This window comes from Euprymna scolopes, chromosome 22 (assembly GCF_053919585.1).
Source record: "Euprymna scolopes isolate OS-2025 chromosome 22, ASM5391958v1, whole genome shotgun sequence".
Taxonomy (NCBI): Eukaryota; Metazoa; Mollusca; class Cephalopoda; order Sepiida; family Sepiolidae; genus Euprymna; species Euprymna scolopes.
In genome coordinates this window covers 72,388,777-72,460,865 of record NC_136503.1, presented here as the reverse complement: position 1 = coordinate 72,460,865, position 72,089 = coordinate 72,388,777, and positions in this window count along the sequence as shown.

Genomic DNA, 72,089 nt, shown 5'->3' with positions numbered 1-72,089 from the left:
CGGCTGAGACAATTTTTATTTTTGTACCTTTTCTCCACGTTAAAAAACGACACTGGTGTCTAACTCTGTCCCGTGGGGAGGCATAGTAAATAGGTACAACAAAATTTAAATTTTGCAAAGAAATGCAAATATTTTTTTTTTTAAGTTTTCGCATGATAATAATCCATCCATTGTAAATTTATAGATTAAGTAAATTTTACTTACTCTATAGATTTACAATGGATGGATCATTAGCATGCGAAGCGGATATACATACATATTAAACATTTAAATAATACAACGGGGTCAGGACAACATGATTGTTTACGTTTATTTTGAAAAAATATCTGTCAAAAGATGCCTTCATATTTTTTCACTATACGCTAGGCATTACTTTCCGTCACATGTAGTCGTGTTACTATAATGCAACATCTCACCCTACGAACAACACCATCAGAATCGCAACATCTTTATAAGAAAGGGTCTCTTTTTTCCTCGGTAAATAGTTAGTTCTTCACTATTAGCAGTTGTCACCAGCATGAATCCCACATCTTCCACAGAGTATTGCTTACAGCGACCGTATCTGGCTCATAGATACATAAACATAACATAATCATTTGAATTTCCAATCCAAAAATAATAAAAGCTATCCGTCTATTCTGGTTGGCTGAGCTCTGAAAATGCTCATAATACAGACACAAGTTATTCGATATATAAATGAACGTTTACAATGATTAAAATATAGCGTCACTAGGAGACATCTTATTTCGTCCGGAGTCAATTTCATTTAATACATAGGCTATTTCAGGCTTGTAAGAAGATCAAAACATAAAACGAACGTTAAATAACACGTATACTTGCTTTCTTTTACAATGTTTAAAACACGCTATGCACTATAATAATCTATTTCGTCGTTCTCGACGTCCACAGCGACAATGCCGTCGTCTTATTCAAAACAACATTTTTTTCGGATAACTGGTAATAAAAACACACAATTATTTTCCAACAAAACACTACAATATATAAATATATATATATGAAATGCCTCAGTTCAAAAGACCACATACCTACACAAACACAATTATGACTATAATGATTTGTTATTTTTAACTCCAGACTAAACTAAAAAGGTTAGCACCATTAATATTTACGCTTTCATATAAATATGCCGAAAAAAGGAAGTTTATTGAACCGAATAATACGAATTTATTTTTTGCTAACAATTATATTTCCGGTAATTCTCTGTATTTTTGAGATAAGGTGCTTTCATTGATTGAGATTGTCGGACTGACTTCCTCATCTTGGTTGTTATTGTCGCAACGTTTCGGCCGTTTTGCGCTCCGGCCTTCATCAGGTGTTTTGTATCAAACTGGTGAACCGTTTGTTAGGAGTCTCGAACCTCAACCCTGTATTATTATTACGAGGTTACCGTGTTCGGACTCCAGCTAGGCTCTGAGACGCAGTTGCTGATTCTCTGTTTTGAATGTTACTTTTCACTGCCTACGTTCAGGATTGAACTCAGCACCTTTGGGTAACTGTAAACTTTGATACAACGTCTAGGACCACTCGGCCATGTGTCACTGGTAATTAAAGATTCTGGACGAAATAAAGAAGACTAGCTTTCAAATATTTTCGTTCGTCATATTCTTATGCTGATACTAAATACGTTAATTCAATGAATGAAATAAATCGAATATATGTTCGGCCAAATATTTTATTTCGCAACATATTAATTTTATTGGAATCCCGCAATTTTAAAGATATTTATTATTAGAATTTCTCATTTTTTTTATAAAAGTCGTGATAAAAACACTGTATTATTTGGAAGCTAAGACTTACAATATATAACTATATATGAAATGCGTCTGTTTTCAAAAATCACCAATCTACGCAAGCACAAAAAATATAACTATAACGACGAGTAAAATATTTTTTTTATATATATTTACGCACGCACTCAATGTTTTTCCTATTAGGCTTTTTTTTGCATGTGAGAAACTTGCTATACTAATCAATTCGCTGTTTTTTTACCTTTTTTTCTGAATAATTTGCCTTCAAATATTAAGTAGAGTGCGGCAACACAATTAGGGTCAGATATTGTATATGTGTTCCATTTTAGAACCTTTAAAACATACCAGCTTTCAGATTGCATCATGATAATAAAAAAATAATAATAATTGATAGACTTGGACAATGCTGATCCAACCATTTTATTTATTTTTTTTTTGTACTTTTACTTATTCCTAAATGTTATAAGTGATTATTAGCCTTTACAGATTTTAATTTGGAATTATAACTTTCTACCACAGTGATCGCATACATTCTGTCCGCTCCCGTTGTTACTGCTGCCACTAACATTTACATTTTTCCTATTCAGTTTTTAGCAAATTTCTATGGCGCTTATCATAGATTCGATGCTTATTTTACAGCTTACCAAAATACCTTTCAAAATTACATACACCTTACTAATAGAAAAACGAAACAGTTTAAGGTAACGGAAAGCATTAACAACTAACCTGGAGAAAAAGTGAGATTTCCATTTATTAGAACGTTACCAATACAAATTTCTTTTTAATCTGAAAATTACGAATTTAGTCGATGATAATCGCCGGTAAAATTACGAAAAAGTTCAAAGGAAATATTTAAAGTCTGTAGAATTTTTGCTGGTGCGCAGACACGTTAAGTGAAAACACAGAATAACTCTTGGCCTTCGGGGCAAGATCAAAGTGTAGTATGCTGCATTTCAATTTCTTTGTCTCTGTCAGGGGAGGAGAAATCCTTCATGACTGAGACAATTTTTATTTTTGTTCCTTTTCTCCACATTAAAAAACGGCCCTGGTGTCTAACTCTGTCCCGTGGGGAGGCATTGTAAATAGGAACTACTGCACATAAATAATCCCATGTGCTAAGATTCGGTTTATAGACACTAACGTTGTTACTTCAGCACGGTACATTCATTTTACCTACGGGCGCCAGTGAGTTATTTTACTGGGCCGGCAGAAACTCCCACTTAATTTCATTTTTTTTTTACAACAATTCCATCGGGCAACCCGGTACACTGGTCTTGCTAGTTTATAATAATGGCATGCGCCCAGTGTTATTCAATTTTTTTATAAAATTATGTATCCAAAAAATGTATATATATATATATATATATATATATATATGCACACACACACATACACACACACATATATATGTATATATATATATATATATATATATATATATATATATATACATGAACAAATGATTAATAAAACATGTTAAAAGACATCTTGAAAAAGAGTTAAAAACATATTTAATTTTAAAAAAGGAATCACAAGATAAGTGGATAGTCCTTAATCCGCGGAGTTTCGAAGAAATACTCTCCTTCTCATCAGAGGGCAGGAATTAGCAAAATGCGGGATCGGATTTTGCATATAAAAGTATTTAATTAAACTACAAGTAAATCACAGATCTTACTTTGTTAAAAAGAGGGTGAGGTAAGGGGAATAGAAGGTATTTTTTTTATTTTTATTTTATATATATATATATATATATATATATGTACTAGCAGGGCACTCGGTTTTGTCCAGTTAAAACATACGCAGTTAAAACGTACGATATTTTTTGTTTACTTGCCTCCCCACAGGGGAGGAGTAATATGTGTTAGCAAATATAAATACTGAGGCATGTGTATGCGAGTATTATGTTCTTTTTTTCTAAAGAGTTAATTTTGTGTACATAAAAATTATACTCGGGCTGAGGTACAAACAAAAACCTATAGAAAGTACGGTACTCATTATGCCGGCTTGACACGATTTAGAAAAATGTTTTTAAACCTACTCATTTTTAACATAATGAGTCTGTCATGTGGACATTCACGCATACGCATTCATAGAACACCAAGAAAAGAGATGACTATCCTGCGACCTCCACGTACGAATTTTTTTTCAATTTTTACCTCCGTTGAATTCCGTTGTTATTTTTTCGGATAAAACCCGATTAAAAAATGTACACATGCCTGAATATACTATATACCATGTCTGTAGATCTAAAGTCCGTTAAGTAGATAGGTTGAAAAGTGTCGCCGCACACATAGACATTCTCACTTTCATATATATATATATATATATATATATATATATATATATATATATATACATATATATATAAATATATATATATATTTATATTTATATGTATATATATATTAAGAGAAAATTCATATATATATAAAGAGAATCTTCGAGATTATAATATAAACACAGAGTATTGTGTCTATTTATGTTTGTTCAAACATTTGCCCAACACACGTTCTCAATAATTCTCTGTCTTTCCATTTTCATTTTTTTTTAAAGTCCCTATTTGCAATCAAGTAGCCTTACGCGTCACGGTTTATTCTCTATTTATTCTTATCGTATCACAATCTCTTCCTCCAATACGCTACACGTGGGTCAGCTAAAAATGGAAGCGTTCAATCTCTAAAAACAATCAATATTCAATATCCAAGAGGTGTAACGTCGAGACCATCTCTCTTGATCAGCCATCATTATCGATACGCCGGCTGAGCACGTGATTCTCTGCGCGTGTGAAAGGACAAAGGAAATAGAGAGCTCAACCCCTGGCCTCGCTCAGTTAAAAGACAGGATCACAAAGAAACATTAACAAATGACCCATACTCTGTAGGTCAAAATCTTCAGGCCGTAGGGTCAGAAAATGTCAGCCGAAAGATGTCTTTTCGCAAGATTCTGCAAAAGGGCTGGAGATGCTGATCAAAACACAATTAATCTTCTACGATAATACTTTCTAAAAATAAGCACATTTTTAGACGCTCACATATATATGTCACAGTTGTGCTCAAATATATATAAATACATACTTTTGTACCAGAATATAAGTATGAGTATATAATATCATAATTTGAGTAATATATATATATATATATATATATATATATATATATATATATATATATATATATATATATACACAAAGGGAAAAACGACGCTGTCTGGGATTTCATAAGGATTACTGAATGTATTACTCTCCAATATTTTCTTATCATTGAAATCTGAGAATTCGCCAGCTTATAAATCCAATTCCCCTGATTGATATCTTACTTTTGGGACACATCGGGTTTAACCGAGAGAAAGTTTCACATTTCTCCTCGCACTTACTTAGTTCATAGTTTATTGCACTGGAGAGAACCTGCTATTTATTTATAAAATGATTTCATATATAATTTCTAAAATCAAAATTTAAAAGTCATTAAAACGTCCCAAATCTTAGTAATTAAATACATTCAAACGCGTTTCCCTTGGTATGTCGCGGTGGTGCAATTGTTAACGTCGCGTGTTTTTATTTTTTTTTTTTTCATACTTTAATTTACAATTTTGCCTCAAGGGTTCCGGTTCGATCCTCATACTTACCTACCAGAACATTTTTTTTATTTTAACCCCCCCCCCCGGAGTTTTGATTTACCCAAAACCACACTCACCTCCAAACACCCGGGCAACGCCGGGTACCCCTCGCTAGTTTATATATAATATCAATTTACTTAATGAACCTAAGAAGCAAAGTGTGTTTAAAACCACGCACACTCATCAAGATGAAGAAAGCTCAACAGGTAAAAGAGGAGAAATTACATATATTAAATAACAGATGAAGAATGAAAAGTTACATATAAATTTATTATATCACCAGATCGATAATGAAAGTATATAAATAGTGAGAAAAACGTCTAAAGACTTTCGAAACTAAATGCTTAATATCAGAAGAGAAAGATCAGCATCATACAAATATAGACTATGAATAACAGCTGGATGCATAACATTTCAGCTTGAAATGAAGGATTTTAATATACTAAAGACGATACAAATTTATATCAATAAACCCTAAAATATATTTACAAGAAAGGGATTAAACATACCTGTATAGGAGGGTAAAATATAAAAAAAAGAAGTACAGGATTATGTAATAGTGAAAAAAATTATATAATAGTAAAAACTATAATAGGAATTGTATGCTCATTAAAAAGAATAAAAGAAAAGAAAAAGAATTCCCGCATTTGTTATCCGCTCTTTCTTCCCACATTCCTAAGCTTTACCTTTACTTCATTTTTTTTGTGCATCTCCCTTCATATAGATTGAGAGTTGTTCTCACTTTTAGATATACTAGCAGTTCACTCGGCATTAGCCGGTCGTGAAACATGCATACATATTATAATTTAATTTACACAGGAACTGAGACATATGCATGCAAGTATTATGCTTGTTCTAAACAGTTCACTTCTTGTAAGAACAAAAAAATAAATAAATAAAAAAAAATATCAAAAACCTAAAGATAGTGAGTCAAGTATGATAATCATTAGGTCAGCTTGACACGATCTTTAAAAAGTGTTTACAAACCAACTTATTCTTAACAAAGAATCTGTCATGTGAACGATTTACGCAGACGCATTTGTGAAACAGTTAACAGATAAAACCTGATGACTAATGTACACATTACAAAGTTTTCCACATGTCTGAATACGCTTCTTTTTTTTTTTACTTGAAGAGCTTACTATCCTTATGCTAGTCAATTTAATCGATTTTAAAATGGCTAATCTAAGCAAAAACTGTCTCGCTTATTAATTACCATTATTATTTTTTTGTTGTTGTTTCACAAGGAACTCTCACACAGGTCATCAAATATCTCTCTTTGAAAACAGCCAGTGATGTTCCCTGGAATCTGAGTGACAACAAGTCTCCCTAGACCTCCAGCACCCTTCACCTCTTTCGATAGCATTTGCAAATAAATTTGCATTATCGCAACAGCTGCTTGACATTGATTTTTCGTTGGCAGCGTTTATTGGTCTTCACTGGAATTTGAGTGGAAATAAGTCTTCACCAGGTCCCAGTTCTCTTCGCACTTGGTCAGTGCTCTCTTCTAGGTCTTTCCTTCCTCCTTGACTCTACTTGGCTGCTTGCTCCCACTTTTTTTTGGGGGGGGGATATGGTAAGGGAGGGGGGTTAAAAACTTATAGATATGCGGCTCCAATGTTCTGGGTTTTCTGTGACGCTTCATGTTTTGCCTCTGCAGCACTTTTTCTGGCTCGCGCTTGTTGCTCATGTGTATTAATCTCAGCATTCAAGGGGTTTCATTAATATTTCAGTTATTATTATTATTATTATTATTATTATTATTATTATTATTATTATTATTATTATCTATATATTAATTTGCTTGTCCGTACGATGTCACGTCATCATCATCATCGCAAACATTAATTAATGAAACGCGTCATCATCATCGCAAACATTAATTAATGCGAATTATCTCCCTTTATTGTTCAATCTTTATCAGTTAAAAATCATTAATCCCTTTTATTTTCCAAAAGTTCCCGAACAAAAAAAAATAAATAAATAAAATAACTGTCTATTTATGGTTCCGGATTATTTTAAAGACAATTATGCATAGAAGATTAAATAGTATAGTATTTTACTTACATTTTTAACGATATCTTCTGTTTATTATTGTAGGAACACTTATTCTATTTTATTCAGTAATAAATATATTTTTTACATTTAACGTTACGAGTTCGTTTTTTTTTTTTTTACTGTGCCACTTTATGCTTTTTTTATTTACTTTGGAGTGAGCCTTACACAACAAAAAATATGTTTAGAAATACATGTTACAAAAGTCAAGAATTAATTAAATAAGTCACCAAAGTCACCATTCGCAAATACACTGAATAACACAGAGTCAAAACATATTTTACGTCTTGTTATTGTTGTTGTTGTTGTAATCATCATCATCATCATCATCATCATCATCATCATTATTATTATTATTATAATTATTATTATTATTATTATTATTATTGTTGTTATTGTTATTGTTATTATTATTATTATTATTATTAATGTTATTATTATTATTATTAGTATTATTATTATTATTATTAATATTACTATTACTATTATTATTATTATTATTATTATTATTACTATTATTATTATTATTATTAGTATTATTATTATTATTATTATTATTATTATTATTATTATTATTATTATTATTATTATTTAAAGTTGAAGTTATATAGTAAAACGTGGCGAGTAAAAAGTAATTAATTCGTTTAATTAATACTAGCTGGCCGCCGAACGTTTAATTAATACTAGCTGGCTGCCCGGCGTTGCCTAGTCGAATAATACGCTTACACATGATATTTAAATTTATACAGATTGTATTATTATAGAATCAACCCTCTATTGATCATTATCTACATCGGTGGACTAATCCGCATATATATATATATATATATATATATATATATATATATATATATATATATATATATATATATCCACTTATCTTGTGTTTTCTTTTTTTAAAATTAAATAAGTTTTAACTCTTTTTCAAGATGTCTTTTAACATTTTTTATTAATCATTTGTTCATATATATATATATATATATATATATATATATATATATATACTTAAATAAATAAGTATAATTATAATTCCGTTCATCAAATTTCGTCTGTATTTGTTTACGATATCACCTTAGGTGATGTTTGAGCTAGACGGTATAAAATGGTACCTCTTCTTTTATCGTAAATTGAATTAATTATTAAGAAAAACATAAATTAAATCGTGCGTTACACCTGCGCTTGTAACAGGGTATTATTCAAACTGTAGTTGGATGTTCTACCGCTAAGCTATATTTTACGATGAAGAAAAACTTGTTTTTAAGAAGAAATGATTTGCTGAGATTTTATTTTCTCTCTTAGCCGATGACCGTAAAATATTTTTCCAGTATTTTTATTTTTATTTTTATTTTTTAGATATAAAAGAAAAAATCTATTTTTAAGGCTAGATTTTTTCGATTTTCAATACTTATCGAATGAATTTCTGTACAAAACATATCTAAGAACACTGCCAGGTATATAAATAACATTTGCGACAAGTTTGCAAAAGATAGGTCCAGCCGTTTCTGAAACTATGAGGAAGAAATTCATACACACACAAGGTGACTTTTATGTAATAGTAGAGTTTTAAATGAAAAAAAAAAAACGCCAAATTTGTTGGTTGTCCGAACCAAAGAAAAATAAATTTACGGAACTGCTTTGAAAAGAATAAAGTGTAAGTGCAAGCGTACGGAAGCGTTACGGCTTTTTTCCTCCCGTCATATTTCGTCAACCTTACGCAACGCTTCATTATGACTTTCCAAAAGAAAATCCGTCATTTACAGATATTGTCGGCATTAATTAAATAACATACACTGAAAGTGACGAAGTGCGTTAGTTTCTGCAAACCATGGCGGTAACAGTAAAGGGAATATAATATGAAAAATGTAATGCGGTTGTCCTTGTTTTTAAGTGTTGCTGACATATGCGTACACACGTCACACATGTCCATCGTGTAGTTTGGGGGTTGATCCCTCACCGCAAACTGACGAGCATGTCAAATAAATGGCACTTGCTATGGTTTGTTCATGTCGGTGACAATTGACAGTAAGATGGTGGGCTTCTTAAGTCACCGTCAATTCTAAGGAAAGGTTAATCCCTGCTCTTCGAGTTATTTCCTTTCTTAAGATAGAATCTTACAAAAGAAAGAGTGCTTATAAAGATAGAATCGACAGATCGCTTTTTAGAATGTTGTTTTAAGACAGAATAACAGTATTTACTTAATGGACACGTTCTATCTAAAAGCCACAAAAAACCCTCGATTAAAACAACTGCTATTGTATTTTAATAAAAAGAAAAAAAACTTGTCTATTGTTATTATCCAAAACAGGACGTCACCGATTAAATTGCCGAAAAGGGAGATGTGTATGTTCTCTATATTCGCAAAATGTAAGGTGTTCACATTCAAAGAAAATGCCATTTCCCTCATTTTTTTCGTAAAATTACTTTTTAACTATGAATAATTTTGTTATGGGAGAATTGTCGTAATTTTTGGATATATTACTATTCATGAAATGACAATAAGGTAATTACTATTTTTCGCGTAAAACAACATATTTAAAACAAACGATTTGTCCACTACATCTTTACAAGCACCTTCTGTTTTTCGTCCAATTTCATTAAATATTTTACTTTGATTGTTTTTCACTCACAAAATATTACCTTCACCACCATCACCACCACCACCACCACCATCATCATCATCATCATCATCATCATCGTCATCATCATCATCATCATCATCATGAGCAGTAGTAGTTCAAGTAGCAATAGCTGCACAGACACGCCATGTTGTTTTTATTATCTAAATTTTAATTTTCTTGTTCATACATCTGATGTCACAAAAAAATTAGCATTGCAAACATTTATTAATGAGAAACGAATTACCTCCCTTTATAGTTGCTCTTTATAAGTAAAAAAAAAAAATGCTTGCTTGATTACGGGTCTAAATTGCCTATTTAGTCATGGTGAGAGGAGACTATATTTTTTATTATAGTTTCTTTTAAAAATTAAGAAAAAATGAACAAGTTAAATGACATATGTTCTTTTCTAGTTTATATAAATACTTATTGAGAAAAAAAGAATTGAAATGGAATTTTCACTAAAACATCTCAATTATTACCCCCCCCCCAAAAAAAGATAAAAATTGGGGCAAGGAAATATATATATATATATATATATATATATATATATATATATATATATATATATATATATATATTTCCTTGTCCCAATTTTTATCTTTTTTTTAACTAAAGAAAAAATCCCCAACTGAGTGCTTTTTCTCGGAGGAACATAACTATGTCACTGATTTTGGGTTCGGTGAATTTCCATCAGTAAAGGAAACACGTGTATTACGAATTATATTACTAATAAAATAGTATGTGCATGATATAAATGCGCCTTTGATGTGTATGTGTGTGTTATAAACGTATAATTTAGTGAAATTTGTAAGTCACAGCTAAATAGAGTTTAGCTACTCTCCAAATGTTTATACCTGCAAATACCAAATTGTAATCCACTCTGTCGAAATACTTCCGTAGTGTTATTGTGTTGCGAGGATGATCATACTGAAAGATGACAAGGTTCATATTGAAGACACATTAAGCGGGACATGTTAAACGGGGATTCAGAAGAGTTATTTACATTTTACTTATCATTTCTTTTATCTTATTTGTTTGTTTCATTTTCTCTATCCTTTCATACTTTCATAGATTATACATTATATTATACACCGTTATATTTTAATTCTTTCATACCTCACGTCTTTATTTATTAACTTATTTATCACTTATCTATTAACTTCTGAAAATAAATATTACGCTCTTATTTCTATTTACTGATAATTGAGATCTCTGGTTGAATTCGTTTTTCACAAAAATATTATTAAATATAATCTCTGGTTAAAATCGTTTTGCACAAAAATATTATTAAATATATATATATATATATATATATATATATATATATATATTTGTGAAAAACGAATTTAACCAAAAAGGTGGTTTGGGCACTGTAAAAGTGGTGGCGGATGTCTATTAAAATAGACATTCCGGCGGCTATTCTCGGGCGTCGCTTCCGTGGTCGAGTGGGAGAACTGTTTACTGTCAACACGACGGTTCTAGGTTCAATCCTTGGCTTGGGAGAGATGCTAGTCTAGCGGCACTTATGAGTTTATGAGTTACGGTAAAACGAAACAAGACTGTATGTCAATGACTATATATATATATATATATATATATATATATATATATATATATATATATATATATATATATATATGCGATACTGTTATGGGACAGATATTTATTTTCATCATTTCCTCTTCTAGTACGATGTGAAATAATTTGATGATATTGAGGGGGACATTAATAACAGACTGGGGTGATTCTTGTTAACACATATAGAGGGGAGATACATTACTGAATATGAAAGAGGGGAATTGCATGTAAGAGGTTTATACAAGAGTTCGTTTATAGGAGAATGAGTAAAACACATGTAACTTTTCGGTTGTGAGGAATAATGACACCAGAAAAACAGTTACAAAGTATTAACGGAGATTTCATTATTCATCTGTCAGCCGATTGATGAAGTCAGGAAATCAAATCTGTACAATTACCCTTCATCTATAAGGGGATCCCACTCTCCCAGTGACTCTATCTCTGTGTGTGATCTTCTCCGATTATCTCCTCCCCAAACTGACTCCTCAAAAGTCCATACCCTAATTCAATACATTATGAGATCTCCTTTGTTTATGACGTCAGAACTGTGGTCCCCAACGTGACATACTTTCACGTTGATTTATATATGTCTGTACAAACGCACTTTTGGCAAACAAAGAATTCTCAATTCTAATTGGTTAAATCTAACCTATTTTGAAACGATAATTTCTTACTCGCATTGCCCATTCTTTTTACTGACATATTTAATAACCAGTTATTCTAAAAAAAAAAATGGACGACCGCATTTTCCGACATAAATAATATTTATGTAATAGTGTTTATTTTATAATATCTCTATTGGTCCGGTTTAAGTTGAAATATGCTAAGACTTCTTCATTGAGACAGAAAAGTCAAAATCATCAAAGGAATCAATACTTATTTTTATTAAATAGTATAAAATTTAGTACTTAAGAATATAGAATATAACCGTTTATTTACTCCAGTAAAAATATATATATATATATATATATATATATATATATATATATATATATATATATATATATATATAGTTTGAGATATAAGAAATTGAGGGGCAAATGTATCACATATATATATATACATATATATGCATAACCCATACATACATACACCAATACATGTACATATACAAATGCATGCACATTTATACGCCTATATATACACACATACTTACCTATACACACATACATATATATTCATACTTATATATATATATATATATATATATATATATATATACATAAATACATAAACATGTATACAGACATATACGCATAAATATGGGAATTAGATAAGTAACCAAAAGTTAGTAAAAGTAAGTAAGTGGATAGGTGTATTAGTAATAGTATTCCATACACACAAACAAAAATACATGCATACACACATATGTACATATTTTTACATATGCATTTTTATATGAGATAATGTGAAGAGTAATGGTAAAGAATAGTAAATAGTAAAAAAAAAGTAAAGAGAAGATTAACTTCCTCAATATTTTAGTTACCCTTACCAATTTTTATAGGTAGGTAGATGAATCTCTCCGTGATTTAGAGAGATATAAGAGGATATCATACGCTATTATTCTAATTTTATTTCGACAACTTAATTTAGGGTATGTTTTCACAATTGCCAAAGTTTAGTTATGAAAAATGATGTTAGTCAAATGCCCACCATTTCCATTTTCACTCTCTTGTGCTCTCTGCAGGGCATTTTTCAGCACATCGCGTTATGTTTCAGGGCTTATGACCCTAAGTTTCTCCTCTGTATTGCTTTTGAGGGCATTTATTGTGGCTGATTTGTTTACTTATACCCGTTCTTTGAGGTAACTCCAAAGGAAGACATCTGCACATGTGAGATCTGGCGAGCGAGGTGGCCAATTTATCTCACAGCCACGAGAAATTATTCGGTTGCCGAATACGTCCTGGAGCATATTTAATGTTTCTCGTGCCGTATGCGCCGTTGCACCGTCTTACTGGAACTACATTGATCGACAGACCCCAATTTGACTTGATCTCCTTCTTACTGCTGCGGATGGATTCTCGGTCAGAATCTCTGCTAATCTCTGATGATTATTATCACTTCTTGCCGTACGGGGCCTACCAGATTAAGGGAGGTCCCATATAGACCCTTATTTATGAAATCGAGCTATCATGCCTTGTATTGCAATGGGAGGGGTGGATTATCTTGTGTTGAACTTTCGTCAAAATTCTCTTTGAGTTTCTCATACTGGCTCATTCAACCATTAATACGACTCTACGATGAATATCTGCATCTCGGTACTGTAATGAATTCTTATAACCTTCGAAGCGTTACTCAAGAGGATCTGAAAAAGTAAAAGAAATATAAAAAATTAAGTAAGCTATAAATTTTTTTTAACCATCAGCTTATTTTGGGACACGCTACGTATATATATATATATATATATATATATATATATATATATATATATATATAGTAGTAAGGTATAAAATATATATGTCAATTAAGGTACACAGTATATTCCGCGTTTCATCCAGGTCAGGATTCATCAGGCTTAGGCGAGGATTTGTGTGGTTGTCGCGCGTTTTTATATACGCACCTTCTATTGTTCTTTTAGTAAGCAAATAAGCTGTCTAGTTTTTCCCGCACCCTTCCTTACTAGCCGCTGAGCAGGTATTTACTGTACAAAGGCCCGGTTGACTTCCGGTTCGCCCGTTCCTTTGTATGTGCTGTTTCTGTTTTGGTGGGGAGCGTAGGTATCTATTGCCTGACCTATTAAAAATTGAGGTTAAATGTGTTTTTGTATGTTAGTTTATATATATATATATATATATATATATATATATATATATATATATATATGTACATATGCATATATATATATAATTTATGTATATGTATGTTTATTTTATTTGTTTATTTTCTATTGCTATTGTTAGTTTTAAGATTGTTTTGTGTAGCTATCCTAGAGTAAAGTTGTTCCTGTGAACAGAGTTGTTCACTATTTCTCTCCTACAGTTTCATAGATGTTGGGGTTCTTTAAATTATAGAATAGCAAATTTTCATGAAGGCATAATCTACATGGATGCTCTACGTCTCTACATGTGTTTGCTTGTCTTACTATTTTCCAGTCGTCTACCGGTGAGCGTCCGCTTTCTTTGAGTTTCCAGTATTTGTTTGCTAGAGTTGTTTTTGTTTGGTGTTTTTTTTATTTTGGATGTACTTTGGTGGTAATAATATCGGGTTTTAAAATATAAAGACTCATACCTACGTAATATTTCTTGTTCTTCGGGTTTGACCCGTTTGGCAGCAAAGCTGATGAAAATGCTTGCTGCGTGTTGAAATACTCTTTATGTAAAATTCAAAATGTTTAGACCCAAAATTGGATGAATAATTTCATAGAGACCGCTAATGTTAAATCTTCTGAAGTTTGATCACTTGATAGCAAAATTTTCGGCCTAAAACTGATTTAAAGTGTTACCCCATATTTGAATACACTTTAGTAAAAATTTCAAAGGTTTAGACCAACAAAATTGGCTGATTAATTTTGTAGAGACCGCAGAGATGAATGTTTTTTTTTTTAAATTTCACCTCAATTTTGACGCCTTACCATTTATTGTTTTGGGCTCAAATAAAATAATAAAGTTACATCCATGGCCAAGTAACATATATTAAAAATTCCAAGTGTTCTGATTAAAAATTGTCGTAGGAGTTTAGTGGAGTTTTCCCTGGTCAAATCGTTGAACTTTGATCCCTTTGCCAAATTTCTGACCAAAAACCAATTACACATATTTTCTCAATAACAATGCTCCCTATGTCAAATCTGGTGTCTGTAATCTTCAAACTGACAGAGTAGTTTCGTAGAGAAATTTACACACAAAGACGCACACACATATACACAGACAGACAGACATGTTCACTTGTATATATATATATATGTGTGTGTGTGTGTGTGTGTGAGTGTGTGTGTGTGGGTGTGTGGGTGTGTGTATGTATGTGTGTGTGGTTGTGTGTGTGGTTGTGTGTGTATATATATGTATATATATATGGATCTGTGGATGTATTTATGTATTTATATGCATGTGCATACCTATATATGCATATGTATATGTCGGTAACAGAGATTTTACTCGATTCCATAATGACTGATCGAACGCAGACTGGATAAATATTTACATTTGAGTCATTTTTGATCTTTCCTAATATGAATTTCTCCTTTATCTGTCTCTTAAGACATGCTAGGCAATTTTATTTGTAAAATCCTTTGAACAGACATAATGTCTGCTCTCGTTATATATATGTTCGTGTTGCGGACCAATGTTTTGATAGTTCACTAAGTACATAAGTCATAGAAAACATCTGTGCGTTCTAATTTACATATTAGTAGAATGAAGCATGAAAAGAATTAGATTCTATCAGATTATGATAAATAAATAGATACATAGATATTATATACATGCATTATTTACTATATATATATATATATATATATATATATATATATATATATATATATATATATATATATATATACTAGCATTGGTGGTCAGCGTTGCCCGAGTGTTTGGAGGTGTATGCTGAGCAAAAAAAAAATAAATAAATAAACGGTTAATTGTTTAAAACTTTGACCCCTATTATGACCCCTTAACATTTATTGTTTGGGACTCATACTAAGTTATTAAGTGAGATCCATGTCCAGGGAACCTATACATAAAATTTCAAGTGTTTAGACCACGAATTGTCGGAGGAGTTTCGTAGAGTTCTCAAAGGTCAAATCGTTGAACTTTTACCCCTTACCAGCCAAATTTCTGGCTGAAAACCGATCACATAGATTTTCCCAAATCTCAGTACTATGTATATCAAATTTCGAGTCTGTAGACAAAAAAATTGACAGAGTTTTTGCATAGGGAAATGTACATACACACAGACACACAGACACGTTCACTTTTATAGATATAATAGCAGGGGTGCCCGGCGTTGCTCGGGTGTTTTGAGATGTATGCTTAGCAAAAACAAAACAAAAAAAACGGTCATTTTTTTTTTAACTTTGACCCATATTATCAACCCTTAACATTTATTGTTTGGGACTCATATCAAGTTATTAAGTTAGATCGATGTCCAAGGAACTTATATCTAAAATTTCAAGTGTTTAGACCCTAAAGTGTTGGAGGAGTTTGGTAGAGTTCTCAAAGGTCAACTCGTTGAACTTTTACCGTTAACAGCCAAATTTCCTTCCGGAAACCGATGACATAGATTTCAGTACCATGTATGAAGACTAAAAATTGACAGCGTTATTGCGTAGGGAAATGTACAGACACATACACACACACATACACACACACAGACACATACACACGCGTTCACTTTTATCTCTCTCTATATATATATATTATATATATATTATTTATTTATTTTATTTAAAGATTTTTTTACAAATATTTTACATGAACCACATTTTTATATACGCGTATTACTATGTTTAACCAGTAATCAGCATGTATCAACCATCAACAGGGAGAGAGAGAGAGAGAGAGACAGACAGACAGACAGAGAGAGAGAGAGACGAAACGCGCCTGAGAGAAAAATGAAAGAGAAAAATATTCTATCTTAGGTCTAGAATACTTATTCAAATTTTAATCATCATACATTACATGATTCAGCTTAGTCCTGGATGTTGTCGCTCGTCAACAAAATTAAATTAACAAAACAACATTTGTGAAATTACCTTTTTCCTTGTTGATTGCGGTATCATACTATGTCTGACCTCTACGAGAAGAATCCGCACATTGCTTATCACCTCAGGTGCCATTAACAAGGATAGCCGACACAGCTGGCTATTTTAATCCTATTTCCGCCATTAGTGTCAAATTTCTCGCAGCGGGAAATTTATAAATGCATTTATATTACTGTAGATACCTTTGCATTTTCGCTGTCGTTGGTTTTACTCTGTTACGTCGTAGCCAGATATGCGATACTTTTCTTTTTTAAATGTTCATTTGCTCCATGAAAATTGTATTGCTTTATTTATAATATAGTTAGCACAATGTATTCTTGATTCAGTCAATCACTTTTCATTTGACTCATTCTTTTAATTCCCACCGGACGTGTGTATACAGAAATACTGTTGGAATTAGCTTACCGACGAGTAGGGTGGGGGAAGATAAGACGTTTAAAGTCTTGCAACGAAATGTCGACGTTGCTTACAAGCAGTTTTTCCTTGTAAAAGTAACAGATGAGTAACGATGGTCGAAGCGTAGTTTGTCTGAAAGACAACAACAACAACAACCATAGAGCGGCCACTCCTTTTATATATCCGAACTCTCTTCAACGAGATTCACGCGTGATTGGAATGTCTATTTAACTTGTTAGGAATAGGCACCCTGTCTCTTTGCTTAACGGACCACCGGCCGTGTTGGGCACAGCTACCAGCATTCCTTTCTTCCTCACCAATCTACCCTCGGTAAGTCAAACAATTTGACATACTTACAATTCTTTAAGTGGTTTGATAATTACAATTATATATAATTATTCATTTACACCTTTAGACACTAATGTGTGATGCTTACCCAATGGCCAGTATTGAGTTATCTAGATGAGAACTTTATTTTATTTATTTATATGTAATCACCGTCCCAAGTTGTTAGCTTACATAAAAACATATTATATATATATATATATATATATATATATATATATATATATATATATATAGTAGTGTTTTGCAGCTCATCAGCGCGGCTAGACAAGCAACTACCTGTAGTAGGCAGGATTGAAACTCTACCGCCCAAATAACCGTTCACACTTCTCATCATTATGCTATTCGGCTGCTGCCTGGCGAGTAGTGAAGTAACGATATTTTGAAATTGTCTAAAGGCCTAAGCTCGATTTGTTTACACAAAAAGCATCGCTTAATACCCTAATGGGGATGTGTATATCACTTCCCAATATGCACAAGCCAAGATCGGGGCCATTATAATTATCCACATACAGTACTATTTCGCTGTATTACAACTGACCAGTGTCTATTTAATTTGTAAGGAATAGGCACCCTGTCTCTTTGCTTAACGGACCACCGGCCGTGTTGGTCACAGCTACCAGCATTCCTACCGACCTATCCTCGGTAAGTCAAACAATTTAAGATTCTCACAATACACAGTACAGATGTATACAGATACGTATTATATAGTGTGTACATAAGTGTGGTCATAGTTCCGGAAGTGCGCCGGTCTCATAATTTACAGACCCACTTTACCAGTTTATACTCAAAATAAATTAAAACATACTAAAAGTAAGGCTCTGATTTTTACATGCCATTAATATCTAATCAACGAAATATAAATAAAGATATATAAGTAATACTCATGAAATAAAATAAGTTTCAGGGATATTACGAAATGAGATGAGTAGCAAGATATCTGTAGGAGTTCTGGGAGAGAAATTGTTGGAGTAGAAGATTTCTTACATCTGGTTATCTCTACTGTGTAAGGGTGGGACATTGCTTATTGTCGGGTTTGACGGGCGTATTTAGGTCGAGGGTGGTACAAAGGCTTGTAGTTTGTCGGAGCATCCACCATGAAAATACTACTACGACAGGCAGAGGGATGCAAGATCTTGTCGGTGGAACAGAGGTTGGATCGTAGATGACAGTTCATGACCTATCATGTTGACGACTCTCTTTTGAATGCTGTCCATGAGTGAGGGACTAGTAGCAGATGCACCAGCGAAATTTAGAGCATAATATTCCATATATGGCCGTATGGTAGCCTCCTCTCTTTCTCTCTCTCTCTCTTTCTCTGTCTCTCTGTCTGTCTGTCTGTCTGTTTCTCTAATATATACATATATATATATATATATTATATATATATATATATATATATATATATAATATATATACATATATATATATATATACATATCTGTTCACTGCTTTTGGGAAAGAATCCTAGCAAAGTACTCGATTATAAAGAAAAAAAAATCAAACTAAGAGATTACTATTTATTTGATTATTTAAACTGAATATAATCTATATATATACATAAATTCGTATACCTGTCTGATTGTTTGTTCACAATTTGATTAATATATATACTGTTTTCTTAATTTACTCTTTCTGTTATTTCTATATTTAGTATAATTCTTGCAAAATATACAATTATGAGATCAAGGCATTGCATATTACATTAGGAAAAATCGATTTTATTAAACAGAGGTATCTTAGTTAATGTTTCAAGCGAGATAAACATTTTAAGTGTTCTATTTAAAATTGTTATTAGAGAAATTTTAAATAATAATTATATTGATAACATATTTAATTTAATTTATTTGGAATTATTATTCTAACATTGGTTTTTTAAAAAAGTTTTTTTTAGAGTTTTACAGTTTTAGAGTTATTTGCTCCTAGAATCTTCCGAACATTTCATTTGTTTTTGCTTTTTTATTATTCTTAAAACGGCTATACAAAAATCGGTAAATTAAATTTCTAATTAAAAAATCGCTAACTTAAATTTCTAATTTAAAAAGGTAACTTTTTTACGACGTGATTTAACGCAATGAAACCACTGATACGCCTGTGAATATATATATATATATATATATATATATATATATATATATATATATATATATATATATATATATATATATACTGCATTTGACGGTACAGCAAAGTCGCTGCAATGACCTTCCATGACGTCTTGGGGGTATTCGGGATGATCTTGTGGTGAGACTTAGATGCTAAAATAAACCATGACTTGTGCTAATATATATATATATATATATATATATATATATATATATATATATATATATATATATATATATATAAACTACATAAATACATTTTCTCCTCTAGAAAAATACTTACACAGGCACCGCATCTAAATTTAATAGCGCCTGACTATCTACCAATACCTTATTGCAGGTTCTCGGGATATTATCAGTCGATTTTGTTCAATACCGTAGATTTATATAATAGTCTATTGGGAGTGTGATTTCCCCACAAAATCTTATTTATAGGTTGGAGAAGTATTTTTAGTCAATTATTATTATGTCCTCCACATCTGAAAACTACACTTTGTAAAATATTTCGTAATCAATTATTATATACATTTAGAATTACTTAATTTTGTTATTCCTTTATAATAACAATAATTTAGTACTTGTTCAGTGTATTAATAATATCCCTTTCGATATCTTAATGATGTACGCTTTCTTTATCTCTTTCTTTATCTCTCTCTCTCTCTCTCTCTCTCTCTCTCTCTATATATATATATATATATATATATATATAAAGCAGACTCTTTCAGTCTTAGACAGACTATGGATACCCACGAAGGGTTGCTTGCGCAATCTCCAACTACACCTCTCCTGAGACGACATTATTAAGTACCAGTTGCAAGTAAAGTAGAGGACGACTGGAAACAAATACTGACATAAACGGAGAGCACATACAGCCCCTAGAATTCCCAAATGGTACTAACCAGATTCAACGTTGCTTAACTTCAGTCAGCTGGCGAGAACCTGTGTGTCAACGCGATTATGCCGTATATATATATATATATATATATATATATATATATATATATATATATATATATATATATATATATATATATATATGAAGACAGCATAGGTTGATCGTCGATTGATAATTTCAATATTACATAAACACTGTAAACTCAGCCTACAAAATGAAACAAGGATGTTTAATCGAAATTTTATCTCAATTGTGTTCTATGTGACAAAATCTTCTGTTAGATTAATAAACGTGAAAATGTATATTTTGTATCACAAAATGGACAAGCAGCTTAACATTCTATTTTAAAATCTAAAAGCCTATTTTTACAGACTTCATTGAGCACAAGCTTACTATTACACAATAGCCAACAATGTGTCTGATAGATAAATGTATATGTATGGACTATTAAATCAAGGGCTGTAGATTCGATTCCTGGCTTGCGGGGTGTACTAGGCTAGCAACACTGAAGAACTGTGATAGAACGAAACTGTATATATGTGGAATTTTAAATAATCATTGCACTCCTTTTCGTTAAATCATATCGACTGCACCTTACCTCGCTCCAAGCAATTTTTTTTTTTTTTTTTTTTGTAAAGCTTCAACTGGAGCACTTCAAAAGTATCGGTCAGTGTTGACATAAAGGTACATTCAATTATTTCAATTTTCCATTGAATATGGTCTATTATGACTAAAGAGCAATCGGGCCGGATTCTATTCATTCAATTTATTTTCAAGGCCATTCAACATAGCCTGGACTGCCACAAGCTGACAAATTGCTTAGCGATCAATAAGGATACTTATTACTTTCCTACAGCAAGTCTCACCACAAGACCATCCCGAATACCCCCAAGAAGTCATGGAAGTCCATTGCAATGGGTTTGCTGTACCGTCAAATACACTTGTTTGCCGGGAAACTGAAGTTCTTTGCCGATTAAATTAATTTCAATCATGCTCAAACCAGCAACAAACGACATCAGTAATGCTATCTAGGATATTCCCATCCTAAAGCATTCAATGTGTCCTTCCTTTCTCCTTCATGCTTCTTGTCATCATCTTCAGAAAAATAGGCCGCCATGTTTTAAACTTAGTTTTAAGTTTGAGACCGCTTCCGATATTGAAAAATAATGCTGAAATAAACCATGACTATTGCTAAATTATACAACTAAGTTTATATTGCGATTTTCTTGTTTTCAAGTGTCAATTTCTTTTGCAACGCCCTTTTGGACAAGATCAAAGTGTAGTATCTGTTCTTCAGATGCTGCGCTTCCATTTCTTGTTCTCTTTCGCTGGAGGAGCAGTTCTTTATGACTGAGACAATTTTTTTTATTATTTTTGTACCTTTTCTCCGCGTTAAAAAACGACCCTGGTGTCTAACTCTGTCCCGCGGGGAGGCATAGCAAATAGTGACATACGCGCTGCACATCATTTCTGCGTTTGCATGTTTTAAAACTAAACATAAATTAGAATTGACTTTTCAAAAGCATTCGTCGTCGAGCCTAACTATCAGCTGACGTCATATCGTCAACAAACGTAGACGGAGTCTAATGAATGAAATTATTATTAATTGATTTTTTAAAATTTCTTTTGCAAATTAGTCAACCTGAAAAATTATTCCACAAAAAATATAATAATCAATGAAGAATTTATTCTTAAATATTTGATACATCTGCATAAACTACAATAGAATGTTTGAGCGTACTGGACCACCGGAAACAACGGGCTTTCAGTTAGTACATTATATATCTATTGTAATTTGCAGGAGGTAACATAAAAGTAGCGCAAAATTTATTTTACTGCTCTATGTTTCTTCATCTTACACATACACACACATACACACATGAACACATACACACACACATATATATATATACATATATATGCATATATATACATATATACATATATATATATATATATATATATATATATATATATATATATATACTAGCAAAAGTACCCGTCGTCGACTGGGTTCAAAACGAGCCTATAGAAAATGGACTCTGATTTATAAAAGTATGATAAGTTATGAAAAGGAAGGGTTGTAAGGAGATAGCTAAGAATTTGGGGGTATCCAAATGAAAGCAAAGTATATGAATAAGTAAAAACACATATACACAACGTCTTAAATTACTCGATAATCGCACAAACATAAAACATTAAATCAACTTCTAAACATGATGTAATTCTGCTAAAAACATATACATCATCTGTGAAATCGTGATAATCGCTCAAAATGATTAGGATTAATTACTGGAACGCATTGCCATTATAACACGCATTGCTAACTATTTGCTTACATGGAACGAACATGAAATGTAATCAAACAGATGTTGCTATTCCCTTGCTCGGACGGAATATGATCAAAATGTAACACACTATTGATTTAGAAATGTAAAATATACATAAAATACTGATACGCGGCTATCTTCAAAAACGCTACTAAAAAGAATTATTTTACGGGTACCAATATTAAATTGTCAGTATCGTTATTTTTAATATAAACGCGTCCCATTAAAAATTAACATTTCTGTTTAAAGCACAATTGAACCAGGATAATTGATTCTGCATTTTAAACTTAAATTCAAGCCATTATATAAAATAATTTTATAAAGGAAAAAAACTGAATTCTTTACTGTGCAATGTAAACTACAATTTAACGTGGATTAAATCACTGCAGAGAGCCACATGAAGTTTCCCCCAGTGCACCACTGCGCGTCCACAACTAGAGCAGGCAATAAATCGATTTGATATAAAATAGGCGATTTCACCAATTTCGATGATAATAAAACAAGAGGGAGTTGAAACATTCTCCCTTCATGTATGTATATATATATATATATATATATATATATATATATATATATATATATATATATATATATAAGAGCAAATAGTTAATAAACCATGTTAAAAACACTTTTAAAAAGAGTTAAAAACATATTTAATTTGAAAAGGAAACACTAAATAAGTGGATAGTCTTTAATCCGCGGAGTTTCGAAGAAAGATTTTCCTTCTCATCATGAATGTTTTAATATAACTTTTCGTCCTTTATTCTCGATATTGCTCTGTAATAACATTGAGCTTCTTAAACATGGATGGGTATATATTATAAGAAAATATATTCCTATGCATATATATATATTATATATATATATATATATATTCAATTAAATAGGAATATGGTAGGATTATATTTTTTAGAAACCAACCAACTAAATTACTGAGCAATATCTTGCACGAATACTCACTTCAGAAGAGAAAAACGTGTTATTTTTTAATCATTTCGTTCTTATATAATTGAACGTGTTTTTTTTTATTTAAATTAATGAATGCATTTCTTTCTTTAAATATCCGAACGTATTGGAATCGATTTATCTGACTAATCTAGGTGAATAATCGATAAATCAACTAGTCGAGAAATTAAAAACCGCTTTAAAATTTTAATTACAATAGACGACTAACCAATCAATGACTGATAATTGATTTGATATTTTTAGTTAATATTTTTTTTTGGAAATTATATCTTTTAATTTTGATGTTTTTTTAGAAATAATTTTCAGTTTTATCACTTATTTGAATATCATAGATATGATATCTTTATTTTCTCTTTCGAGTTTTCTATTTCTGCATAATCACTAAGTTATTTTGAAAATTCGATTACTGTATAAAATGTTCTTAAATTTAATGAGATTTTCTTTCTGTTTTAGACTTTATTTACTGCCAAATTTAAGACTCTTGTGCATAATGTATTTTTCTCAATTTATTCAAAGACAGAAACTCACCAGCATCATGATTTTTTCCAGTACTACATTACGGTGTAAGATAAAACTTTCAAAGGAGGAAGTATCGTACTAATGCTGAATCATCAGGAGTAATATTAATGTGCAGCGCATATGAATACATATAATAGATGCCAGCGGATAATAAGTCCCGCTTGTACTTTATCCTATCCTTGAACTTTTTTGCTTTAAAAAATCTTCCATTCAACCTAATCCGTGTAGTCTTTTTTTTAAATTTGTGGTTCCAGTCTTATATCCACATAACTCGCAACAGTTAAATACGATAAACGCACTTACGTTGAAACTCCAATACGTAAAACTCCCATACGTAACCAGTTCCACATCAATAGCGAGAAAAATATTCCAAAACTTCATTGAGAATTTCGTCTTGACCACATCAGCAACAACACGTTTAATCACGCAGAATTGTTTAAGGAGAAATTAAGCTGACATTACTTCATTAACGGCTGCATACAAAGTAAAAATCCTGTTAGCAACATCAATGACGAACAAGCGAATCGACACCTACGTAATAAATTAAGATTTTTATATCAGTCCAAACAATAAAACGGTCCCCAAAAGTTTCGAGAACTATTGCTTGCACAAACAGTTTGTTTACAAACAAAACTGATTAAATCAAGAGTCGAAGTTGAATTAAAAGTAGCTCGTGCATAAAATAATTTCCCCCTTGAATTTACCGAGTTATTAGTTAAAAAAAAAGATAAGTACTTTCACAAATAAAAAGATCACGAGTATTGATAAAAAATACGAAAAAATACTTGCTCCGGTCTGAAGGATAATTCGTCTTTTCTTTCCCTCCACACTCCTAAAAGAGGTTATCTACAATTGTAAACCCTCCTCCAAGTCAAGAACAGAAAAAATGTTCTTAGTTGCAAACACCTTAGCAAAAACAGCAACATAAAACATTTAGGCGCCCACTAAAATTATGTTTTTTACATTTTTAGCTGAGATTTCTTTAAGCTAAGAAAAAAATAAAATAATCAGTATAGAAAGAATTTCGATTTTTCATACACTATTAAGCTCCTATCAGGACTATTCAGGTCGAACACAACCTTGTTCTATAAACGTTGGAAATGCCTGAATACAGTCAGTGACAACCAGCAAGATTTCTGTTCGTTTGCAACATCCATGAACAAGCTCAGTAATGATTTCAAATTTGCCGAATTGGTTGCCAATGCTTTTAAGTGCGTAATATTTGCACAAGATCTAGTATCAACAGAAGACGCCAAAGTCAGACGACGGGTACAAGCCAAGTTTGACAACGGACGACAATTGAGTTTTTTAAAAATTGACAGACCATTGTCAAAGAGTAATTTCTGTCAAGTGCGATTTAAAAACGATTGCACAGATCAGAAGTATCAGAAGCAAGTCTAACGTCTATTTTCTCTAAAAAAATATGCAAATTTCATGTACAAAACCACGCAATATAAAAATGCGAATAAGTTAAAGAAACCACTTGGATGGCAAAATTGCAATACAAATGGGCATAATTTAACCAAGTGTTGGTATGCCGAAAAATCAGAAAACCTATAAGTAAACTTAGGCCAATTCAAAGAACATAATCGAGAGGAATTTAAGGACGTATGTAACAGGTTATATTTTCAATAACACCTTAAAATTCAAGCTTGACACGGGCTCTGATCTTTTACTCATCCACTAGCGTACTTGGCGACTATTAAACAAACCGACCCTTTTACAGCACGGATAAAACACTAACATCCGTAACTGGCGGGAATATTAACATTTTAGGAGAGGTATCCCTTACAGTAACACTTAACGGACTAACCAAAAAGCTGAAAACTTACGTACTAAAAACTTCGGATGACTTGTGCGAGAGAAGTTTGACAGAAAGATTCAATTTATGGTATTTTCCATGCGCGCCTTTGATCGCAGAATAGAAAATACAGTGTCCGATTCGATAAACCTTAAAATAAAAACTAAGATAACGATTCCCAGGCTTTCTAGCGGACTTGGAAAATGTTTTAAATTAAAATCAAAGCTTAATGTAAATAACGATGCTTATTTAAGAAGAAGCGAAATTTCCAATTTTGTTGCTCTGGAGCAGATCAACAAAGAATTAAAACTAAACAAACAGATTCAGCGAATAACTAAATACAAAATTTGCAGATATTTTTCACAGAGTAAAAGGATGCTTTGCAGAATCAGCATTATCCTCTCCCAAGTCTTGAAAAATATTTACACAAACTAAAAGGTGAAAATATTTTCTTCAAAATTGACCCTTCAGATGCATACCTTTCAAACAGAGATAGATGAACAAAGTTCTACATTGCTCTTCATAAACACCTATAGATGGTTATACAAATACAACAGACTGGTTTGGGGAGGGGGGGCCAAGATTATGCTTGCAATTTTTCAGCAGGTCATGGCAAAAATTGTAGGCGTCCTCACGTACGTAATAGCCTATTTAGATGACATTGTGGTACCAGTAAATGTACGGCAGAACACAGTATCCATATACTAAACGTATTCGAGCAGTTACAAAAATACGGGTTTAAGGTTAAGGAGGCAAAGTGTTACTTGATCTGAGCAGAGACACAATACTTAGATCACTTCATAAATTGGGACGTTCGTCGATCGGATCAAGAAAGATCCAACACGATCACAAATGACCTTCAAGACTAACAAAGCTTACTCGGCCAGGTTAACTTTTACCAAAGGTTAATTAAGAATATGCTGAATTTTATAGGGTCTCTCAATGAACTTTATAAAAGAGACAACCCATATTTATGGATCCCTGGATGCAAGACGCATTCGAAAAGATCAATAAAACTCTTACGTCGGATCATTCCCCAATCACACTTGTCTTGACATCATAGTCGCAAGCGAGAAAACCTGAAACGGCGTCGGTGCTTGTATTCTACATAAACTGCAAGATGGTTCGTGAAAAGCAGTAGCTTCTAGACCTCCACTACTAGGTGAGAGGCAATATTCTCGAGTAGTGAAGGAGACTATAGTAATGATGTTCGCTATCATCAAGTTCGCACAGACTTCCACATGTAGGACGGTTAATGATACAGACAGACCATTACCCCCTCTAATAATAATTAGTGTTTAGTCGATTAATCGGAATCGGAGTCAGACTTGGAAAAATCGGAAGATATGGAGGAATAGGTATCGGTATCGAACTCGGAAAAAAATTAATGCCTATTTCACGATGCCGCAGCGATTCTTTTGATTGTGTTTTTTTTATTTGATTTTGTTTAAACCAAAATCGTCCACTATAATGATGATAAAATAATAAATATTTATTTGTTTAAATATAAAAAAAAACCTAAAATCGATAGATCATCCTCCACAAGAGTAATTTGACGTTTGGGAAAATATCTGTATATTTAACATGTGTTTTTTTACGAAAATCAGGGGAAATAACAATATTATAGTTACATAATTAGATTTATAAAGAATCGGAATCGGTAATTGTATCGGAATCGGAAATTTAGTACGGAATCGGTAATGGAATCGTCCCATGAGTAATAACAATCTTTTGGTCCAAGAAAATTCTGCCAGTCTATACTGCAAATATATAGTTTCCTTGGGGAACGATTCACTAAAACTACAACTTCGAGATCGAGTTCTTGACACCTAAAAATATTTGTCATGCGGACAGCGTATCACAACTCATTCGAAAAGGCACGGACGTTTTTGAAGACGTAATTATTGGTACACTAAGGACGAATTTCGAAATCAAAAAGAAGAATAAGAGCTCATGGCCGACATTAAAAAGAAGTCTCCTGAGAGGATGAATTCATACAATTCATCAAAAAACAAAATTAACAATAAAGATCCGACTATACCTCAAGTTTTCTCTTTCTGTCATAATATTCTACTGTATAAGTTCACATCGCAAATAGAGACACATTTCACTAGGTTAGAGCATGACGTGGCATAGTTTTAGTGAATAATGACGCCAACCGACGACCTGCATTTATTCGATTCATTTCACCGCTTTCAGTTTTGGATTTTGGCAATCTCCATGTGCTGCCTCCTATGAGAAACTTGTACTAGAAAGAACAAGCAAAACCAATAACACAATAAATCTTGTAAAACAAGTCCTTCTTTGCCAATGTATATTTATTACTCTATCATTCAACGTAATTTTTAAATATGTAAACAATCAGATTAAAGCATTTAAAATATCATAAAAGCAAACGGTAAAAAACTACCACTGCGAAACACAGTTCCTGATAAAAAAAATTCATCACACATTACCAGGAGACTGATTCTCTACAGATTACAATATGGTCATCTTTAAATTCAATGTTAAATATGCTTTTTTAAATAAACTATTCACATATACCACCTTACCAATCTTTCATGACAAATACTCGTCTAGCTCAAACCACTGTCAATAATTTTCCCCATTCTTTACCTGTGCCTAAACCAAAACCTAAATCCATAAACAAAGCTCCGTTCTTTGAACTGCACGTCTGCCTGCGGAACTCTCTTCCGTTTGTCTGTTTCCCACCTAACTACAGCTTGGACGTCTTCAAGTCTAACATAAACAAATTCCTGATAAACCGCCCCCTTAATTAATCTAATTTATCAAATCTTCCTTACTTACGATTACTACGATAGTATCCCAGTGATTACTGTCCACGTAATAACCCTGATCCTCGAGTGGCCTCAGCGCCTTGATATTTGGTTATCTCCATATTAAAAAATATCCAAATGCTGTTCCTTCATTTCATTATTTTTAATCTTCTCATAATATTTGTCATTATATAATTGACAAATCTATTGATCTTATCATTTGGTCTGGTCAACAAATACGCTCGAATATGATATTTTAATGCATGCAGATTTGGGATTATTTATAATAGTGTAAATTCTCTATTGGTTATTGTACTGCACCCAATGTATAATAGCAATTTCAAAAGAAAGAAAATGGCAGGTGCCGTCGGCTAGAATCGAAACCAAAACATTTTGTGCTCCAGCCTTCTCGACTAATGGATGAGGAAATGTTAAAATGAAACCAACTATAACGTAGAAGTGTATATTTGCGCATACACCTTTAAGTCGAGTAACGCGTGCCGAATTCTAATTGTTTCAGTGTTTTCTCTTTCGAAGCTATATTGGCGGCTAAAGACTAAATGGAATCTGTTCTATCTGTCCGAATGCCATATGTATCAAGTTCATAGTCTGTAGAATAGAAATGAAAGAGTTTGGTCGAAACCATTCATCAAATACACACATTACTTAAATATATACGCATACGTTAAAAATGTATCATAATTGGCAAAAAGAACCTATATTTTAAATCGAATAAAAATAGGCCAAAATTTGTCTACGTTTGTATATTAAGTTTTCTTGCTTCCGTTTTCTCTCCTGTGGCCTAATATATATATATATATATATATATATATATATATATATATATATATATATATATATATAGAGAGAGAGAGAGAGAGAGAGAGAGGGAGGCAGATATATAGATATGGATTTTTGTGTGTGTGTATAAATATATATAAGATAGATAATTATGTAGTTATGTCATACAGTTATATTATATTTATACGAAATGGAAACCTAGTACCCAATAACCGATACATCTATTTATTTATATTTAAAAAAAAAAACGTTTATTTATATAAGCATATTTTTCTATGTATGTTAACTTAGCATTCGGGAAAATAATTCAGTTTAAACTTTAGTAAACATCCTTCCTCAGGTCGAAAAAATATATCTGTATTATGAGATTTGATTCTTTAAAAAAATAAATTAAATAGCACGAAGCAATGTGTTATTTTTATTATGCAAACTACTTTGATTATATTGAATGTTATTTTCACAACGACTTTACCGATTTGACCAAACGCTTTCTTGAGTTATTTCTTATCGAACTCGTGAAACCTTGTGTCTAAATCAGGAAGCTTGACTGAATTTCAAACCTAACGAAGTATTTTATCTACAGGGTAAGTACGCGGTCTTTCCAGTCACAATGAAAATAACATTCAAATGAGGACGGTGGCTTGAATAGTACAGAGAATACAATTCATTTTAATATCTCAAATGGAAAACAGACAAATCTTTTTGATGAATATAAGTAATGTTGCTTATTAAAGCTACGACTAATACATTTCATTGGTTGTGTAGCATAGATATATACTTACAGACTCTAGTGCTTCATGTTTGCACAATCATCAGTGTAGGGAGTTACAAATATAACTTTCACTACGAAAACTAGTATTCCACCTGCCTGCTACTAGAAGAATACAAATTCATTAAGGGAAATTAAGTGCGTCAGTTAATTCTACAGCACCAGAGAGGGTTCTACGAGGGGAAAGCAAATTGGAAGATTGCACTTATATATATATATATATATATATATATATATATATATATATATATATATACATATATATATATACTTAAAAGTGAAAGTGTCTGTGCCTGTGTCTGTGTACATTTCCCTACGCAATAACTCTGTCAATTTTTAGTCTACAGACTTTAAATTTGATATACAGGGTACTGAGATTTGGGAAAATCCATGTGATCGGTTTTCGGGCAGAAATTTTGCGATTAAGGGGTCAAAGTTCAACGATTTTACCTTTGAGAACTCAACCAAACGCCTCCTACAATTTTGGGTCTAAACACTTAAAATTATAGATAGTCTTGGACATGGATCTAACTTATTAACTTGATTTGAGCCCTAAAAATACATTTTAAGGGTCATAATAGGGGTCAAAGTTAAAAAAAATGACCGATTTTTTTTGTGCTTAGCATACACCTCAAAAACACCCGGGCAACGCCAGGCATCCATGCTAGTATATATATAATTGAGTTTCTTTCTCGCATCGATATTTATATTAAAAGCCCTTTTTATTCTATTTAAAATTATTAAAACAAACTTTTGAATGTAGTCAGTGAGTTATATGAGAGTGACTTCATAAAAGTTTAGTAATTTGCATATTTGCTTTAAAAAAGCGCGCGTTGATTAATTTCTTATTCATTTTTTATTGGTTTTGTATTAAATGTCTTTTTTTAATTTCACGATTGCACTGTATTCTATATGCATACGTAACTGTAGCACATTTTCGACTTGCTTTTAGCCGAAAAAATTACTAAGTGGCCAAAATCGGATTAAAAAATATAATGTATCAACTGTTGCATAGTATAAGTCGATTAGACAAGATTTCCTTGCGCATGCGCCAATTAAATATGAGTTATACAACGTTTTTTAGGGGGGGCAGTTTTTATACGATGGATTTAAGTCACACGTTTACGAATAAGACTAGAGATCGATATTTTTTCTCTATTCTAGCTGATAGCACACCATTTTTTTTCCTTTTTAATTTTGAAATCACTGCTGTATATAATGTACACTATAATAATTGATAGAAAATTGGCTTTATGATATTAAATCCGGTATCTGCATGAATTAAAATATAATATTTAAGTAAGTTTACGACCGGAAATTGCTGTGCGGCCTGATATATATTGAAAACATTGCCAGGGCCGCTGCGAAAAAGGTAGGCTCTCTCTACCGTGCTAGAAAACTACTGACACCTGAAAGTATCCTGTATCTCTATAAGGCCACCATTCGCCCATGTATGGAGTATTGTTGTCACATCTGGGCTTGTTCGTCTACTACTAGTCTCTCGCTCGTAGACAAGGTTCAATCTGATAGGCCCTGAACTGGCATCTAAGCTTCAGCCTCTGTCCCATCGACGAAACGTTGCACCCCTCTGCTTGTTCTACAAGTATTTTAATGGTGAATGCTCTGACGAACTGCAGACACTTGTGCCCCCACGACGCAGACACCCTCGACAAACCCGACAGGCAGCTAAATCCCACTCCCACACAGTAGAGATCCCTAGATGTAAAAGATCTTTCTACTCCAGTAGTTTCTTCCCCAGAACCGCTAGACTCTGGAATTCCATTCCAGGATCCTGCTTCCCTAACTGTACTGACATGCAGAAGTTCAAGTGCCACGTGAGCCGACATCTTGCTGCCCAAATCCCTACATAGTGCCCCAGTAGTTGCTGCCCCTTATAGTAGCTCCCTACGCCAAAGTCGCAATGTGCCTTGTTTGGGGTGAAAATGTAATAAAAAAAATAAAAAAAATAGTATACCTATAAAGTTCACTTTTGTTCTCTCTCTTTTTCTGACATTTATATTACAACCCTAATTTTTCTATTTAAATTTTATAAAAAAACATACTTTTTAATATACTCAATCATAAATATACGAGCGACTACATTTTAGTTAACTAGTTTGAATATTACTTTTGAAAAACGACTGTTATTTAATTAATTCACCATTATGCTTAATTCTATTCATACATAATTTTTACATGCTGCATAATTGTGTGCATATTTTTTTCACAAACACACACACACAAGACACCATGTCGATGTGTATATGAGAAGCATCTACCAATCCTTAGTGTGAATATTTTGTCTACAGAATTGTAAATTGATAGGTATTGTATTTAGAGGTGTGTAGATATATTTCTCTTTGGTTTAAAACTTAAGTAAAAAACATAGACCTTGGACTGGCGTATCTTGGCTTTCTTAGCTTTTCTGCGCATCCTCTAATGAAAACTGCTAGGCCAAACAACGTTATTTTTGGCTGATTTTTTTTTTATGTGTATGGCTGTAGGCCACTTCTTAGTGGATGAGAGTGGATATACATATGTTTTCATTGCGATTCTCGCACATAAAATCATGAATTGAAAAATAGATGCACGATTTTTCATATTATATTTCTTCAGACAGCTTCTTGGTAGAGGTATGAAAGAAAGAGCCTTTTTTTCCATTTAGTTATTTTATGTGGATTTTTATCCCTGGGCAGGAGCCCAAGGATGAAGTGCACTGTTCCTCAACCAGCAAGCGTCTTTCATCTCTCTTAGTGGTTTCATTTGATTTGTAATCTCCCTTCTCTCTATGCGACATTACCATTTCTCCATCTTTCTTTTCAAAATTACCCCCTCTTCTTCTGTTCTCTTTCTCTTAATGCATTTGTCTTTTTAAAAGTTCTTTATCTTTTTGTGAATCTCGCTTTCGATTTTGTATCTTTCTTCCTCTCCGAACTTATTGTTCTGTCTTTCTCTCGTTATACAAAAAAAAATACTTATCAAGCGGTAGAGGTCTGCTCATGTTTTTTGCTCATAACCCCCCAGCCAAACAAACATAACAATCTTTTATAACGTGTTATCGAAACCAATTCGACGAATAGATCACAAAACTTGTTTAAGATGTCTTTTCCATGTAACAGATGTCTATTCGGCAATAACTTTTTGATATTTCGCTGGTGAATTAAGACGTCAATTCTTCGGCCATCTTTGAAAAACGCATATTGTTTTATCATTCTGCTAAATCATCTGGATTCTGTGAGCAAGTGTCAACACCTCCGACTACAGCTTGCCTTTCTAATTACCAGCCAGACTATCGGGTGCTTCAGGAGCGCATGAATTTGTTTTTCAAAGGTGGACAAATATTAATGGCTCGTACGGGTAAAAGAATAGAAAAAATACAAATAAATAAACTGAATTTCCTTTATTACATATTATATAAGATTACCCTTTTTCCCCCTCTTTGAATTTAAATTCGTTTTTTTCCATCATGCTCCCGTTTATTCCGTTGAAACCATCTACCAGACAAACACCCATCTCTTATATAGAGCGACTGCTTCTAATCTTATTTTAAATCTATTTTGACACTATTTTAATTTATCTCTAATCTATCCTTTATATTCTCATAGGCTTTATCATCAACATCTTAATACGTACTGCATTATGTGTCATTATTATTATTGTTGTTGTTGTTATTATTATTATTATTATTATTATTATTATTATGTGTTGTTATAATTATTATTATTGTTATTATGTGTTCTGTTGTTGTTATTATTATTAATAATAATGTTATTATTAATGTCATTATTATTAATGTTATTATTATTAATATTATTATTATTGTTATTATTAATATTATTATTATTAATGTTATTATTATTAATGTTATTATTATGATTAATATTATGATGATTGTTATTAATGTTATTATTATTAATGTTATTATTATTGTTATTATTATTATTATTATTATTACTCCTTAATTTTATTTATAATATTAAAATCGTTTTCATGATATAATTTTATACCTACAGCCAGTTTTTTTACTTTATTTACATGTCTGTATATTCCTTTGTGTTTTTCTATGCTTTTAACCTAACATCCATCTTTTCTGCCTTTATAAACATATATTTTATATGTACCAATTCTGACCGATAATTGCGTTACCATATAGCCACCCTAACATTAGTTAGCCATCCTTTTCACATGTTCATTACGAATTCTATTTTCATTATTTAACTTTACCGTAGCTATTATCTTTATTATTTTACTTTATCTTATCTATTATTTTTTATTATTTTACTTTACCTGAGCTATTATCTTTTTATTTAACTTTACCTTAGCTATTATATTATTATTTAACCTTACCTTAGCTTTTATTTCATTATTTAACATTATCTTAGCGATTATTTTTATTATTTTACTTTGCTTTAGCTATTATTTTGGTATTTAACTTTACCTTAGGTATCTTTTATTATTTAACATTATGTTAGCTATTATTTTATTATTACACTTTACCTTAGCTATTGTTTTATTATTTAACTTTACCTTAGCTATTATTTATTAATTAATTTAAACTTAGCTATTATTTTATTATTTAACTTTATCTTATCTATATTTTTATTATTTAACTTTACCTTAGTTTTTACTTCATTATTTAACTTAACCTTGACTAATATTTTTTATTTAACTTTACCTTAGCTATTTTTATTTAACTTTATGTAAACTAATATTTTATATTAAACTTTACCTTAGCTATTGTTTTATTATTTATCTTTACCTTAGCTATTATTGTTTAATTAACTAAAACTTAGCTATTATTTTATTATTTAACAGTATGTTATCTATTATTTTTATTATATAACTTTACCTTAGCTATAAGATTTGTTTAATTTAACTTTACCTTAGCTATTATTGTATTATTTAACTTTACCTTAGCTATTATTTTATTATTTTACTTTACTTTAGCTAGTACTTTATTATTTAACCTTACCTTAGCTATTATTTTATTATTTAACTTTACCTAAGCTACTCTTTTATTATTTAACTTTACCTTAGCTATCATTTTTTATTTAACTTTACCTTACTATTTTTAATTAGTTAACGTATTGTTAGCTCTTATTTTATTATTTAACTTTATCTTAGCTATTGTTTTATTATTTAACTTTACCTTAGCTATTATTTTTTATTTAACTTTACCTTAGCTATTATTTTTTATTTAACATTACCTTAACTATTATTTTTATTATTTAAGTTTTCCTTAGCTATTTTTATTAACTTCACCTTACATATTATTTTATTATTTTAACGATATGTTAGCTATTATTTTATTATTGAACTTTAACATAGCTATTGTTTTATTATTTAACTTCATGTTAGCTATTATTTTATTATTTAACTGTACCTTAGCTATTATTTTATTATTTAATTTACCTTAGCTAATATTTTATTATTTAATCTTAGCTTAGCTATTATTTTTATTATTTACTTTACTTTAGCTAGTATTTTCTCATTTAAATTAATCTCATCTATTATTTTAATTATTTTACTTTGCCTTAGCTATTGTTTTATTATTTAACTTTACGTTAGCTATTTTTTATTATTTAATTTCATGTTACTTATTATTTTATTATTAAACTGTCCCTTTGCTATTATCTTATAATTTAACTTTAACTTATCTATTATTTTTAATTGACTTAAACTTCGCTATTATTTTATTATTTAACTTTATCTTATCTATTATTTTTATAATTTAACTTTCTCTTAGCTTTTATTTTATTATTTAACTTTAACTTATCTATAATTTTATTATCTAACTTTACCCGAGCTATTATTTTATTACTTAACTTTAACCTAGGTATTTTTTTATTATTGTACTTTTCCTTAGCTATTTTTTTATTATTAAATTTTACCTTAGCTTTATAGTATAGATTCGGCTTCAGACAGCAGATACGAAATCTCCATTAGTAATACTATTGTAATATCACATTAATAGAAGTAATAATATTATAATTTCGGCCTCAGACAGACAGATACTAAATATCCATTAGTAATACCATTGTTATAGTGCATCATATATATATATATATATATATATATATATATATATATATATATATATATATATATGCGGCGTAATCGCGTTGACACACTGGTTGTCATCAGATTACCGAAGTTAAGCAACCTTGAACCTGTTTAGTACCAAATTTTTTACCAATTGGGAATTCCAGGCACTGTATGTGCTCTCCGCTTATCTCGGCATTTGTTTCCAGTCGTCCTATTCATACAGTTCACTTGCGACTGGTATTTAACAATGTCGACGCAAGAGAGGTGTGGTTGAAGATTGCGCATCTCCTGCCACAAAAAAATTATATGCGCAGGCACCCCTTCATGGGCATCCATAGTCTGCAAAGACTGAAATAGCCTTTTTAATGCAGTTATATAAATAATTAATAATGAAGCGATTTGGTATGTTGAATATATTAGAGATGAGATATTGGTAGTCTAAGTTATTAGATAATCATAGTACTTTTAATACGTAAGGGTTAAGGCGTTAGCAGAATTAGGCGATAGAAGATCGCCTACTCACGAAAATGCACTCCATACCCTATCGCCTAATACTACTTATTTAAAGAACTATAATTATTTAATAATAACCTAGACAACCCTCTCTTACCTCTAATATATTCAACATACAAAATTCCCTAATATAACTATTGCTAGATGTAGCCTGGTTATCTTGTTAACTAGCAATACCTTTCCCCATAAGATAAGAAAAATTAGACTTCGAAATGTCACGCATAAAAAGAGTCCATAACCACCACACACTGTATTGCATTCTCTTGTTTCGAAATGGTCAATAATTCTATATACACTAGTATCAGATAGGTGCAAAAACAATATCGTTTTCTCAAATATGTTGTTTTATATGTGACTTCTTAATTGATACTTTGATATATAAATATATATATATATACATACATACATATATATATATATGTAAATATATAGTCATGTTATATATCCTTGTGAAGCGCGTTTTTCACTTAATCGAATTGCTATTAATTACTGTTCTCGATCTTTTCATTCATTTATTTGAAGGATTTTCGACAGCATGGACAAAGTTCAAATCCGCACGATTTTCTTGTTCCAGTTCAAACTAGACCGAAAAGCTGCCGAGACAGCTCGTTATATCAATGATACGTTTGGCCAAGAAACTAGTAATAAACGTGTAACACACATTTCTCAATGGTGACGACAGCCTCGAAAATGATAACGGTCGCGGCCGGCTGAATGCGGTTGATAACGAACATTTGAAAGCCTTTATTGAATCCGATCCTCGCCAAATCACATCAGCAGTTGCTGATGAACTCAAGGTCGACCACACAACAGTTGTTCTCCATTCAAGCAAAGTGGGAAGTCAAAAAGGTTGGATAAATGGGTGCCGCATACATTGACCGATAATAACAAAAAATCGTCGTTTGGAGGTGTCTTCTACGCTCCTTCTACGCAACAAAATCGATCCAGTTATCGAGCGAATTGTGACGTGGGATGAGAAATTGATCCTCTACGACTATCGATGACGTTCAGCACAATAGTTGGATGCCGGAGAATCTCCACAATATTTCCCAAAGCCGAAACTGCACACAAAAACGTTATGGTGACTGTTTGGTGGTCTACGGCCTTCTTAAAGCCGGGCGAAGCGATGACGGCGGAGGAGTACTGCCAATAAATTGACGAAATTCACTAGAAGCCCCAACGTATGTGTCCGAGATTGGTCAATATGAAGGTACCGATTCTCCACTATGACAACGCTCGTTAGCATTTTGCACAACGAAACCACCAGAAGCTGGACGATTTGAACTACGGCACTCTGACTCATCCGCTATTTTTACCTGACCTTTCGCCCACCGATTATCAGGCATACAAGCATTTTATCAACTTGCATACGCGAAAAACGCTTAAAAAGCTGAGATGATGCCGAATCGGCCTTCAATGACTCCATCGTTTCCACAACTCCAGATTTATATGCTAATGAGATTAATAAACTTGTATCTCGTTGGCAAAAATGTCTCGATTCTAATTATTCTGTTTCGATCAGTAAAGTTTATAATGAAAGGAGTTATGATCTTTTACAGTTAAACGTCAAAAAACATTATTTTTGCCCCGATCTGATATATAGATTTTGATTGTCAATATACAGTTATCTTGTATCTAACGTGCATAACGAGCTTTTTAAGTATACATTTAAGGAAACCATTATATATTTATTTTATCCGCATATATATATATATATGTGTGTGTGTGTGTGTGTGTGTGTGTGTGTGTGTGTGTGTGTGTGTGTGTGTGTGTGTAAAGGAACTTTGTGTGCGTGTGTTAAAATTCGCTCAATATGGACTCGAAAACGGCCCGGTCGATTTTTATGAAATTTTACAAAAAGTACTTTATGTGCCTGGCAGTGATCCTAATTAGGTGTTGTGTAGAAATGTCTTAGATAATTATCGATAATCGATAATCGAAATAATCGCATAAATGAAAGCACATCTTACACATCCTGGCATAGCAAGTGCATTTGAGAGGTTTGATTACCAAACAAGCAGCAAAGCCTGCATATAAAATCAACAGTATGTTCTTTGATATGGCAGGTGAGTCGTTAGAAATTATTATTTGCGTTTAAAGCACTGTTGAAATGTCATACTTAACGTATTTTAAACTTAAAAGCAATCTATTATCAAAGCCCATGCTAGGAAGGTGAAGCATTATACAGCAATAGTAGTTTCTTTGATATGACAGAAGCGCGTTCGAAATTAGCGTTTTCGTTTAAAGCATGATTGGAGCATGCTACTTTACTTTTGCATTTTTAACCTAAATTCAAATCAAAATGCGTTTGAAACCAAAAGTGCAACGCGAATTTTTTTTATAAAATAAACAAATCTTAAAAATTTTTTTAAGAAATATATTTCGGAGTAATACTCCTTCTTTCTTTTTCTCTTTTTCTTTGTCATGATGTTGAGTGGAAGACAGTTCTATAAAGAGTCCACGTGATGCTGTTAACTGCGGGGTTTTATGAAGCCATATAGGTGACGCGTGGTCGCGCAGATTGAAATCTGGGTACTACGTCACCTCATATAAAAGCGCATAGGATATCAGCGGATACACATTCGAGAGTCAAAACAATGAAAAGAATAATCTGTTGTCCTAGACGTAGTCATAAAACACTAACGATGCAATACACACACACACACATACATACATACATGCATATATATATATATATATATAGAGAGAGAGAGAGAGAGAGAGAGAGGGAGAGAGAGATAGATATAGATATTAATAATTATAAAACATTAGACCGTACTTCTTGCTTGCATCTTGTAAGAAATAATTTTACCGAGAATCATGCATCCTTCATAAGTTTCATTTTTATTTTAGACCTTAGCTGATAGCACTAAATTTATATATATAAATATATATATATATATATATATATATATATATATATATATATTTATATATATATATATAATCGCTGCTGTATATTGGCTACGATATAATACATACGAATCGATAGAAAATTAGCATAAAAATCATGTATATGAAATCGGCATGAATTAAAGTATTGTATTTAAGCGTATTGTACGACTTGGTGTGTATGTGTGTGCGCGCGTGTATATATATATACACATATATATATACACACATATATATATATTAACACGCACACACACATATATATATATTTACACGCACACATATATATATATAATTACACGCACACACATATATATATATATATATATATATATATATATATATATTTACAACACACACACACACACACACACATATATATATATATATATATAAATATATATAAACAAACACACAATATATATTTATCTATAAAATGAAAGTGTCTGACTGTGTACATTTCCCTACAAAATGACTCCGTCAATTTTCAGTCTACAGTCTCGAAAATTGATATACAGGGTACTGAGATTTGGGAAAATCTTTATCATCGATTTTTGCCTAACAATTTCATTGTTAAGGGGTTAAACGATTTGACATTTGAGCACTCTACCATACTACTCGGCCAATTTTGGGTCTAAACGCTTGAAATTTTAGATATAGGGTCCTTGGACATCGATCTACCATAACCACTTTATTTGAGCCCAAATATTAAATGTTAAGGGGTTATAATAGGGGTATATTTAAAAAAAAAATAACCTCTGCCGTCTCTACCGAATTAATAAAGGACATTTCTGGTCTAGACATTTGAAATGTTACATAAAAGGTATTCACAGAAAGTCAAGCTTTTTAATCGGTTTAGGTCGAAAATTTGAGCTACAAATATATAAATCTATGTATGTATGTTTTCATGTCAGCCTAAAACTTTCGACAAAGGTGACAGATTCTCACAAGATCAATATCGTTATGAAGTTCGACCCTTTAGACGACAAATGCCGAAAAATTGGCTAAAAACATTAACGTATTTATCCTCAACTGACTACTTTTTTTACAGGGAGGGGTTGCTTTTTTCGTCGATATTTTCGAAAGTCATCCTCTCTTTTCGATCGCCTAGCCTTAAGTTAAACCTACGTCACTTTCGGTTTGGCAGTGGTACGGGTCCGATCCTGCCTTCCTTCTACCACTTTTTTTTTTTGCTCGACGCACACCTCCAAACACCCGGGCAACGCCGGGCACCCATACTAGTATATATACATTTACACACACACACACACACACACATATATATATATTACTCACACACAGTTATATATTTACACACACACACACACACACATATATATATACATATGTGTGTGTGTAAATATATATATACATATATGTGTGTAAATATAAAACATACAATATGTATATACGTATTCAAAACGTTATAATGCTCTAATTATTAGTTTATGCGAGTGAAATGTTTGAGGGGCAGGTTTAAGTTTGCGCACACCTTCACAGGTAAAGGTTCTACAAATTTTTAATTCATGAATACATTTTAAACATGTGTCTTTGTTTTTTAACCGCTTATTTTCTTTGGTGTTATTCGATACTTTATACCATTTCTTGATAGCTTTGGAATAGTTTTAACGCTGCTAACAGAAATCAATTGAATTGGTTTATTAAGAAAAAAATACAACATAAATTGCCAAAATAACAGTTATTATTTTTGTAATGCGCTGCGAGTAACTTACTTTTTCATACCTATACATGATATACGAACTCATCCGAACGGTACAAATGTACAGAGAGTTATCACTTTTGTTGTTTACGCGTGACGTTACTTGTTGTATTACGGTATCTTGGCGGCAAGTCATACGACCTTCTTGCTCTATGAATTCTGTATTGATGTAAATGCAAATACATTTTCCTTAACCATATCCCCATCCGAGTTTTATAGTGACATATTCAAGCAACAATAATAACTGAAGTAGTGTGTTTATCTTTTAAAACTGGTTCGGTTTTATACAGAACATCTATTATATTAATCTCACCTATCTGCTTAAATGTGTGTATGTATGTATGTATGTATGCATGTATGTATGTATGTATGTCTGCCTAAAACTTTCGACAGAGGCGACGGATTTTCACGAGATCGGTATCGTTCTGAAGCTCGACCCTTCGGACGACAAATATTGAAGAATTTGCTAAAAACATTAATGCCTTCACCCTCAGCTGGGGATTTTTCTATAGTAAACTGGTCGCTATTTTCACCGATATTTTCGAGTCATCCCCTCTTTTCGATTGACAAGCCTTAATTTAAACCTTTAGCAATTCCCGTTTGGCCACGACCGCAACAGCAAGGACGTCACGTTTTTTTGTTTTCATGTTCTTTTCTTCCTTTGCGGTACGGGTTCGAGCCTTCCTGCCTACTACTACTTTTTTTTTTTTACTCAACACACCCCTTTCCTACGCCGGGTACTCAGTCTAGAATATACAAGCAATAACAGTCAATGTGGTAATAGATAAACAATAAGTGAAACAAATTAAGACAGAACAGTGTAATAATCCATGCAGGTGGACATTTTAAATAATGTTTCTATGTGGTATACTACTATTTTGTCCTTACATTTGTTATATGATCATATGGAAATTTACAATGCCTCCGAATGAATGCTTGAACTAAAGTCGAATACATATTTTAATAAGGTGTTTTTAAAATATAATACAATAAAAGCCTTACATAGTTTCCGGAGGAAAACATGAGAGTAAATGATGTGTTGTTTTAACTAAACCTTATTGATCCCTATTAATCTATAACTATGCATTGGCCAAATACCGTTATATAATGTTCGCTGATATAACAAAGGTCCATGCAAAATGTAAGCCAGTTTGGTTCAGTAGTTTCCGGGAAAATGTTTCGCGAAGAGAAACTATGAGAAGCCTCTACTAATATATGAGAAGAAGCCTTGTGTGTGTATGTGTGTGTGAGGGATAGAGAGACGGAAAAAGACAGAAGGTTTCTATGGACTTCGAAACAGCTGGGTCAAAAGTATTTTATGGAATTAGCAAAGTTAGTTGATATGTTATGTATCGGAATGTCTTAGATAAGTGTCGATAATCAAACATATCCAAATGAAAAAATAGAAACGGGCGATCTGATTCAAGTTACCAACTTACCAGCTTATTATCATAAGTGCATTCGAGAAGGTTTATTACCACACAAGCAGAAACCCCCAACGCATAAAATCAACAGTATCATCTTTAATGTTACAGGAGTGCGTTCGAAATGAATGCTTATTTTTAAAACACAATTGAACTATGATACTCTAGAGTGAATTTTAAATAAAATGCAAGCAATTATCACCACAAATGTAGATAGGTAACGCATATAAAGTCAATAGTAGGTCTTTGATATAACAGGGGTGCATTCAAAATGAATGTTTCTGTTTAGAGCTTGTGAAGCATGGTACTTTACTGTTGCATTTGAAACTATTATTCAAATTGTTATATATAAACATGATATTATGAAATCATACGATATATATATATATATATATATATATATATATATATATATATAACCGTACATATAAACCAATCGGCAGTTCTCTACAGTGCAATATAGACTATAATGTATTGAGGACTATGTAACTGTGGTGAAACTTTTTCCATGTACACTGCGATTGGTCGTCAATTGGAGCAGGCAATCAATCGATTTGATTTTATATGGGCGATTTTACGGATTACGATGACAATGAATTTATGAGAGTTTGCAGCGTTCATTGATCATATTTCAATCACGGGCAACGTCGGATTTTTCTGCTAATATAAAATAAATATAATATACTTACCCGAGACAGACAACAGAATAAGATATTATTTCAAAAGAAAATAAATAAATATGGTTTTATCTTGAGAATGATTACAAGTGAAATTGGCGCACATACAATGTCTTTTTGTTTGGAGAAGATAGTTTGATTCTTCTTCTTCATTTCGTTCGATGATTTCGTTGTTAAAATACATTTTTAAATAACGTTGATAATTAGAGGTCCGTGAGAAACATTGATAAATATTTTCAGGAAAGAACATTTTAATAAATTTCTCACAATGTCCTCGCTAAATTAAATTCGAGATGCCAAAGATCGCACATTTCATTCATGACACTAAAATTGATTAGGACGTTTAGATTGTCAAATATAATTACTTGTAAATGTGCGAGCCAAATGAAAATTTTGTTTTCACTCAATCTTAGAGGAAATAAAATGTGCGCTAGTCTTTTATGATTCTCTCTCTCTTTCTCTCTCTTTCTCTCTCTCTTATATATATATATATATATATATATATATATATATATATATATATATATATATATATAAACTAGCCGCGCAACCCGACGTTGTCCAGGATTGAATGATGATGAACTAGTGTTCCACACCGCTATATTTTTATTGTTTCCGAAATCAGTGACATCGCCCATCGTTCAATCACATCGATTGATACCTGCTCTAGTTGGCGAACCGTCGTAGTGCATTAGGAGGAAGCTTCACATTTTTCCCCGCAGGGACTTAGTCCACCATACATTGTAATGTACACTGCATTTTGGAGAACATCCGACGAGTTATTTATGGGCGTCGATTCCATAGTCGAGTGGGAGAACTGCCGACTGTCAACACGACGGTTCTAGGTTCAATACTTAGCTTGAGAGAGATGTTAGTCTAGCGGCACTGATGAGTTGTGGCACAACGAAACAGGACTGTATGTCGACGACTACAAATATATATATATATATATATATATATATATATATATATATATATATATATATATATATATATATTTGTTTAATTGTTTATATCCGTTAGAAGCGCTGAGTGAAATATGAAGAATAAAATACGTATTAAATACGTTTGAAGCAAAAAATGCAACGCGAATTTTTTTATATCAAATAAACAATTGTTTATTTTTTAAGAAATATATTTGGATAAAGCTAGATAAACTAAATATCGCCTACATAACGACTCATTTACTTCTGAGAATGTTGTTCCAATTTCACAATGGTCGCTTTAAATAAAAAAAAAATACACATTACTATCATTATCTGAATAGATATCATTTGTTTGGGTAACCGTAAATCTATATATCTATAAAAGTAAAACTGTATGTGTGTACATTTCCCTACCAAACTACTCTGTCAATTTTCAGTTTACAGACACGAGATTTAACATAAGAGGTACTGTGATTTGGAGAAACATTTCTAATAGGTTTTCGGCCAGAAATTTAGCTGTCGAGTGGTCCAAGTTTAACGACTTGACGTTTGAAAACTCTACCAAACTTCTCTGCCAATTGTGGGTCTAAACACTTTAAATTTTAGATTTTAGATACAGGTTACGTGGACATGGATCAACTTATTAATTTGATTTGTGCCCAAAACAATAAATGTTAACGAGTCGGAATTAGGGTTAAAGTTTTAAAAAAATTGACCTGTGCGGTTTCTAACAGATTACTCAGCCAATTTTTGGTTTAAACATTTGAAATTTTACATAAAGTGTATTCACGCATAGGACGAGTTTTTAACCCCTATTCGACCAAAAAAAATCTGCTAAGGAGTGAAAGTACAAACGATTTGTCATTTGTGGTCTCTGGCAAACTATTCAGCCAATTTTGGGTCTAAACATTAGAAATAATACATTAAATGTATTCACGCATGCAGCAAGATTTTTAATCCGTTTTTAGGGCGAATATTTCGCTGGCAAGAGATCAAAGTTGAAAGAGTTGACTTTTGCAGACTATACCAAACTTCTCCCCTAATTCTGAGTCTAAACACTTGAAATTTTAGATGTAGGTTACCGGAACATGAGTAAAACATTTTAGTATATTTATACATATGCACCTAAAGTTATGAACAGTACATAGGGCCCGGGCAAAGCCGGGATGAACTGCTAGTATTATATATAATATGAAGAAATAGGCAAGAGCACACAGATTCGAAAAAAAAAACCAGAAGCCAAGTTAAGGCATATGCGTTAAAAAGATAAAAATAGTTTCTAAAATCAAACATCTGAAATGCCTAAATGAGTTTCTCATGATAAAATGAAAAGAAAAACATATAGATATGAATTACGAGTCATTTACCGATAATGTCCAAACTGGCATCGTATCTTTTTCTGTTGATTTCATAGAAATTGTGGAAGGAAAATCAAAGGTTACTAACGGAAGTTTCACGTTTCCTTGTAGTCTTAGATATTTCAGATGAAAAAAAAAACAACAACACGGGCTCGACGGATGAAGGGAAAGAAATATTGCAGATATAAAAATAGCAAGAAATATAATCTATTTGGCGCAATTTTCGCATAACAGGGTAGGAAATCAATCAGTCCATTTTATATCAATGTTAGAATTTTACAGGATAGTTTCTATATCAGATTATATATATATATATATATATATATATATATATATATATATATATATATATATATATATACTAGCATGGGTGTACGGCGTTGCATGGGTGTTTGGAGGTGGAGCTGAGAAAAAAAACAGTCAATTGTTTTAAATTTGACCCCTATTATGACCTCTTAATATTTATTGTTTCGGGCTTAAATCAAGTTATTAAGTTAGATCCATGTCCAAGGAACCTATATCTAAAATTTCAAGTGTTTAGCCCCAAAATTGTCGGAGGAGTTAGGTAGCGTTCTCAAAGGTCAAATCGTTGAACTTTGACCCCTTAACAACCAAATTTCTGGCCGAAAATCTATCACATACATGTTCCCAATTCTCAGTACCCTGTATATCAAATTTCAAGTCTGTAGACTAAAAATTGACAGAGTAGGGAAATGTACACAGACATATATATATATATATATATATATTATTATTATTATTATTATTATTATTATTATTATTATTATTATATATTACTAGAAGGAGAAACACAAATATTTAATAACAAACATATTTATTGATAATGGTATTAGCTTCACCTACAATACAGATGCGATCCTGTCTAGTAATGTCGTCAGCAATTAATTAAAATTTAACTATATATTCAATAACAAATACGTCTACGGTATATTTTTAATTAATGTATAAGAGTTAAATAAGAAACAATAAGTATATAATTAATAATATATCCCCTTTTGTTGGGTACAATTTTAAAATTTCAGCAATTCCCTGATAGAAGTTATGTAGTAGAGCTGACACCTATTAAATGTAGATGTTTTCTCTCTCAATCACCGCCTTGGTACAGATCCGAGAACTCGGAGCATGCCTTTTCCACAAGAGCCGACGGGAGCTCGGCAAATACACGCTAGCTTTTGTGTTGTGAAAGGTCATATTGGTGAGGTTCTCGACGAATGATCAAACGATGTAGTCATGCGAGTTCAGGTCAGGGGACTCGGGGAGAGGGTAGCGAGAGAAGCGTACAAATTTCTAGCACTCCTTCCAAAGCTAAGCCTTGGTCTGTTTGGATGTGCGGATCGGCGCCGTGTCATCCTGCCACATTTAGGGTCTGCCAGCGGCCACCCGATTCTACCAGGGCATCACTACACTCTTCAGCACATCCAAATACACTTTGATGTTGACTTTCAAGCCGATTTGGAAGATGTGAGGTGGCATGATGTGGCACTCACTTGAAACCACGCCAAAAAACCATAACCGTGAACGGAAACTTTGTTTTCGTCACCCTGGGCACCCTGTATATAAAAGGGGTATTGTGTATATGTGTAAGTTCGTTCCCCATTGACACGGAAACGGTTTGGTCGATATTTGTTTTTTAATACACAGGAAGAAACAAGATGTGTGTGGGAATTATCTTACCGTAGATTTTGGCTCAGAATGCATTCGATAAATATCGAGAATCAATATTCGTAAAAATGTGATGAAAGAAGAAAGTCCGATATGGACCAAAGTTAATACATTTCCTAAAACCTAGCATCACAAGGGCATCTGCTTAGTACAGTATTTGTCTATGATACCTGAAATTTGCATTTTAAATTTTAATTCAAGGAATTATATAAAAGTAATTCATAGAATCAACAACAAGTTCTCTACAGTGCAATGTAGACTACAATGTATTTTGGTCAAAGTCACTGCGGGAGGCATGTGAAACTTCCTTCCGGTATACTGATGGGAGAGGATACCTAACTAGAGCAGGTAATCAATCCATATGATTTATTTTAATGGGCCATTTCACTGATTCCGATGGCAATAAATGTTTGAGGGTTTGGAACTTTTGTTGATCTTAATTTCATCTCAGACAACGACAGGTGTCCCTGCTAGTATCCTATAATAGTAAGTTGTAAAATCAGCTATATTATAATGCAGTTCTCGTTAGATGATTTTAGTAGACGCGCTCTCTTACTGCTATTACTACTACGTTTAATTATGACTAGTAGAACCCGTGGAAATTCCACGATACTTAAAAAAGATCATCACATAAGCAAATAAATAGAATGCCCATCAATAGATAATCAGTGTAACATTAGATCCGACTAGACCATAAATTATTTTATTTGATTTATTTATTTATTTTTGTTGACAAATATGGATAACTGTTTAGATATATTATTACAAAAAACAGAAGTAAGACACTGGCGGGCGAAAAATAACATACGTATTTTGATCTGAACCGAACCAGACACTGTCTGGCGATTACTAACTTCTTATGGTAACCTACACCGACAGAACACTTGCTGGCTACAAATTATTATTAGAATTGTGATCTGCACCCAGCATGCACTGGCTGGCAGTAAATAACTTATTATTATTGTGATCTTTACCAACCATAGACTGGCTTGTAATAAGTAACTTTGTATTGAAGGCTGCACCCATCAGACACTTGTTGGCGATAACTAACTTATTAGTATTCTAAATTGAACCCACTATACACTGGCTAGAGAGAAATCACTTATTAGTATTGTGATCTGTACCTAACAGACACTGGCTGGCGATAAAATCACGTGTGAGTATTGTGACCTGTACCCACAAAGCCAGCGATTATTTGCCGAGATCCCGTCGGCACTTGTGGAAATGGCATGCCCCAAGTTCTAGGATCTGTACCAAGGCGGTGATTGAGAGAGAAAGCGTTTACATTTAATAGGTGCCAGCTCTACCACATAATCTAGTATACTGAATTGAAGTTTTCAATAAACGCTTTAAAATAAACTGTAATCCTTTATTTTTTAGGGCGACATTTTTGATCGTTTCATCCTGTATTGGTAGATATTGTGTTGGCAACTTTATTCAACGATTTTCTTAAACATTTTAATGGATCGTAGTTTCAATTTTTCGAATTTTTCGAAAACATTGTTACATTATTTTTAATTATTATTTTGTACTCAATTAGTAACTTATTTTTCAGTTGAATGTTATTTACTTTCATATTCTTGAAATGAAATATTAAGCGGTGAAAAATCTGACTTCTATCAGGAGAATTGCTGAAATGTTTAAATTGTACCCAACTATGGGGAATATATTATCCATTATATACTTATTGTTTCTTATTTAATTTTTATACTTTAAATAAAACTATACCGAGTACTTATTTGTTATTTGAATATATAGTTAAATTTTAATTAATTGCTGACGACATTAGTCGTAAGGATTGCATCTGTATTGTATGTGAAGCTAATACCATTATCTATAAATATGTTTGTTATTAAATATTTGTATTTCTCCATCCAGTAATATATTATAATAATAATAATAATAATAATAATAATAATAATAATAATATATATATATATATATATATATATATATATATATATATATATATATATATATATAACTCTTTATTCGTTCATAATTAATAGTCCAAATAACTAAATAAATAATTGCTTCGACATTTTGGTATAAAATGTTTACTGTACCCATGTGTGTTTCAATATATCTCTTTTTAATTATAGCATTATACTTAATATTTCTATAATAAATAGGTGATTTTCTTTGTAGGGATAGGCCATTTTTTTTATTTATGGACAATTATTTATCACCGCTTGCGTCACGTGACCAGTGTTTCCAATTTAGCAATTTTCCCGCTAGATCTGGAGATTTCGTTTGCAATGTACCGAGGAATTCTAGAAAATCTGGAGATATTTTGCACCCACACACTCGCAATTTTAGATTAAAAAATAAAGAAAAGCGCTTGAAAATACTTTAAAACATAAAATAAACTCATTCATGTAAGTAAAAAAAAAGTAGCATTTATTGCTTTTGGTAACAATTATTCATTGATTATTTGTTTTGTTTTTCACCTTTTTTTAGGCTAACAATTCTTAAATCTCGCTATAAAATCGATTTTTCCAAGTACATTTTAGGGGGGGGACATTCCAACCTCCGTAGTTTTGTTTCAAGTACGATCTAAGCAACCCCCTTAGTCCAAAAATCTAAAAAGCAAGAAACAACAGCAAAAAAAAAACTTATACCGAACACAGTAGAATTTAATTATCCACCAACGTAAATACTTTTAACATGCTAAAACAAAGTTTTTTTGTTTTTATTATTTTTCTAATTTCTAAATATGTTGTGCAAAGTGGATTTTACACACTGAATGGAAAAATAATAATAAACAATGCCCGCTTATCGCTTAAGGAGTAAGGAGGCTTACATGGCTAGCTGTATCAGAATTTTTGTATGAATTTGTGAAACCCCTAACTCGAAACTGCGAATAAAATATAAAAAAACTCGTAATTTCTCATTTAAAAGTGGGTTGCTTCTTTTATTTATGGATTATACTTCCAAAATAAACTATTAAAGTTGTATAAAAAGTAATAGAAATATTATATTTTAATTTTTTTTTAAAAACAGTAATGAAATTAATTGAATTTTACGAGTTCAGTATTTTTCAATTTTTAAACTTTAAAAATCTATCAACATTTTTCTATTGATTCAATTTTTACGTTATTTTCAGGGTCAATGTGAAATTTTATGCTCTTTCCAATAAATCGAATATAATATAGACGTTTTTTTTTAATTCACGCCCCCCCCATTTTCAAATGTCTATTAAAAAGTAAATAATTAATTTACTCACGAAAGTTTTATATATCACAAATTGAAGATAAAAGATCACTAAATAATATATTCAAAGTAAAAACAAAAAAGTAGTGTTTTATAGAAATTTACCTGTAAAGTTCCTAGTTTAAAACCTTTTTTTAAACACGTTGTTTTACTTTTGTGTTGTTTTTTATAAATGAAACCTTGGTCCTTGCTCTTTTAATTGAAAAAAAATGAGGGTTTGAATTATATTTTTCGAGTACTTATAAGCTTGGAAAGACAGGGGGCCGAATTAATTCACGCCCCCCCATTTTGAAATGTCTATTAAAAAGTAAATAATTAATTTACTCACCAAAGTGTTATATATAACAAATTGAAGATAAAAGATCAATAAATAATATATTCAAATTTAAAATAAAAAAGTAGTGTTTTTTTAGAAAGTTACCTGTAACATCTGAAGTTGATAACCTTTTTTTTAAAAAAAACACGTTGTTTGTTTTTTTTGTTTTTTTTTGTTTTTGTTTTTTATGAAACCTTGGTCCTTGCTCCTTTAATTGAAAAAAAAATTAGGGCTTGAATTACATTTTTCGAGGAGTTATAAGCTTGGAAAACGGGGTGGAATTATTAAATATTTTTCACGAAATTTCTTACACACCTAACAAATAACTTATCTACCACTAACCCTAAGTTCGAGTTGCACTCCCAAATTTAGAGTTACTGATAGTCATAGATTTTTATACAATTTTCCAAGAGTGAAGTCCCCAATGGTTAAACGACATGCAACCAGTTAATTGTTGTAAAGACAACTTTTAATAAAATAAATGAAATAAAAATAACTTAAACATAGTTTCAGCACGTATAAAAGATTCTTGAATTTTACTGCATTTGGTATCAGGTATTTTTGTTATTGGTTACAATTTCTCGAATATTAATTATTTTATACAAATGATTGTGTTGTTCCTACTTACTTGCCTCCCTAAGAGCGCTCATTCATGATTTTACATATTTTGTCTAATTTTTGGACGTTTATTTCATTTAATTGTCAGCTAAACCAACTTTTTAAGATGCAGCATATGCTAACACTTCAGCGAATTTTACTGTATTCATTTTTTAGCAAACATTAATAACAGAAAGTTTTCCACTTTATTTATTTTTTGCATAATTAATGCTAGAAGCATGTTTTCTGTTTTTCTGACCATCTGTTGAAAAAAAAATAATTTGTACAGTCTCTTGAAAAAAGACAAACTTTCTCTACTTTCACCTAACTATTTTAAATGATCATAAAAAAGCATGCATCTGCTCTTTTTATAATAAAAATTCCGTTTTCAAAAAGAAACGTCTACTGCAAAATTTATTTTTAAAAAAGTGCAAGTTTTCCTGAAAGAAAAAAAAAATCTTTCACTTCACATTTTATGTTAAAATTTTTTTTTTTTGGGGGGGGGGCAACAACTTTTATTGATAAAAAATAAATTGCAAAAAATAATAAAATTTTTCTTGAGGAATGTGTTCGATTTTAACAAACTGAGCCACAGTAACGCGTGGCCGTGTACAGCTAGTATATATATATATATATATATATATATATATATATATATATATATATATATATATATATATACTAGCGGGGGAGTGCCTAACTTCACCCGGTCGTAAAATACGCTTAAATATTATATTTTGATTCATCCAGATTTCCTATATATTATTATAGAGTCGTGATTTCAAAAGTAAAAAGAAGCATTTGGGTGACATCAGCTAGAATCGAAACCGAAAGCTGAACTGATGCAATCAAAGCTGTACCAACGTAACACGCATATGAACTAATTAAAAGTAAACTTAGATTAATGCACAAAATGTATTACATTTTTGTGTCAATTTTGACTACCTAATAAGTATTTTAAAGTTAAAGACCCATCAAAGAACGGCCCATTAAACTAAAATCACACGAACCCTTTTACGCCGCTCTGCGACTTTTAGTTTCGAGAGAGAAAGCGTTTGCAAATATGGAGACAGACAGATAGTTATAGTAAGTGTTATAGATTAGATTATAATCTATATAATTATAAAACTCAAATGATCTTGTAACGATGTATGTAAACCTCTTTCCGGTTTACGACATCCGGTTGCGCATGCGCGCATGACCTACGCACTGAAATATTAACGTTATTATTTGGAAATTATTATTTAACATGGGAAGAGTGGGGTTTAAAATAACTTTAACGTAATACAGAAATGAACGATGTAAAAAAAAAGGCAGACAGTACTAAGAATTGTTTATTTGGATAATTTAAACGCGAAAAAAACAAACAAACAAAAGAACAAGTGGGACGCTGAAATATTAACGTTATTATTTCGAAATTATTATTTAACATGAGAAGAGTGGTTTTAAAATAACTTAAACGTAATACAAAAACGAACGATTAAAAAAAAAAGCAGATATATCAAAATTTGAATTTAACTATAAGTAGTATGGTATCTGTTCAGTGCTCATTTACCTATGGCCAACCACTTATAATTCAGTAAATGTACACTTTTTTTCAAAAATAATCGATTATAATAAAGAGGACGACTCATAGAAATCTATCTATATTCTTTTTTTCATTTTAATATACTTTCATAGAAATGTTTCTGTTATGTCAAAAAACACTATTTCCTTTACGTCACAAGTGTCACGCTACACCATGAATTCCATAGCTTATATAACATACTGACCCAACGGGTCACGGGTAGTCTAGTTTTATATAATAATAAAGTCATATTCATATCTCTTTGTGCTTTGTTTGCAATTTGGTTACACATATTTTAACACTGAAAACAAACATTTATATACTGTAATTCTTGCATGATTTCTATATATACTTTGTTCAAATGTATAATCATGTGCATATTGCATAAAATAAAATCTGATTTAATAATAAGCTGTAAATTTTAAATGGAAATTAATAATAGAATGGCTCTAAGAGTTATTTTTAGCAATTGTATATATAATTGATTTATTTAATTTATTTTCAATTTAATTTACATTTAATTTAGTTTATTTTTAATTATTAGTGTAACCAAATTAGGGTGCGTTTATAAGTATTAATTTAACCCAAGAGTTATTTCCGTTTAAGCTATGTGATTTTATTTTCCTCTTAGATTTTCACAGATGAAGATGAGTTAATGGCATGCTTCCAAAAAATCCAAAATATGGTGACATTCAGTAAAATACTTACAACTTAGGATATTTGTTGCATCTTAAGTGACTAAACCCACTGGCCCACGGCCACACTTGCCCGCGCGCCCTCGGGGGCCCGGGTGACATGATCAAAGTGTAGTATCTGTTCCGGCAGATGCTGCACTTAAGATAATTTGTACCAGTCAATGGAGGGGAAACCCTCTATACTGGAACAATTATTATTTTTGGTAACCAGAGTGACCCCTTTTAGGGGAGCTGGTTTTTACCTCACATTAAAAACGGCCTTGTGCCTAATTTGCTCAGTGTGGGGGAGCAAATAAATACCATCTTAAGTGACTAAACCCTCAACCCAGCAGTATAGTGTTTCCTGGCAATACCGGGTATGTACAACTAGTATATATATATATATATATATATATATATATATATATATATATATATATATATATATAACTTTATTCGATTGGCAAAATTTTAGAATAATTATAAAAAGTGAACCATCGCGTAAATTCAATCAACTAAAAAAATGGAAACCGGGGTGAGGAAAAAAATATATATATAATGGGGCAAGTTATATGTACAATCCAATAAAATAAATAAGTTGATTAAAAAACGATCGTTAAAATATACCCAAAGCGCTTTTCGTTCAGACAAACATTTTCAAGGGTCATAAGTCTGAAAATTATTATTCTTTAGAATATTTGGTAGTGATATGGAATAAGAGCGGAGAGGAGGTTAAGAAGAAAAAAAAAACCTGACTACCCAAATAATTCTAACTGAAGCCGGAGGTTTCTCTGCTTGCACAAAGTAGGGGGTTAGCAATGATGGCAAGTGCTTCGAGGACAGACAGGTGGAACTTTGTGCGTCCTCGGTACAAAACTCTCCGGAGTGTTTTTCTGTTTTGTACCGAGGACGCACAAAGTTCCACCTGTCTGTCCTCGAAGCACTTGCCATCATTGCTAACCCCCCTACTTTGTGCAAGCAGAGAAACCCCCGGCTTCAGTTAGAATTATTTGGGTAGTCAGGTTTTTTTTTCTTCTTCTTAACCTCCTCTCCGCTCTTATTCCATATCACTACCAAATATTCTAAAAAAATAATAATTTTCAGACTTATGACCCTTGAAAATGTTTGTCTGAACGAAAAGCGCTTTGGGTATATTTTAACGATCGTTTTTTAATCGACTTATTTATTTTATTGAATTGTACATATAACTTGCCCCATTATATATATATTTTTTTCCTCACCCCGGTTTCCATTTTTTTAGTTGATTGAATTTACGCGATGGTTCACTTTTTTATAAATATATATATATATATATATATATATATATATATATATATATATATATATATATATATATATATATATATATACAGGGTTATTCCAGGCGGCATGCTGATATATATATATATATATATATATATATATATATATATATATATATATATATATATATATATATATATATATATCAGCATGCCGCCTGGAATAACCCTGTGTATAAATAGGCTTAAATATGATATTTTGATTGATGCAGATTTCAATCGATGATCTTCTAATTATTTTTTGTATTGATATGCATATCAAACACCCTTTTTTATTTATTTAAAAAGAAAATACAATTTTGTTAAATATGTGCGGTGGAATTGCATTCATCTGCAAAGAATCTAGCGAATTTCCATACTTTTTTAAACATTCATTTAAATTAATTCCCTATTATTTTTTTTTTGTGTGTTTTCTTACGAATAATCATCTTTATATTGCTATTGTGTGTAATTATATGCATACAAATATTCTGCATACTTCATACGTGACTAATATTTGCGTAAAATCGTTATAGTAAATGCAAACCTCTCTCTCTCTCTCTCTCTCTCTCTCTCTCTCTCTCTCTCTGTATATATATATATTTATATATATATTTATATATATATATATATATATTTGTTTAAGAAAATTTGCCTAACAGACTCCTCTGTCAGTTTTTTATTTACAGATATGAAACTAAGTGTATAGGTATTTAAACCCATGCGGAACTTGATATTGGGTTTTAGCCGCGGAAAATCGGTGCAAAATTGTAAAAATAAAAAAAAAAGAATTTCCCAGAAGGTCGAACGATAACACTACAAATATGCATGTGTAATGTAATAGGTATTGGTTCTTGTTTTCATTTTTATATTTGAAGCAGGCGTTAACGTCAAAATAAAAAGTAAATCGGTAGTGACGCAGCTCATTTTTTTAAAACTTTTAAATAATCACTATATATTTGGTCTAATATAATATAAAAATAAATATGAAATATGCATTATTCGAAATATCATACTTAAGTGTATTTTACGACCTAGAAATGCCTGGCAGCCTGCTAGTACACACAAAAATGTTATAGGAGTATAGATATGCGTGTGTTCGATTGTAATCTTGGGTTTGATTTAATATGATAATCACTTAAGACAAGGCTACGTATAGTAATAAGCTAACAGGAATGAAAGGCGATCATGGAAAAATCAAATGATACTCATTGATACTAAAGAAAGGAAGAAAACAAACTGTTCGACCTATTTCAGTTTGAAGTTTCTCGGTTTAACGTTAATAACTGACTTCTTGGTTTTGTCAATCAGTCGGTTAGATTAAGGGTCTGTAGTCTATTGATGTCTAGATTGCATCAGACTAGGGAAACCAACCCCAAAATCAAACACCACTGCCTTGCGGGCCTTATCACAGACAAAAGGCTAAGGGATGGGAACCCTGACTTCAAATCCAACTGCTGCCTTGCAGTTTTCCTTAAAAGGCTATGAAACCTAATCCAGAAAGGAAAGGCGTGGTAGCGAACACGATATGGCGACTATTTACCTCACTGAGATTACTTTCGGCCAGAAGCTGCGGCCTCCTCTGCTGCCAGTCGTCCCGAGTCTACTTCACTGGACATGAGCATTAGAGGTTCAGAGGGTGTTTATCTGAAGCGCAACAGATACTGATTTTTATAGATTTTAAAATACCAGTGAAGTTAAAATCGATAGATCGTCCCAAATAAGTATATTTCTTCGTATATGTGTTTTTTTTTTTTCGGAAATCAGAGAAAAAATACTACTCTGCAGTTAAATATTTAGAAATTTATAAAGAATCGGAATCGGTAATTGTATCGGAATCGGGAGTTTAGTACGGAATCGGTAATTGTATCTTAATCGGGAAAAATATTGGAATCATCAAATCACTAGAAAACTTTCTCTCTCTCTCTCTCTCTCTCTCTCTCTCTCTCTCTCTCTCTCTGTATATATATATATATATATATATATATATGTGTGTGTGTGTGTGTGTGTGTGTGTGTGTGCTGGCTGCAAGCCCTATTACCTAAAAAAAAACATGTACTTTTTGGATTAAAATAACTACAAATATTAGAATCTGAACAGACTCGCTATCTCAAATTAAAAATTGCCAAATTACTATTCATCTTGTATCTTTCGTTCAGTAAACTTCTTTTTCTACTTTCAATAGCTTTGAAGTTTTGTTCTATTATTCTTGTTATCCTGGATGACAAACTTATTCGTTTTACAATGCATTCATCGATGTCCGAGCATTGACATTCTCCTTTCTCATTTACTATACATGTCTGCAGTGTGTGACGTCTATCGGTAATCAATGCCCAGAGCTCACTTAACAGGGGGGAGATTTAGATAAGGATGAATAAAATAATTTCTTTTTCTGAACCACTGTGGTCTCAGGTGTTCTAACTGGAAAGCGCCACTACCGGTGTAACCTGAAACGAATAACCTAGATAAAGAATGGGAAGTAATTTAATTGGCGGCTCTTTCATGCAGCTGGGGAAAGTTGCATCCAATTCGTGAGTAAAGCACACGCCAACATTACAAGTTTTACTTTGTCTTTCCAGAGTCAGTTAAACGCGTATATAAAATATATTTCATTTTAGTCGCAGGAGAAAATGTATAGTACTGTAACGCTGTCTATGAAGAAATCCTATAGTGATTTTATACGCTGTAAACTCTACTGGAGAGATATTTCTGTAGTTAGGTGCCAAGAGAAAAGTTCAGAAGACTTACTAAAAATGCCTATATTATGTTTCATCAGTTTGAAAATAAGGATTGATAATCTATATATTAATAGGATAGCGCAGTGTGTTATTTTATGTGTCCCGCTAACATTCGGGTCGTTTAATTGTTATGTACTTCTATTTCTTGTAATAGATAATTTTATCAAGAATTCCTCATAAGTTTTTGTTTCAGTTTCGATTTTAGCTGATGGCACTGAAGTCATTTAATTTTTTCATAAACAATTTCCCTAAGAATTCCTCATATCTTTGGTTTTGGTTTGGAGTATAACTGATGGCACTTAAGTCATCTATTTTTTATAAATAATTTTACAAAGAATCCCTCATAAGTTTTGGTTTCGGTTTCGATTATAGCTAATGGGACACCAATTATCTTCATACACACACAGATCTCCCCCCTCTCTCTCCCTCTATCTCTCTCTCTCTCTCTCTCTATATATATATATATACTAGCAGGGGTGCCCGGCGTTGCTCGGGTGTTTGGAGGTGTATGCTGTGCAAAAAAAGCAAAAAAAACAAAAAAAAGGTTAATTTTTTTAACTTTGACCCCTATTATGACCCCTTAAAATTTATTGTTTCGGGCTTCAATCACTTTATAAAGTTAGATCCATGTTCAAGGGACCTATATCTATAATTTCAAGTGTCTAGACCCAAAATTGTCGGAGGAGTTTGGTAGAGTTCTGAAAGGTTAAATCGTTGAAATTTGACCCCTTAACAGCTAAATTTCTGGCTGACACCCGTCACATCGATTTTCCCAAATCTCAGTACTCGGTATTTCAAATGTCGAGTCTATAGACTAAAAATTGACAGAGTTATTGCGTAGGGAAATGTACAAAGACAGACACACACACAGACAGACAGACACGTTCACTTTTATATATATATATATATATATATATATATATATATATATATATATATATATATATATATATAATCTTAGGATTCCGTTTCGATTCAAGCTGATTGATCCAAGTCATATAGATATAGTTTTATTTCTGAAATCGCAACTTTATAATATATAAAAAATCTTATATGCGAAATCTGCAAAAGTGAAATAAAATACTTAAGCGTATTTTACGACCTGGTTACACCGAGTGCCCCTGCTAGCTTGGATAAATACTTTTTGTAATATTAACAAAAATAGCTACAATAAGATCAGAGCGTTTCCATTTAGGCTGAATATCTACAGAATGCCAACATCAATATATTATGTATGAATCAGTTCCCTGTGTCATTTTCCACAGGTCCCTCTAGTTTGCATTACGTGAATAATTCGGATTACTTTTATCATACGTCGTGTTATTCTCACAAGGTTTAGGTCGATATCATTATCACAACGTATCGGTCGAGTTTTATACAAGTGTGTTCATTACCAAATAGGCCATGATAGTCTTTTTATTTGTTTTACATAGGAATGTATATGTACATGTACATTGCACATATTCATGAGTAGGTTACGGTCAGATTGTTTGAATTAACTACAGACATTTTCAGGCTATATTGCTTATACAAAAGTAAAATTAGGAGTTACTGACTTTTCTTTTGTATAAGTCATATCGCCTGGAAAAGTATCTAGTTATTTATAAAGCTGATGGAAATCTATACATGGAGGTTTATAGATATATAAATGTTTATGAAAAACAAATCAAACCTATATATATATATATATATATATATATATATATATATATATATATATATATATATATATATATATATATATTTTCGCACGATCTATGACTTTTTCTTTTATCACATTTTTATTTCAATTATCCTGAAGATGTCCTCTGAAACAGGGACGAAACGTTGATTTTTTAATAATTTCATTCGGTTTTTTCTATTTTTTCTTTAAACATATATATATATATATATATATATATATATATATATATATATATATATATATATATATATATATATATATATATATATATATATGGTACATAATGGTTAGGAGCCTTGACTGTCGTACAGACAGTCGAGTTTCAATCCTGGCTTGAGTTAGTTGCCTGTCTAGCCGCACTGATGAGCTGTGAAACAGCGAAACAGTACTGTATGTGGTTAAGTATATATATATATATGTATATATATATATATATATATATATATATATATATATATATATATATAGTGGGTACCAAAAATATTTGGTACATTGGCTGTGGCTGTATTTTTTCAAGAAAGATTAAGTTAATTCGAATGAACAGTTATTACCTATCTAGAAATGAAACGGAAATAAGCATATACTTAGTTGCCAAATATTTATTTTTAAAAATCAAATTACCTATATTAAAAGTATTTAATACACGGTCACGTTTTATTCTGAAGCAGACATTCCATCTTGCCGCAATATTTAAACCAATAAGGTTTCATTCTTAAGCAGTTATTAATCTTGGTACATTATTTCAACCAATCAGAATGCACCCCAGTGTTCCAGCTCCTTACAGGTCAATTGATAACAGGTTTCAGACACTGCGCAGGTTGCCTGTTTTATTATTGTTTTAAAATGATTAAAACAAAGTAATTAACTAATGATATGCATCAGAAAATCGTAGCAGGAAATACGGATGGGAAGAGGTACAGGAAAATAGCTCCAGAAGTAAATTTGATGGTGAGTACAGTAGTGAAACAAAGGGTGGTAATACTAAAAAGCTTCTAAGAAGCGATCGGCCACATAAATAAAATAAGGTTACTGATCGTTACACTGTCGTAACGATTGGTAAAACAATTTTTGGCCCGTTCAGGAATTCAGAAGGATATGCAGAAAACCGGTATCGAAGTAAGCAAGCGGAGTGCTAGTGCCTGTCAAGGTCCAAACTATGGGTTATAAAGAAACCGACTTGAAGTAATACATATATATATATATATATATATATATATATATATATATATATATATATATATATATATATATATAGTAAGTTATAACATATATATGGCGATAAAGCTACACTGAATATTCATTGTAGTTTAATCGCCATATATATTTTATAACTTACTAACTAGCTCTACCTACGTATTGAGCACTGTTGAAGTAAATACTTAAAGTTTAAGCATAAATTTATACTTTCGTATATTAATTTATGAGTAAATGAAGTAGTTATATATATATATATATATATATATATATATATATATATACATATTCTATTAAAACATTTTCTTCAAAATAAATGAATACGGCATTAAATAACCTAAAAAGGGTGATATGCCGTAAAACAAAAACAACCAACCAACTTAAACTATCTCATCTGTTTAAACATATTGTCTTGTTTCTCTGACCTATGTATAGTGTTTCTTTCTTTTTCTTCATCTACAGCCTAAATTCGTCTGCATATGTCTCTCTATTTTTTCATCAGTGTCTTCACATCGTGTTCATTCTCTCTTTCCCTTTACTGCTATTTTACTTCTACTTCATCCTTTTTATTCTACTTTGATCTACAGTTCTGATTTATTTTAGGTGAGGCCTAATTGTTTTTATTACTTGTGAGGTTGGACTATTTATTCCTAGCTTGGGTGTAATTTGTGCAACGTTTCGGTCGGTGTAACCTCCGATCTTCGTCATAACTCTTGGAAAAGAAAAAAAGAAAAGTTATAGACTCCGTAAATGGGTTCCTATTCTTGGAGTTGTTTTTGTTGTTTACGCCGTGGTTTTCTTTGTGCAAAAAAGTTTGGTTGGCAAAGGGAGGTAACTAATATCTAGTTATCATACTTATTTTTCTCTGTTTTCCCTCCTTGGATTGGCCAAATGCATTTCAATATTCAGCCTTTTCTTGATATTTTTTTTTGTTCCCCGACAAAAAAAGGTGGGCGTGTCAATTCACTTTTGTCCGTTCGTCCGTTCGTCTGTCCGCATTTTTCTAGATAACTACGCCTTGGATTTTTTAAAAAATTTTGCACAAACATTTAACATGAAATGAATAAAACTGTAACAGAACGCATTTTCCGGGAAAACTCTGGTTGCCCCCCCCCCTCTTAAAATAGCTGAAATGGACACTTTATGCTTATGAAAAGAAATTGATGCCTTGGAGTTTTATAAAACTTTCTGAAAATTAGAACTAACTGATTTCTATAAAATGTAGTTTGTCTATACTTTACGATACCTCTTGCGTGTGCCTCAGGGGCTCTTTTGGGGCTAATATAATCACTTCATTTTAAGGACTATTTTACCATGTTTGTCCAAGATGTTCTGTCTATGTTTTTTAATAGTTTTGCATGGTACTGAACTTAAATTTAGATGTGTTACGGACCAAATGAGGAGGGAAATGCTGAACTTAGTCCTTTTTATGCCCCGTTCACAGTGCACTCACTGGGGGCTATGCCTGCTTCACTTGTTGTTTCCCCATGTCTTCCTTCTTTTAGTGTTGCTGCGTGTGGACTCTGATTCGTCAATCATCCCATCCGCTTTTTCTCAATTTATTTTCCTTACTGTTTATTTCTACTCCTATGTTTGCCACTTTCAATATATCTTCCATTACATACCACTTCTACCATCATCAGTAATACTACTAATAATAAACCTTTCTCCTCAACCTACCGCCACCATTGGTTCCTTTCTGCGTCATGCTTCTCTCAATGCTACATTTCATTCCAATATATCTGTTCCGTTTTCCTCTTCCTCTAATGGCCGTTACATTGTTGTATATTGTCTGAGCTTGTTCTTATTTTCGACCGTTTCTGTGTCTTTCAACCCCTACTTCCTTCTGACCGAAGCCAGTAATGACCTAAACAAAATATGTGATCGATGTACATTAGAAAATATAACAACGCAAAGCAATTATTTATTTTTACATTTATTTTTCTTCATCATTTTCCTCGGGCCAAATTAAGATACGATATCGAAATATTTTGACAGCTATGAGATATGTTTTCATTAATAGCAATTTATTTAGTATCATCATACGCACATACTCATAACTAGTTCTATATACATATATATAATATATATGCATATAATATATATACATATATATACATATATATACATATATATATAAATAGATACATATAAACATATATATTTACATAATATATATACATATATATATACATATATATATATACATAATATATATACAATATATACACACATATATACATATATATATATATACATAATATACATATATATATACATAATACATATATATATACATAATATATATATGCATGTATATATATATATATATATATATATATATATACCAGATTGATATATTCCAGAGAGTATCGCAGCCAATAAAGTTTTAACGAGGTCCGCACGTATAAGCACATTACCAAAGTAAGGCATGAGAAAGATTTTATTTCTTTTATATAAGAATTTATATTTTGTGTTGTGTATTGTACACGGGGAAAAAAACCTCTATTGCGGTTTACATTCATAATAGAAATTCATTACTAATCTTCATTCTTTGCGATTCGTTTTCTTGCGTACTGTTTAAGTTTTATTGATAACAGATATTTATTTAGTCTGCTTTATTATGTTATCAAATTTATAAAACTCATTATGTCTGCTTGTCTGTCCGTCTTGATATTTTCAAACTCTGTCTCCTCCGAAACTAAAAGTCGCAGAGCGGCACTAGGTGCCTCAAATGGATGGAGCTTTCACAGACCGTACAGTGGTCAACCACCTCAGCGAAGATGACCTATTTAGTGACGTGCAATATGGTTTCCCCACTGCTAGATTAACAGCAGATGTGCTAACAGTTATATCTCATAGGGTTAGTGAATCTCTCGACAGAGACTTCCTTTCTAGAGCAATTGCTCTCGACATATCAAATATCTTTGATAGGATATGGCATAAAGGTCTACTTCACAAGATCTCCAGCTATGGTATAGCTGGAAATCTCTTCTCAATTAGTAAATCATTTCTTTCTGATAGGTTAATAAAAGTACTGGTTGGTGGGCAGAAATCATGGGCCGAACTCTCTTCCTGATAATTTCCTCTAAATCACATATAAGCAAAGGCATATTTTAACAGCTATTACTCTAAATATCATATTTAAGCATCTTTCACGACCGGGAAAAGCCGGTTGACCCGCCTCTTTCTCTAGTCTAATATATGACGGATTTACATTCATAGTGTATCGAACGTGTGCACTTATACAATAAACGATCAGATATTTCTTCTGAGCCGCACAGTCTTGTTATATGTTTGTGTAAGTTTTCCATTGTTTTATCATATTATGACAGGAGTTCAAGGCTTATTTTACTGATAGTATTATAAGGACAGAATGCTTTTATGTACGATATGATATAAAAACTCTATCCCGCTTATTTTAATTAATCGACGCCTCCGTCCAGTCTCTAAAGATAAAGGATACACCCGTATGGGTAGCTGCGCGTGTAATTCTGAGGCGAGGGTTGCGCTATCCTTCACTCTCCTCGTCTGAATCCTGTTTGAGTCCAGTGGCAAGGAGACTTCCAGGACGACTGGAAACAATGCCGAGATTATCGGAAAGCACATATAGCATCTGGAAGTCCCAAATGGTCACCCATTTAGTACTGACCAGATTCAATGTTGCTTAACTTCGTTGATCCAGGAGGAACCGGTGTGTCAACGTGACTATGCCGTACAATAATTAATAGATGTTTACAATGAAGAAGTTTGAAAACATTTGGTTTTATGATCTGTCTGCCAGATAAAATTTACTTGGAACAGATTTACGCATATAGAACATAATCTAGAAGGTTTGCCATGGATTTTCCAAAAACCATGTGTATATGCATTTATGCATGTACAGTATAACTCCTATAATTTAAACATCCGCTTCGTTCAAATTAGAGGATGCTGTTCAAGTTTTGTGATACAAAAATGTGCTGCAATTAACTTTAATTTTCAAAGAATTAAGAAATAGTAAATGAAATGCATTGCTATATGACACTTCAAGTACATATTAAGTTGAGTTTACGATATTTTGCAAGTAAGAATTGACCATTATTATTACCAGGAACAAAAACATTCAAAATAAATTAAATCTAATCTTACTTGTTAGGTATTTATTATCATCTACAGAAATCATACATTTATGCAGAATACAGTGTTTTTATTTATTCATTGAATGAGTCTCATTGCAGTTTCTATTTTCATCGATTGAGCTCTCGGGCGCTTCCATTGTACTCCGTAAGCGATCATGAAAATCTACAATTTCTTGGTTCTGTAGCTTCTTTATGATTATATCTCTTCGGAGTGACATTGCTTGTAAAACATAGTTATCACTAAAGTAAGGACTTTTTCTAGAAATTTTATAATCGTCCTCATAGACTTTTCTGCATCATCCAATGATATTGCTTTATCAGAGTGTTCTTGGTTATTTATATTAGGGTCAAGAGAATGGGAGCTGTCGCTATTTTTATCACCATTACTGCCTTCAGGATATTGATCAGTAGTTTCCTCATCGTATTGCACCCACATTTTAACATCATTTGCATTAAGTGACTTTCGAACAGCGTGGTTGGTCGGTAACAGTTTGGTTTCAATAATTTTTTCTAGACCCGATGTATTATCTGATTTTAGAGTTGCAAGCCATTGGGATGGGTTGTTTTACACTATTTTACATATAGCAATCTGAAAAATAATTTACCGTTAGTGTAAATTAATAATCAATAGCTAATCTACGTTAATTACATAGTACCAATATTAACATTTCTGCGCAATATCTGACTAAACCATGTAAACAGTTTTACTGCAACTCCGCATCAAATATGCTAATACAATTTCAATGACGAGATAGTTCAAGTTTAGAGAAAGTCCAGGTTTAGAATAGGTCCAAATAAGAGAAAGTCCAAATGAGAGGAAGTCCAACTTTAGAGGAAGTTCAAATTAAAGGAGTTGTACTGTATAGAGTTGTTGATATTAATATCGCGATAACATCAAGCTGGATTCATCTAGGACATTCAAATGTAAACCGTGTTTAGTCGTCATATTGGATTTCACTTTGTGTGATGGAAAACATAATTTTAATGAGGTATAAATCAGAAAAATATAAAGAGGCACTCAACTCTGCACCTAAGACTTAGATATTTCATTATGGAAGGTTAAACGGTCCAAAACCAAAGAAGGCGAATCTGATTCGTAACTAATACAAAATGATTAGATATCCTAGGGCTGTTTGATTAGAACCTATAAAAATGAACAATGAAAAAATTATTTCCTTTCACATTCGTATTGGTTTGGACATATAACTTCATTTGTTCTCCTTTGGTAGTCTTTCTATATAACTACATTTTTCAATAGTATTCTTGTTTTATGTTTAATACTACTGTAGTGTAAAAAGGAGGTCCCCACTATTATCAAATACATTGTATTATTTCAAAACAACAATGATTATATATGATTTACTCCTATCCATGCTTGTTTAAAGAGAAAACCTGAAAGGTAAACACTGTACTTAAATGTCGAAGGTCTCTCTGTACAGGGGTTTTCGTGGACAACCTGGCATAAGGATATGTCGACTATAATTTAAACCCGACTAAATATTAAAAGTAATGTAGTATTCGAAGCTAAAATAAGATACAGTCACCATACCTATCCCACGCGGTTTTACGATGAATGGTATACATTCTCCAAGTGATGTTGCCGATAATAACGTCTACAAGCTGGATACTCCACCAAACTGGATGGGTTTTTGGAATTCATTCAGACCAGAAAACTGCAATAAACATATGCTATACTCACATTGTTAAAATATCAATTAATTAGAGAAATTAATGCTCCTCACTTTTCAACTAACCTTATGTTTAAGAGAAAAAGGGAACCTTTAATGGAATATTCTAATGTCAATGTCTGTTAAGTAATAATCATAGGTTAACCCCATAAGGTACTCCTTCTCTTAAGCGTTAAGACATTATGTTGAGCAAAGATGGCGGTTGTAATTCAATTCGGCGAAGAATCACGATCTCGAGTGTTGAGTAATTCTTAGTAATAAAGATGGCGGCGAAGAATCAAGGTAGACTCGATTTCGATGATGAAAGCTTCGACTGAATAAAAGAAAACTAAACACCAGCAAAGCTAGTATTTAAAATTACGTTTCTGCAGACTATATGTATACGACGCAGGATTAACGTCCCTGAAATAGAACAGGAATAACATGGGCAGGCTTCGTGTTTTTTTTTTCTTTTACCTATGAGCAAATTAAAATATATAGACAGATAAAGCACTGTACCTTTTTCCATCGAGAAGAGGCAGGTAATTAGGAAAACACTGTATTAATTCTTGCACACATATATATTTTATTTTTAAAATATTCTCTTTTTCTTTAATTAGAAACATGTGAAATTATTCAATTAATGTTCTTAAGTAATATCAATTAGGTAACTCAAACATACGTTGATAAACATATCGCAGACAATTACTTTAGCAATTAAAGGAATCAAGATAAGATATATAATATGCAATGTATGTCTGTTTGTCAGTGCCCCCTCTCTCTCTCTCTTTATATATATATATATATATATATATATATATATATATATATATATGGGGGGTATATACAGATATCTATAAAAGTGAAATTAACTGTGTGTGTTTTCGTGTCTGTGTGTGCACATTTTCCTACCAAACTACTCTGTCACTTTTCAGTCTACAGACTCGATATTTGACATAAAGATTATTGAGATTTCAAAAAATCTTTTTAATTGGGTTTCGGCTAGAAATCTTGCTGTCAAGCGGTAAAATTCAGCGATTTGACCTTTGGAAAGTTTACCGAAATCCTCCGGCATTTTGCGTCCAAACTCTTGAAATTTTAGGTTACTTCAATATCTATCAAACTTGTAAATTTGATTTGAGCTTAAAATTGTAAATGTTAAGAGGTCTGGGGTCAAATTAAAAAAATCACCGTTGTAGTTTCTAGCAAATTACTAAATTTGGCTGCCTTGGGGTCAAAGTTCAAAAGATTTGACCTTTGCGGTCTTTAGCAAACTATTCAGCCAATTTTGTGTCTAAACATTTTAAATTTTACATAAAGACTATTCAGACATGAAACAAGCTTAATAATCAGTTCTGGGGCAATGATTTGACTGCCAAGATCTCAATTTTGGGTCTAAATACTTGTAATTTTAGTTGTAGATTACTTGGACATGAGTCAAACATTTATATACATATATATATATATATATATATATATATATATATAAAATCATAAACAGTACAGAGGGCCCTAGCAGAACTGGGCTGAACTGCTAGTATATATATATATATATATATATATATATATATATATATATATATATATATGTGTGTGTGTGTGTATGTATATATGTGTGTGTGATAAGTGTGCGTGTGTGAGATATATATATATATATATACGTGTGTGTGTTGGGGGGGGCGGGTCTATATAAATGTATATGAACATCTAGTGTTTGAAATGTTCCCTTGGTTTTATGTGTGTTATTTATAACTCTTCTAACATCGTAACTAATAATGTATGCAGGACAATCTTTTACAACACGATAAACATCTGTATTTGCTTGGTCAAGACAAAAGAAAAATCTATCTTCTTTCATAGTGGCGAATAGGTCTCTCCCTCCTCTGATTTGTGTCTTGCAGTTCTGAAACCGATATCTGTCTCCGAAGTAACAAGAAATATTCTGTTCATTTCATATAAACCGTGTTATCGACTACACATCGGAGTTGTAAAACATTGTAAGTTCTACGTTTTGCTACAGTTGCGTTTCGTCCAGCTTCAAAACGCGGAGACGATATCTTCCGTGCGCTTTGTCATCTCTCTTTCTGACTCTCCTTTTACTCGAGTGTACGGGCATTTTATCAACTACTATTCTCATGAAACCATTAGTACACGTAGCAGTAAGACCAAGTGATGTCATCACTAAATCCTTTTTAATTGTTTATGTTTAAATGTTCCACGTAAGCATATGAAGTACATTTCTACCATTAATATTTTATTATTAAATTGGCCTTTTCATCGCGATAATTTTTCTTGCATTCTACTTTTCAAACATAAACAACGATCATGCAATAACTGTTAGGTTACTTGAACTTCACTGGCTCTTTATTGTATATAATTATATATGTTACATTAAGTATTTTCTTTGTTATCGTTTCGGTAGATTCATCTGAGAGTTTTATGCTTGAACCGTGTCATCGTCGCCATTTTAGATTTCATTCTTCGTGGCTAAAGTTTGAATTTAATGAGATTTAGACGAGAATAAAATGGAAACAAAAACCCAGCAAAACTGCACCTGAGCCTTAAATATTCTATGACATTTATAAAAGGAAATGAAGTATAAAAAAAATACTTAAAACTTTTGTTAAAGCGTAACTTAACGAAAACTATAAGATACCTCGAGCTGTGAGATTAGAATATAAAAGAAAAGTAATTCATTCACCAATGACAAATAATATAAATTTTGCACTACGCGATCTTTTTTGTATCATAAATAACAGAAAAGTACAGTAATTTTATACGAGTAGTTATATCCGACGTTTCCCGGGATGTAATAAGGATCAATAAATGCTTGACACTTTTACTGGATGACTCTAATAGGGTTTAGATCCGTTGCATAAAACAAAAGATAAAACCGCAATAATTAACAACAGCGCGCATAGAAATGAGAGCTATAGAAATATGAATCAATTTAAAGTTGCATAATTAACAAAGAATCACCAGCCAAGAGGATAAGTAAACCTCGTTGAAAAGCATAAGCGTGTTTTTTTAAAAAAAGTTGTTCTCTCAGACAAAGCATATAAGCGTAATGTGTTTGTTTCATGATATATTTAAATGCCTCGATAATCTTGCGGTTAGAGAAACATAGGCAGGAAAAGAATTAGAACAGTCATCATCTGAGGAATGAGTGTGTTGCAAAAGAAAATACAAGGGAGAGGTTCCAAAAGTAATCCCTTCTATTTTTATTCTGCCAGAATAGATCAGATGAGATTGAAGATTGTATTGTTATGATACTTGAGCTTATAAAATCGAGATCTGAATTCGCATCTCTCTGTTGCAGACATTGCCGATTTGAGACTCTAGGAAAGCAACCCCTGTCATGGATTTTCCTAATAAAGAGAGATGTGTTATTGAACTCCTAGAAAAATGCATTGAAAATTGCAGTGATTATGTAAATAACTAAATTCTGGGGTTCAAAATGTATTTAAGTTTAATGTAGACACTGCCGTTCACGTAGTTCTTGAACGTTTGAATTTTAAAAAATAAGAGACTACTTTTAAAACGATCCTCGAATGAAGAAAGCGGCTTAACATACCGATGCACAGTCATGGTTTATTACTGGTAAAAGTGCATAGAGAATGGTGGTTACCATATAAGAAAATTAGCTCTAGAGTAAAAAGAATCTGTAGCTTTTATGTTATCAGTCCAGTCTTCCTAGATTTTCCACTTTTTTAATTTAATAACAATAAAAGAAAACTTTACTTTTAGAATGACTTTCGTAGTTCATTATCCAGGACTTTCTACCGTGGAAGTATATTGCCGCTTACGGATAGATAGGAGATATTAATGTCGAAAAACAACATATGTTTGAGAGAGCAAGTAAGCCTGTAATCACAAGGACACGATGATATAATAATCCCCAGGAGAAAGTTGACCAATATATTCATGATGCCTGGATCAGTTGGGATCACCGGAGAAAAGCGTCATGATCACGACAACCGCCACGGGGAACTTTGATCCATATGTTACTTGTATTTTGATGAATGGAAATGGAAAAGTTTGTCAGATACAAAACTAGCCGAAAACAATAAACAAAAGGCAAAAAGAAGGTTATGAGGTCACATTGACAATATAAATGGGCAAGCGACATAGTCGAAAGAAAAGAGTCGGAGTCATGAAGAGCGAAAGACAGACTGACAGAGAGAAAAAGAGTTTGAAAGCTATCCTAATCCACGTATCCCTCACCGTGATCTGATGTGTGGTTGTCATTTGTACTTTACAAAGTGTAAAATAAACAAAACCATATTTGAAATCGTTAAAATAATTCACTTGTATTCATTGATAACGACATTATCTTTCGTCGATACAACCGAGAAAACTGATAATCACAGATTCATATATATATATATATATATATATATATATATATATATATATATATATATATATATATATATATATATATATAAATGTTTGGAGATACAAAATTTATATACAGTTTCTCTTTCGGCTATCATCTCATCAGGAGAAAATCGATAGCGAAACTTCATCCTATTTAATTTAAACAATATATATATATATATATATATATATATATATATATATTTATATATATATATATATATATATATATATATATATAACACATGTTCCATAGGTTTATTATAACTTATTCCGTGCATGTAAATCTAAGACAATCATTTCTGGTGAGTTTGTTCATAACATGTCGGGAAACGGCTTGCAATCGCGGCGTAAGCGTCGGTTTA